Source organism: Juglans regia, chromosome 9 (genome assembly GCF_001411555.2).
Source record: "Juglans regia cultivar Chandler chromosome 9, Walnut 2.0, whole genome shotgun sequence".
Taxonomy (NCBI): Eukaryota; Viridiplantae; Streptophyta; class Magnoliopsida; order Fagales; family Juglandaceae; genus Juglans; species Juglans regia.
This window is the reverse complement of record NC_049909.1, coordinates 13,791,512-13,862,917: the sequence shown is the minus strand read 5'-3', so window position 1 is coordinate 13,862,917 and position 71,406 is coordinate 13,791,512. Positions and strand designations below refer to the sequence as shown.

Below are 71,406 nucleotides of genomic sequence, written 5' to 3'. Positions count from 1 at the left end.
TGCTAGTGGAACCAGTGACAGATTCATGGTGGGTTGACTCTGCAGCGACAAGACATATATGTAGGAACAGAGATATGTTTGTCAAACTTGAAGATAAACAAATTGGAGAGCACAAAGTATATATGGGCAACAATACATATTGCGATGTCTTGGGGCAAGGTACATGTAAATTCAAAGTAAATGGTTCCATTATTTTACTTAGTGATGTTCTATATGTACCTAGTATTCGTAGAAATTTAGTATCTGTGCCTGTACTAGATCAGAAAGGCTACACAGTTGAGTTTAAGTCTGGAACCGTTGTAATTAGTAAGGGAAATGTGTCAGTGAAAGGCGTGAAAGATCACAATATGTATGTACTGAATGTTGATATTAATAAAGTACCTATTTCTGAGTATTTGAATGTGTCTACTGATTGTACATATTTATGGCACTTAAGATTAGGCCATATAAATAAAAATAAAATGATCAGAATGTATAAAAGTGAATTAATACCACAAATAAACTCAGATAATTTTAATATATGTGAACCATGTATCAAAGGAAAAATGAGTAGTAAATCTTTTTCAAAAAGTTGGAAATCTACAGATTTACTAGAAATTATACATTCTGATGTGTGTGGACCTTTTAAAACAAAAACTCATAGAGGAATGGAGTACTTTATTACTTTCACTGATGATTATTCAAGATATGGACAAATCTACTTACTCAAGCATAAATCTGATGCAATTGAGAAATTTAAAGAATTTAAATTAGAAGTAGAAACCCAGTTGGGTAGACCCATTAAAAGTTTGAATAGTGATAGAGGAGGAGAATTTGAAGCTTTAGATAATTTCTGCAAATTGAATGGTATAAGACATATTTATACTATGCCATATAAATCTCAACAAAATGGCATTGCAGAAAGAAGAAATAGAACTCTATTGGATATGGTGCGATCGATGATGGCATATGCTGATCTACCAATACATTTTTGGGGTGAAGCATTATCGACTGCTGCATATATATTAAATAGAGTTGAAACTAAAGCGAAACCTCTTACACCTTACGAATTATGGACGGGACATAAACCAGACTTAAGTAAACTCAATGTGTGGGGTTGTAAGGCACAAGTGCTTATCCCAAGGCCACTAAGGGATAAATTAAAAAGTAAAATCTGGGAATGCAGGTTTATTGGGTATGTAGAAAACGGAAGTGGTTACAGATTTTATCATTCTGAAAAAGGATTAATAGAAAGTAGGGATGCCGTTTTCTTGGAAAACACGAACCTTGTTACTCCTGTTGATCAAATAGATTTATTAAATGATTTAGAGAATCAACGGATCTCCACAGAATCTAACAATGAAAATAATGATATTATTCAAATCCAGAATAATAAAAGAAAGTCAGATGAAAATCAATCTTCAGGCATTGATGTTGGAGACAGTGGGAGTAAAAGATCCAGAAGACCATCAATATTATTTCAAGATCATTATGCACTAAATACCAGTTTGGAAAATTTAGATAATGATCCTGAAAATTTTTCTGAGGCAGTCAATAGTATTGATTCAGATAAATGGCTTGAGGCCATGAAAGATGAAATAGAATCAATAAACAAAAATAATGTTTGGGAGTTAACAGATCTTCCAAAGGATAGAAAAGCTATTGGCTGTAAATGGGTTCTCAGAAGAAAATTTAAAGTTGATGGCAGTTTGGAAAGGTACAAAGCAAGGTTAGTGGCCAAGGGATATACTCAACAACCAGGTGTAGACTTTGTGGATACATATTCGCCTGTGGCGAAGTTCACATCCGTAAGGATCATCATGTCCATTGTTGCCAGGATGAATTTGGAATTACATCAGTTAGATGTAAAAACAGCTTTTCTCAATGGTGAATTAAAAGAGGATATCTTTATGATTCAACCAGAAGGATTCCAAATTAAAGGACATGAAGAGAAAGTCTACAGGTTGAGAAAGTCACTGTATGGACTTAAGCAATCTTCAAGACAGTGGTACTTGAAATTTCACCAAGCCATTTTGGAAATGGGATATGAAATGAGTCCACTAGATCACTGTGTATACATATGGAAAAATGATAATCAATTAACATTATTATCATTGTATGTTGATGATATATTACTGGCAAGTAATTGTCTAGATATGATGCATGCAACAAAGGAATTCTTGAAATCTAAATTTGAAATGAAAGACATGGGTGAAGCCGCTTATGTTCTTGGTATAAGAATTTCTAGAGATAGAAATTCAAATCTCTTGTATTTAGATCAAGAGAAATATCTAGAAAAAGTACTTAAAAGATTTGGTATGGAAAATTGTAAATTTTTAAGTACGCCTGTTTGCAAAGCTCATACTTTAAATAAAAGTATGTGCCCAAAAGATGAGGATGAAATAAGTGAAATGCTTAAAGTTCCCTATGCTCAAGCTGTGGGAAGCCTCATGTATGCAATGACAAGTACCAGACCAGATATTTGTCATGCAGTTGGATTGGTAAGTAGATTTCAATCCAATCCAGGTAAAGAACATTGGCAAGCAGTTAAGCGTATATTGAGATATTTACAAGGTACCAAAAATTTGAAATTGTGCTTTGGAAACAGTGATCTAGAATTAATCGGCTATAGTGATGCTGATTTTGGAAGTGATGTAGATGATAGAAAATCTATAACTGGATATATATTTCTATTTGGTGGAACAGTAGTTTCTTGGTTAAGTAAGAAACAGGGCTGTGTTGCTAAGTCTACTATGGAAGCAGAATACATTGCTTGTAGTACTGCAGTGAGTAATGTGGTGTGGATAAAACGCTTTGTTGAAAGCTTAAATTTGGGTACATCCACAGAACCAATCAATGTGTTTTGTGATAATCAGTCTGCCATTTCTTTGATAAAAAGTGAAACACAGAGTTCCAAGGGAAAACACATTGATGTGCATTATCACTATATTTTAGATATAGTGGAAAGAGGTGAGGTCAAGGTTAATTTCGTTTCCTCGACCGAGATGGTAGCAGATCCAATGACCAAAGGTTTATCTCTGGAGAAATTCAGAGAACATGTGACTAGAATGGGATTGAGAGAAACCTAGGTGAAGCAATCTCATGGTCAGCATGTATAACTCAACAAATTCTGGGGACGCCTAGAAAATTGGAGTTATAGAGATACCCAAATGAAAATTTTGGTCATTTGTAAAGTCACTGATAAGGTGATCAAAGAAAACCTCAGGAATGGCCTTAGGGTGAGTACTTGATAAAATTTCAGTGCAGATTGATTAATCAAGTAAAAGGTTGATCATGGTAAAGTCGCTGATAAGGTGATTAAGGAAAGACTCAGGTGAGTAAGTACTTAACGAAAATTCAGTGCCATTCACTAAAGTTTTAGTGAAATGTGATTTGATTACCCAAGTAAATGGTTAATCATTTGCAAAGTCGTTGATAAGGTGATTAGGGAAAAACCTCAGGAATAGCCTCTAGAGGAAGTACTTAACGAAAATTCAGCGCAGGTCGATACATGTGTTATGTATTCGGCTGAAGTCGTCAATTGTGACAGAGGAATGGATTGTTGATCCAGTCACGGAGAATTGATGCCATTCACTAAAAATTTTTAGTGAAATGTAGTCACCCCTAATATGTGATCAGTGGGAGCACATATGGTAAAGGGTGCGGTCAGATAAGGTAATGACAAAAACGTGTGCACGTAGAGGCTTGTCATGCTCTGACGCCGATTTGCAAGAGTTGCAGATGAGAGTTGAGTAGTGGAAAGCTCATATTGGTACCAAGGTAAAATACTCAACTGGATCATCACCGTTTTGTGTGATCAAGTGGGAGATGTTATTCTAAGGGGTGTGATCACCAAACGGTGTACCCCTTGGAATAATATTCTCTAACATGGTGATGGTTCCCATGAGGGGTGATGTTAAAGGAAGTGTCAAGAGACACAACCTTTTGATTTAGTCAAAAGGTTGTGTCACTTCTTAAGGATGTGACTTTTGGGTTACTATTGGTTTACCAATGGTTGTGCCTTTTCACAATAGGATGTGTCACTCCTTAAGGTTGTGACCTTTGGGCTACCATTGGTTAACCAATGGATGTGCCCTTTACCAACCGGTGCATGATGGCCTATAAATAGGGGTCATTGGTGCACAAACAAATGCACTCAATTCCCTTTGTTAATCACCAACTTGTGGGACAAATACCCTCACGGGAGTGTCACCATATTGTCGTAATTCCGCTTCTATTTGTTGTTTAATTTCTCTACAAGTTGTAGCCATGCCTTCTCCTTTTTCCCTTCTGTTGAGCTCACCCGTTTCTCCTTCCTTCCCCAAGGTCGACACCAGCAAACCCTAGTTACCCATGCATTCATCACATCGACGCCGTGCGAATCTCCTCTGCATCACATCGACACTGTGTAAATCTCCTCTGGACCGTGCACCAATTTGTCGACAACTGGTTCATAAGAAACTCAAATGGTCTTCGCTCCTCGTCAACAACACTGTAATTCCGCGTGGGCATTGAACAGTCTGGGCTCCCGTGCCCTCTGTAACGGCAGTGGGTTCAGCTTTATTGAAAACCCACACCAAGCCCCTTCCCTTCCCATTCCTGCTTTGAATTGGGCAGTGGCTTTGTCGGTGAGTGGAGGTGTCGTTTGTAGCAATTTCAAAACCCCCTTTATAAATTGAATATGCCCAAGCCCAAGCCATCTACCAGAACCAATCTCACCTCACAATGCAGCACTGTCTCTGGCTATAAACGGTGTATCACCCATAGGTAAGGCATGACGGCTTCTAGACTAGGTCCTACCAGGTAAGCATGCCTCGTCTACCATGTTGAATTTCCATTTTGCTTAATCCTCAGTATTTCCATTATGCTAGAAAACATTATGGCAGTGTTATGTAGGTTGGTTATTAGGTCTGTTTGTGCATACAGAATGAAAAATGGATTGTCTTTATCATTTCAATGGTTGTTGGTGTGCACATCTTAGTTTTCCATTTTACTATATGTTTTAAGCTTTGATTTTAACTTGATGACTTCAAGTTAAATGAGATAAAGAATACAGTTGGTCCCAAAGCTCGATTAGAATCTGATGACCTTTTCAACTGAACCAATTGGGGATGGAAACCCCAAAATACTCACTGCTCATTTGAACGCCTTGGAAAAAAAGTCAGATGTTATTTGCTCTTTCCATGATCCATATATCATTCAAGGAAAGGCTATAGGGGGTCTTTATATATATATATATATATCTATATGTTGTGTATGTGTGTGTATGTATATATATTATGAGAACAAAATGATCACATGAATGGGAGAATTCAAATGCATCAGACAATACCATATGTATATGTATATGTGTGTATATTTATAGAGGTTGATATTGGATCATATATATTTAAGGTGTTTTATTTTCAGAAGAGTTATGACCTCAGCCCTGGTTGCAAATGGGCGTGTGAATGGTTGTTCGATAGGATCCCCGGGTGGGGGATTTATTAATATTTCGCATTTATTGTTTGCAGATGATACTCTTATCTTTTGTGAGGCAGATAACAATCAGATCCGTGTTTTAAAGGCCTTCTTCTTTGTTTTGAAGCAGTTTCAGGATTGAAAGTGAACTTGGATAAATCAGAGATGGTGCCTATTGGAGGTGTGCAGCGGCTAAGACAGTTGGCTAATACTCTGGGGTGTAAGATTGCTTCACTCCCTATGACATACCTTGGTCTTCCATTAGGGGCCGCCTCACAAGCGGCTTCTATATGGGATATAGTGATTGAGAAAGTAGAGCGTCGATTAGCAGGATGGAAGAGAATGTATTTGTCAAAAGGTGGTAGGATTACCTTGATAAAGAGTACGTTATCTAACTTACCGACATATTTTCTGTCCTTGTTCCCTATCCCAGCAAGTGTGGCAGTTCGCATTGAGAAACTACAACGAGATTTCCTATGGGGAGGATTGGGTGAAGAGTTTAAATTCCACCTAGTCAGGTGGGAAAAAGTATACAGACCTATCTCTTCTGGTAGTTTGGGCATTAGAAATTTGAGAATCTTTAATCGGGCACTTCTTGGGAAATGGTTGTGGAGATACCATAAAGAACATGAGGCTTTATGGAAACTGGTGATTGAGAGTAAATATGGAGAATTATGGGGGGGATGGTGTACCAATGAAGTGAGTAGGGCATATGGTGTGGGTTTGTGGAAACATATAAGAAGAGGATGGGGGGTCTTTGCCAGGCACACAAGATTTTGTCTTGGAGATGGGACTAGGATCAAATTTTGGTATGATACTTGGAGTGGTAATGGGGCTTTAAAGGATCTATTTCCTATTCCTTTTAGGGTGGCAAGTGACAATGATGTCTCTGTGGTGGAAGTTATGGTGATAGTAGAGGAACAAATTCAATGGAACATTAATTTTAGCCGGGCGGCACATGATTGGGAAGTTGACAATTTTGCAGCCCTTTTCAACCTCTTATATTCACTCAAACGCAGTAACCATCAAGCTGATAGGTTGTGGTGGATACATACGAGAAAAGGTTTATTCTCGGTTCGCTCGTATTATAAATCTTTGTTAAAAGAACCTCCAACCCAGTTCCCTTGAAAAAGGATTTGGAGACCCAAGGCACCCCTCAAAGCAGTGTTTTTTGTGTGGACCGCTTCTTTGGGTAAGATACTCACAACGGATAATTTGAGAAGACGAGGGGTGATCATCACAGATTGGTGCTGCATGTGCAGGAATGAGGGTGAATCTGTGGACCATCTTCTACTACATTGTGATATAGCTCGAGGGATTTGGAATGAAGTATTTAGAAGACTAGGCTTGGGGTGGGTTATGCCCGAATCTGTAGTGGAGATGTTAGCTAGTTGGACAGATCTAAGAGGTAACCAACAGATCAAGGCTATATGGAAGATGTTGCCTATTTGTGTCATGTGGTGTCTATGGCAGAAGCGTAAGAAAGATCAATGGAGGAACTAAATGCTTTCTTTTTTAGAACTCTTTGTACTTGGGCCATTTCCGTTAACTTTAATGGTCAAGATTTCCATGCTTTCCTTATTTCTAATGTTCCTACTTAGCTAGGACATTCTTTGTACTGAACATGGCTTTTGCCTATTCTTTTATTAATATACTTACACTTATATAAAAAAAAGAGTTATGTGCCATATACCTATATTTTTATTCCATTTTCATCCCATTAAGCTGATGAGACATTGTTTATTGACTTTAATTTATTTTTTATTTAAAAATAGTTTTTTTTAAATAAACCTCATTCTCCTTCATCAACTGATTCCTTACAAACATTGAAGACAGTGGGGAGCTTTCCCCATGTCCACTATAAAGTCTATTACATTCAATGCATTTTTAGCAAGTGTATGTGCAATCATATTTCCCTCTCTATATACATGTTTGGTAACACAAGACTCAAAACAATAAAGCCTCGATCTAATATCTGATGTGATCACCCCCAAAATAGCTTTCATCTGTTACCTGTTTCTGGATTGCCATTACAACTCTCTTTGAATCCCTCTCTAGCACCACTTTTCTCATTCCCAGTTCAATACCAAAATTCACAGCTATAAGTGCACCTAGAGCTTCTGCTATCAAAGGATCAGGATTAAACAATTTTTTCTTCCTCATAGTTGCCAAGAAATCTCCTTTCTCATCTCTAACTGCAACCCCAATTCCAATTGTAAAATTCAGTCTATCCACAACCACATCCCAATTTATTTTGCAAAAACCTGTAGGAAGGCATTCCCATGTAGCATTCCTTGCAATGTTGAAAGATTGATGGTTAGAAGTTCTGGTTTCTATAGCTGCGAGGTCATATTTTAATTGATTAACTCTGTGCAAGACTGAGTTTGGATCAACTAATAAAACCAAAGCCAGTTCTTCCATCTCGTTTTTGTCCAGTTTCTTGTACATTTATGCTAACAAAATCTTTATACTCTTGCAAGAGGCCTGGTTTTCTTAATATTTCTTAAGTATTGGCCTAGAATATCAGAATCAGAGATGCATTCCCAAAGGATGTGTTCTGTTGTTTCGGGTTCCACTAGGCACATGGGACAAGTTTGATCATCCAGAATCTTCCTCTTACATAAATTGACTTTAGTTGGTAAACTGTCCAAACAAGCTCTCCACAAAAAAATCTTTGTAGCTAGGGGAATGCCTAGTTGCCAAAGTCTTGACAATGCTTTGTGCTTTGAGAATATTGTGCCTTTTTTCTTTGCTGAAGGTCCCCTTGCATGTAGTAGGCACTCCTTACTGTAACAATTGGAGATGTTTCGAGGCCTAATATTCAAATGGAGTCCTTGAGCAAAGCTTTACAGGATAGTGATTTATTTGATATGGGATACAAAGGACCTTAAGTTCACTTGGTCAAACAACAAGGAAGGCCTAGATTTCACAAAAGAAAGACTGGATCGAGTGGTGGCTAACCCCTAATTTTTTAGGATGTATCAAGATGTCTATATCCATACAATTTCAGCTTGTGCCTCTGATCATAACCCTCTCATCATCAATTTCAATACTCAATTTCAATATGGCAACAGGAAAAATAGAACTTTCAGATATGATTTTACTTGGGGCCAAAAAGATGAATACAAAGGGTTAGTATCTACTATCTAGAAAGAAAATATCACCACTGGAAGAACAATCATAGCAGTTACCAGCAAGCTCAGTAAGTGCAAAAACAAGCTACAAGTCTGATGCAAGGTCCGGAGTAAAAATTCAAAGGAGTAGTTGAGGAAAAAAAGCAAAACTGCAACAACTTCAGCAAAGTAGTACTGGAAATGATATGCAACAAATTAAGCAACTCAAACAGGAAGTGATAAGGGGCCTAGAGGAAGAGAATTTAAAATGGACACAAAGAACAAAACGAACTTGGCTTCAAAAGGGGGACAGACATACTTAATTTTATCACATGTGTGCATCCCAAAGGAGAAAAGCTAATTACATCAGCAGGATTCAAGATGAAGAGGGCTACAATTACAATACTCCACAAGGGATCAATCAGATTTTTCAAACATATTTCACCAATTTGTCTACAACTTCTAACCCTTCAGGTAAAAGAGAATGTTTGGAACCAATGCAACAACTAGTAATTGCTTGCTCAAAGAATTCTCAATTACAGAGGTTCAAGAGGCAGTATTTAGCATGAATCCAATCAGCTCCCCAGGCCTAGATGGCTTTTCAGCAGGGTTTTTTTCAACAACATTGGCAAACAGTTGGAGATGAGGTATGTGAGGCTGTGATAGTGGCTTTAAAATCAAACTCTTGGGATAGTTCTATCGATGAAACATATATAGTGCTTATCCCAAAAAACAAGAGCCCAATTAAGGTCACTGAATATCGCTTTTCGTTAAAATCACCCATACAAATCCATGGTTTGTTGTCAAGTGGTTTCAATTTCCTCAACAATTACCAACTTCCCTCTCTTAGTGTTGTATTAGGATTGCCATAGAACCTTGTGAGCAGCCACTTCTTTCCATTTTCTGAGTCATGAACAATGACAGATATATGAAAATTTGTATAGGATTACAATTCTATGGACTCTACCATGAGCTGCTATTCTTTTATCCTCAGGTCTATTTGTTCTAACAAGAGAAGCCCTCAACCATTGACCATATTGAGCTATGCCAATTCCTTTTGTGTTTCTTCGAGCTTTTTCCATAGCACAATTCCTATTAAGCCATGCGTTATACTGCAGGAGGGGGTCAGCCCCATGTGGGCGCCCCTCCACCTTATATTGCAATATATTTTAGATGACCAAGTTAGTTACATAAAATGGAATTAGGATCCTTAAATTTTTAGGGCTAAACATTCTATTAGGTAGATATATCAAACCCACATTTTCTACCTAAGATGCATTTATTAGAAATTTAGAAGATCTTCTTTCCTAGTAATAAGTCCAACAACAAAAACGAGTCCATTGGAAAAATTTTAATTAGGAAATACAAAGAATTTCCTATTTTAGTTATAAAACTTAAATATTTAGGTACGTTTCAGGGTAAAAATTTGTATCTTTCTAACTTAAAGGTTTGAACAAAAAATAAATAAATAAATTTCTACAAGTCAGAAGATAAATGTTTCTAAAACTACCAACAAATGCCATGATTGTTTTTTGTTACATTTTATTCATGTCAACTTCTTTCTTGCTCTTCTCCAAGATCACAATTCCAAATAGAAATACAGAAACACAAAAATTGCTAAAATAGTCCCTATTGCACAACTAAGATAAATAACTCTGGAGTTGGCACAGAATTAGGAATCATTTCAATTTACTTCCTTCCTCATCATCCTAGTTATAAATCATATTATTCCATTTCCATGCATTTAGATGCTGTCATTAAAAACCACTCTGGTTTTTACAAGCATAGCATGTCTCCAAGACTCGCCAAGTTCTAAACTCTGTTGTTGTTTTCCTAGCCTTACGACCTACGCTCGTGTCGCGTAACTCATACTCGCCAGGTATGGCCCACATTCGTTATTGTTAAATTATTAGTTTTTTTCATTAATACATATGCATTAATGGATATTACTTGCTCCAATTCTTCACTAGCCTTCAATATTTATCCTTCATCTACGATTTTAGTTATTTCACATAGATGATCTGGAGAATGCACACACTAATCATGAGTTATGGGCGGATGGGATGGAGGATATTTTCATTGAGATGATGTATGGGGACGCCCTTAGTGGTGCACTATGGGCAAGGAAGATCACAAGTAAGGACCAGGGTTTGTATGCTCAACGCCTTACTGTTGTGGGTATAAGGGCGTTTGATGTGAACCAAGTGGAGGGCAAAACACAAAGGTTGAAGAAGAGGTAGTGGCAGTTCACTGACCTGATAGGCCAAACTGGTATGAGATAGGACCCCGACAACAAAACAGTGATAGCCAGTGACGAGCACTAGATAAATGTCATTAGGGTAAACTAATTAAACTGACAAAAAACGAAATACCCAACTTACTCCATCAATACATGTTTCCTTGTATTTGTATGTCTTTGTAATCAATATCTAATAAGCTACTTCATAATATATTTTAACTAGGAAAAATCAGACTAGAACTGTTTTCGAACCATGAGCTGCCCAAAGTATGTGGAGTTTTGCACGATTTTTGGCATGTTAGTTGCCACTGGTCCACTTCACCATGCGTCCACCCAACCACCCCCAACAGCGATGAAGAGCGTCAGCTTGATGAAGAGATGCGATGTCAAGGCCTTGCACTGGGCACGCAATCGAGAGTGCTCATCAATATTGATGACTTAGACGTTTCCATGGACATGATGACACCTTCTATGGGACCATCGACACACTCATCATGTCACCGTAGAAAAGGGGGGGCCAAGCAGGCAGGTAGAGGAGGAGTTATCGAACTTCTTCAATGAGATGAGGAAAACAATGGTTTCATGACGGAAGTGCTATGAGGGCAGAGCTGAGTCTTCCGCAGCAAAGTAAGGGATCGAGATCGACCATGAACATCGATGATAGATGGGATCCTTTTGCTCATTGCGCAGAATTGATGCAGGTGCTTTGGCCTCCGTTGCTGGAAGATAACTTTTACCATGCATTCAATGCCTTACGTGATCCCATGACCCAACAGGACTTTCTAGCCATAGATGATGAGCATAGGCGATTGTGGGTCAGGCATTGTTGATTTCTATTTTTAGTGCTTTATGTCATTTTCTTTTAGAGATTATTAATTACTTTATTTGAACGTACTTGATGAGATACCATTATGCTTGTCTTAAGCTGGTATTAATGTAATGTTGTGTTTCTTGACATTTTTAGCATATTGGCGATGTGTTATTAATTTAATAGTACTGTTTGGAATTGTTGACATGATAATTTAATTATTATACTTCACATGGATGTATTATAATGTAATCTTTCGAACAGCTTCATTGAACGTGTTAGAGAATGGATGCTGAAAATTGATCACCAGGAAGTCGACATTAGACGTGAAGGAGGGTGGAGGAGATGCAAGTAGCGAGCATGAAGGGAGTTCTAGTAGTGATAAGTACGAGGCGCTTGAAATAATCACCGTTGTTAGGATCATATCCTGTGAACTAGGATGGCATCGTCGAATGCCACAACTCAACATAGGCATTCGAGGAGATGAGTATATTATCAGAATTTTGAATGGACATCCGAATAATTGTAAGAACTTGTTTCGGATGGAGGTATCAATATCTCACTCATTATGCTCGTTGTTAGGTGGAAATCACTTGTTGTGTGATTCAGACGATCGGCGACCATAGAGGAATTTGTATCCATCTTTTGCCTACTTGTGGGCTACGCATAGGCCTAAAGAATTGTTGGTGACTGATTTTAACATTCGAACCAAACAATTAATAAACATGTGAGAATGGTGATGAATGCCCTATGTGAGCTTGGGAGATATATTATCCAGCCAAATTTCACTAACGAGGTGCATCCCTATATTGCAAGCAACCACCAAAATTTTTCATGGTTTAGGGTAAAGAATTTTCAATGATTTACAACAAATAATTAACTTCAAATTACTACATTTGAAACCATAAACTAAATATATTTAATGTAGGTTTTTACAAAGGATTTTATTTCTACGTTGACAGCAATGCGTTGGTGCGATGGACGACACTATGATAGATGTCATTGTACCAGCCTCAGTACGTGAGACATTTAGAAATCGGCATGGGTGAGTTGCCCAAAATGTATTGTGCATATGTGACTTCGATATGAAATTCACATTTGTATACACTGGATGGGAAGGAACATCGCATGACACTCGTGTCTTTCTCCATGCATTGGTCAAAGATCTGCCCATGCTGCCTAAGGGTAAACTTCTTATATTATTTAATGCAAAGATTTTTATTTTTTGTGATTTTTTCCATTTCAAGTCATCTCACTGTGTGTTTTGGAATCGATATTGTTAGGTAAATATTATTTGGTCGATTCGGCTTTCCCATGCACTAGAGGGATTTTGCGGATTTTGCCTTTTATCCTCAAGAACGGTACCACATAAGTGAGTGTCATAATCCGAGTCAATTTCGAGGGTACAAAGTCTATTTTAGTTACCGTCATTTATCGCTTCATAATATCATAGAACACACTTTTGGTGTACTTAAAGAACAATTTAAAATTTTAAGCTTAATGTCTGCGTATTCCGTTGGGAGGCAATGACTCATCGTGACAGCATGTTGTGTGCTGCATAATTTCATAAGAACGGTGACTCTCGATGACTGGTTATTTTGGTATTAGAGCAGGAGGCAGCTCCCTGCTATTGAGGAGTAGGTTGGTGATGGGGTAGGTCCATCTTCTAGTTTGGACATGGCGACCGAAGCAGCCCAAGCTATGGCTGCAATAAGAAATGGGATTGTCATACCGATGTGGGAAAATAAAGGTGTCCATGGAGTGTCTAATTAAAAGCAATGGTGTATGTGTCATTTTATTTATTTATTATAGTGGTGTACTTGTTAAGCAGAATACTTGTGAATGTTTTACAATATTTAATATTGGTACTATTTAATGCGCATGGAATATAATTATTTGATGACATGTGTTGATTTAGAAATGAGATTATCTTACATACATATTGTAGTTTATAACGTTAATAAATTTTGTAATTCGAATTTAATAAAAGCAATATATAAGTGTCTGCTACTTTGAATTCTCGAATTAAGAAAATCAATAATTTATCTAAAGTCGATTTCTCATTTAACATGGGTTATTATATATTGAATTAATAACATGAAAAAAGTAGTATTTTTCGTGTGTGCACATTTTTATCAAGGTTTGTACGTAGGTAACTATGTGTTGGGTCCCATAGATAATATTTCCTTTCTCGAAAGCTGAAAAATTGGCAACGTGGTTCAGCTTTGTAATCCCAAGTTGAGTTGAATTTATTACAAATTGGAAATAGAAAAATTAGTTTAAAATATAAAGTTTAATTTTATATTACCCAATATATTACCCAATTATTTTAAAATATAAAGTTTAATTTATTACAAATTTTAGTTTAATAACGTTAAGTATTTTTTATATTTTTAATTAATATTTTATATTAATTAATGATGAATAATTAAATAACTATTACCCAATCAATTAAAAATATATCATAATTGATGAAACCACAACTTTATCAAATCTCAAAAAAAGTTAAAACCATCTTATCTCACTTCTATAAACAAACACACGTATTTAAAAATTATTTCATTTTATCTCAACTCAAATATTTTAATATTATTCGCATCAATTTCATCTATAAAAATAAACTAGACCTAAGATAAAATATGATCATCACGAGGCCTTGCAGTCTTCACACACCTACACCTAACATCCTAGAATGCCTGCCTTCTTTTTTTTTTTTTTAGTTGTATGTTGCTATCTATTTGACATTATATTTCAGGAGAAGCGAGCCTGGACTTATATTTATGTTTCAGCTCTGACAAGTTTCTAGTTCTCACCTAACGTGGACAACACAGATGAATTACCATTGAACTTATAAAAGTAAGATAAAATATATATATATATATATATATATATATATATATTGTATTTTCAATCAACTATGCATAAATCTTCATCCCAAAGTATATTCTCTACATGTTATTTATGATGTTTGTCTGAAAAATTTGACAAATCAGCTTTACATAAATATAAATATATTTATACATCTATAAATATCTATATCAATATTTATATTCTGTGTAAGATTTTAACATTTACTCCATTAAAATTTTCTAATAAGTGTCACATAATCTATTGATGTCAGACAAAATTTAGATTAATAGTCTCAACAAATCGAAACAGGAAAGATAAGAGATTCGTTCAAAACACAGAGAGAATAACTCTATTTTTAACTGAGAATTATCAAAACTTCAGAATGTCCAACCAAACCCACAAGCCAGATTGAAATAGCTATAAATATGAAAATATCAAGATTTTACCAAAAATAACAAAATCCTAATTAACACACCAGAAATAAATATGTAAATAAAGAAGCAATCTACCAAAAATTGGGCCAACATTGGGATAAAAATAACTTCATAACCAAGAAACGAAATATTACCATAAAAGATAAAAAAAAAAAAAAAAATCTAAAATTGAAGATCTGAAGAGGAAAACATCTGATTTTAGGCTCGAAAATAATGCCCACAAGCATATAGCTGGATGACTGGGCATGTGCGCTGAAAAAAGCTTTCCAAATTGGGTCATTTGCATGAATCCGATACTCATGGGCAAAATTATGGCCAAAATACCAATATGTGCTCAAAATTGTCATAAATCAAGGAAAAGTCATTGTTTCCTATTGTACTTGAGCTGACATGCCGTCTTAAGATAGTTCAGCACCATCATGTACAATCTGACACCTCAACATCATCTGACTAGGATCCCTACATCATCTATATTTTAAAAATATCTAGAGGATGATGCTCAAATTTGTGTTATTACAAAGGAAGATTTTTAAATTCACAAAAATTATCTTAAACAACATTTTATGTCATAAGAAAATGTAAAAGGAAAAATATTAATATTCTTCTCAACCTTTTCTAAAACTGAAAGAAATTTTATTAAAGATGTATTATGAGTATTATGAGTTTTTAAATGAAATATTGGAAAATTTATTTTTCTTTACATGGTTTGACATATATAAATCAAACAAATTATCCACTATTAAATAATTTTTGAAGTATAAGAAAGAGACATTCATGGTGAACACCCATTCCGCTTCTATTGGAGTTATGAAGTGGTATAAGCCTTGATGGCTGACCCTTAATGGTCAATCGGGGTTATACTTAGAGGGGCTATTTAAATAACCCATCTCCCTTTAGATAAAAATGATTGGCACCATAAAAATACTCTTTCTCTCAATGTGTACGTTCTCTCTAGTCCCGGTATCTAAGTTGTGGAATTTGTAGATGTTACTCTGATATTACTACGTAGCACACTCCACTATCGATACGAGATGATTTTGGATGAACAACGACGACGACGACAACATGAAATCCATGGAACAATTGCACTAAATCCAAGATATTTCTAATGAGGTAATATCGTTTCCGTTATATACTTTAACCTAGTTTTTCTAACACGAATAATGCTCACCATTAGAGACTATTAAATATAGTCAAACGGGTACTCAAGTTTTGGCTTTTTCAAAAAAGAAACATAATCCAATTACATATAATAAAAATATAGATAATATTATTAAAAGAAACTATACTAATTTGCACCTACAAACTATAAGTAAACAATTATAGAGGGTTGAAACACAAATTTTCATCATTAATCCTACAAATAAGGAAACAAGAGGAGTAAGGTTTTAACATTTAAGGGGCATCCTAGATCATGGAGCAACATAAAAAAGAGTGAGATTTTAAGGTTAGAAAGGGAGAGGAAGAGTCAACGTTGCCCCTGTTAAGTAATAAGGAAAATGCTATTATATCTCTTAATTCATGCAACTTATTTTGCTCTCTTGATTTGGCAATGTGGTGCCACTTATTAAAAAAAATTAAAAAACATATATTCAAAATAAAATAACTTCCAAAAACTCAAAAAGATGAAAACTAAAATTCTAAATTCCTTCACCTCTTTATGCTGTGTTTTAAACTTTTCTAATTTTTTTAATAAGCAAGGCAAGATGGTGTAGACAAAGTGAATGTTATAATTAGAGGGCCTAGTATAATTACTCTAAGTAATAAATGTTCTTGTGCCTAAAAATAACATTTCTTGTGTTAAAATTAGTAATAAGTGTCCCACAATCTATGTTATAAAAATATCTAATCATTTTTTAATTAAGCTTTTATGCGTCACAAATCTAAATTTATATTGTTGAGTTGGAGTTGGCTCTTAGTTAGGCACCGTTTGGATAGTTGAATGAGATAAGATGATATATTTTAGATGAAAGTTGAAAGTTAAATAAAATATCATTAGAATATTATTTTTTAATATTATTATTATTTTAAAATTTAAAAAAGTTAAATTTTTTATTATATTTTATATGAGAATTTGAGAAATTATAATGATGAGATGAGATTCAAAAGGGGCCTAATATTCTCAACCGTTGATTAAAAACTGTCAACTAAAGTACTCGCATCCAACACACAACATCACAAAAGCCCTCACCATACATAGACCAAACCCTCACGGTATATATGAGAAATGACAGTCACCGAAAAATTGTACACTTATTTTTTACTGATTTTTTTTTTAATCTTTTTAATTTGTTTTTAAGTATTTTTTAATAATTTTTGATTTTTTTTTAAAAAAAAATATTTAAATGGGTTTAAAAGATATTTGAAAAAATAAAAACAAAAATAAAATGCCATGAGTACAGACCCAAGCATATGCAAAGCTAAACCCCGCCACCGAAAACCTTAAACCTTAACCTAAACTGCTCGCTTCTCTTTCTCTATCTATTCCCCGCCGATACTCTCAGTTTTAGAGCGCATTGTCTCAGAGAGAAGGAGAGAGGGAGAGAGAGTCTCGGTGAAGTAAAAGGCCCGAGCTTTATAGTTGTTTTGTTTGATTTTGATTATTCAATGGCTTTATATCTTCTATATGAGTCTGCTTCTGGGTACGCGCTGTTCCTCGCGCATGGCCTCGACGAGATCGGGCAGAACACCGAGGCGGTCCGGAATTCCGTGTCAGACCTGAACCGTTTTGGGAAGGTCGTACAGCTCACTGCCTTTCACCCTTTCGAGTCCGCCCTCGACGCCCTCAACCAGTGTAACGCCGTCTCCGAAGGTGATCTTCTCTCCAAACTTCGATTACTCTTGTTTGGCTTCTGGTTCTTCGTTGTTCCTGTAAAGTTTTTTCATGGATTTTCGCCCTTTTTCATGCTCAATATGTCGTGGCTATGTTTCGTTGTTTAATTCGGTCGTGTTACCTACAGTGGGTAAACTTCGACTCCGCTTGTTGGTTGGCTATGAGACATGTGGAAATTGATTTCTTTTTTTGGTGGTTCCTTTCCTCCCCTGCTTTATGTTTCACAGGCTTGCTAGCTGTACTTGAAGTATAACCACTCTGTTGTTTCTGGATTTCTCATGCGCCTCCAAGCACTGCTATTAGTGTCTACTTTTGGGAATTGTGGGCGCTTCATCATTGCACCTTTTTTTGGTTATTTAACACTGCTGGGACTTTAAAAATTGAATATTTGTTCTCTTGATATTCAGGACTTAGAGTAGAAACCAAAGTAATATGCTTGTTTTATTCTGCATAGGGCTGCTTTTCTGTTTTCTTTGGTTTCCAATGATGGGTAAAAATGGCCATTTGAAACGTCCTATCTATTCATAACAACGGCTTTATGGGCTTTCCTTTGGTGCTTCTTTTGCGTTTCAGGGATAATGACTGATGAGTTGAGAAGCTTCTTGGAGCTTAATCTCCCGAAAGTCAAGGAAGGTAAGAAGACAAAGTTCAGATTAGGAATAACAGATACTAAGATAGGGTCACATATACAGGAGGCGACTAAAATACCTTGTGAAAGTGGTGAATTTATTCACGAGCTTCTTCGTGGTGTGCGGCTACATTTCGATAGGTTTTTGAAGGACTTAAAGGTATACATTTTTCTTTGATATCGAGCTTTTAATTTTGTATGCCCTTTTTTTGTTCAATAAAATGAACCTTTTTGTCTTCTGATAGAGTTTCTCTCTCCCCTTGAATTTTATAGCCTGGAGACTTGGAAAAAGCCCAACTTGGTCTGGGTCACAGTTACAGCCGTGCAAAAGTCAAGTTCAATGTAAACCGTGTTGACAATATGGTGATACAAGCTATCTTCCTTCTCGATACTCTTGATAAGGACATCAATTCTTTCTCCATGAGAGTCAGGTATGTTCTTGAAACCTCTATAGAAACATTTTATGAACTTGAAACTACCATTCTTGTTGTCCCATACAGTCCAAACTGGGTTTCCTGTTGTGTCCTCCCGGGAGGCTTCTTTGGTATTCTCTAGTCATGAACTTTATTATCATGGTGGAAAGATCGGGGAGAATCTATTGGTTCGCGGACATCTAAAGTGGTTTTTTTTGTTCCTCTAATGCAACTAATTATCTTGTGTTTGATCCCATTAATGCAGAGAGTGGTACTCATGGCATTTTCCTGAATTGGTAAAGATTGTCAGTGACAACTATCTATATGCCAAAGTTGCAAAATATATAGAGGATAAGTCCAAGTTGTCTGATGATAGTATCCCAGGCTTAACAGACATAGTTGGAGATGAAGATAGGGCAAAGGAAATCGTTGATGCTGCCAAGGCTTCCATGGGTAGAAATCTCATATTTAAATTGCTTGTTGCCCTTATATTGTCGTCCTCTATTTCACTTGGGTTTTTATTTCTTATTTGTTTTTTTATTTTTCTGCAGGACAGGATTTGTCCCCAATTGACTTGATTAATGTCCACCAATTTGCACAGAGGGTAATGGACCTATCTGATTATCGGAGGAAGCTTTATGATTATCTGGTTGCGAAGATGAGTGACATTGCACCTAATTTGGCGTCTTTAATTGGTGAAGTTGTTGGTGCTCGCTTGATTTCTCATGCTGGTAGTCTTACAAATTTGGCTAAGTGCCCTTCTTCTACCCTTCAGATCCTTGGTGCAGAGAAGGCACTTTTCAGGTGTTTCACTCATTACTTGGGGTATTCGCTTATGTGAAGAATTGCTGCTGACTTGAAAAGGCTGGAATCATAAATTTGAAACCCGTTCATTTTCTTTCCACTACCTTGGATTTCCATCCTTGAGATATAATTACTAAAATCCATGCCTTGTCAATGTTGTGTGCATGGATGACTTTGATTCTGTTGTATTTCTTCTGATGATGCTATTTTGAATGTAAAATCTTTATAAGTCATTTTAAGTCAGCCCATCTTTTGTCGTTATCTTCAGGGCATTGAAAACTAGAGGAAACACACCCAAGTATGGTCTGATATTCCATTCATCTTTCATTGGTCGAGCGTCAGCAAAGAACAAAGGAAGAATGGCTCGTTTTCTTGCAAACAAGTGTTCTATTGCATCACGCATTGACTGCTTTGCAGGTTTTTATTTATTTTTTCATTCAGAAATCTCTGGGTAAACATAATCTGCATTGCAGCCCCCTTCTCGGGAATTGATTTTGTTGCCTTATTTTGTGGTGCAGACAGTGGTACTACTGTTTTTGGGGAGAAACTTCGCGCACAAGTTGAGGAGCGGCTCGAGTTTTATGACAAGGGTGTTGCGCCGCGCAAAAATATTGATGTGATGAAAGATGCAATTGAAAGTGTTCAAAACAAGGGTACGATAGTGCCTTAGATTTACATATATGAATTCCGAGTCATTGGAGGGGGCATTATGGTTTCACCGGCAAGACAAACTTGATGTGACCTCTAGCCCATTGAAATTGCACCAGGAATTCTGGTTGCAACATTACACATGGTTGCATCATAACACTTGGTTGCATCATAACACTTTTCTAATTGTTTGGAAACAAGTATGAAGCACCTATAAAACAAATTTAATTGTTTGGAAACAAGTATGAAGCACCTATAAAACAAATTTGATTGGAAACAAGTATGAAGCATTCACTTGCATTGGAATTATTGTTACAATACCTTCTGATCGTGGCAATTATGTTTTGGTGTTTGAAGCATGTTGTTTCAGTACATTGGATACCCACATAATTGCAATAAGTTTTTGGTTCTCCTGGTGGTACCACTTGTGACTGGATAGGATTGCTTTTTGCAGGTGCAGAGATGGAAATCGAAGAAGTTCCTACAGAAGCATCAGGAAAGAAAAGTAAGAAAAAGAAATCAAAAGCTGCAGCTGCAGAGAATGGTGAGCCTATGGCCGAAGATAACCCAACTGCTGTTTCAAATGGTGAAGCTCTGGAGGATTCTAAATCAGAAAAGAAGAAGAAAAAGGAGAAGCGCAGAATGGATCGGGAGCTGGAGCAACAGGAGGGCCAGAACGCCCTGCAAAATGGAACGGATAAGAAGAAGAAAAAGAAGAGCAAGAACGAAGATGGAGGGGAGCTGCAGTCCGCCGGCGATGGTAAAAGGAAAAAGAAGTCGAGAAGCGAAGATGCTGACTGAACTTTAAAAACTTTGCAAATGTTGCACTTTGTCTTAACCCAATTTTGTGTGAGACCAGAGTATTATGTGTATTTTTACCCTTGAATTCAATTCAAGTTTGGTTACTGTGGGACGCCACTCTTTTTAACTTTGCAATTCTCCTACCTCTCGTATATATGAATGGATCTTTGGCTGGTTGGTGTTCCTCCTACTCTTATCTCCCTTGTATATGACCATGAAGTGGATCTTTGGTCTATTATGGCTAACGTATAATTAGGGTAGACTGAACGGATGACCATATGGTCGGATGCTACTGTCACATAGATTGAGATTGATTTCTCATAATTTTCTGATCCAAATATTTTTGGCATGCTATGCAAGCGTGCTATCGTGTCAACTATTCATACGTTGAATATTTTTTTTTAACAATTTGGGGGTTTATATATTGTATCTAATTTTTTGATTTTTACGGTTGAGTGAGTTTATGAAATGAGTAATGTAAATAACATATTATTTACGGGACGTAATTTAATTTATAAAATTTATTTTTTAAATTAAATTATTTCTTATGAATAATATATTATGTAAACACCTTATAATAGAATTATTCGAATTAAGATATGGCAGATCTAGAATTTGGAAATAATTAGGTTAATTCAGCGAGACTAGTCAATTGTCATTGGTCAGTTCGTGTAATTGTGCCGATAAATTCAAATGGGAATGGAAGTAACATTCTTGATTTTAAAAAGAGAAATATTCTAAAAATAAATTTGACAAATTAACGTGAGTTAATGTGATTTATTAAAATATTAAATTATTTTTATTATAAAATAAATCTAATGAATCAGACTAATATCAGTTGAAGATATTATTTTTGTATTATTGTTTTGTTGAGGTAGTAGTACACTTCGGAAAAACATCTCGCACGTGTCAATTCAAACCACACTAAGGGTAGGACAGTCATTTCAAACACAACCCAGCAAGACCGCTGCTAGCCTGCTTGAGTTTGAAGCGTTGGAAGGTCCGAAGTCCGAACTAAAGTAAAGAACCTCCGGTCCTTCTCTGATTGAACCAAAAGTCCTAGAGAGAAAAAAAAAACCCTAATCCTACTCCCAAATGGCGACCAGCTCTGCTTCAGTGAACTTGGAAGATGTTCCCTCCGTCGATCTCATGTCCGAGCTCCTCCGTCGCATGAAATGCTCGTCTAAGCCCGACAAGCGCCTCATTCTCGTTGGTATTTATATATTTAAACTTGGCACATTCATATGCGCTTACGCTATTCCATATATATAGATATAGATATTTTCTCCTTTCTTTCTTTCTTTCTTCTGTTGAAAGTTTGCCGCTTGATATTGAAATCCTTTCAGATCCATGGATTTTAATGTTTGTGCTGGAAAAGTATGATGCTTTTAGGGTTTTTATTTAGATTTTTAGCGGCTCTTTCTGCGAATATTTTACTGAGATGTCCGCTCTCGAATATGCTATGGTTGTTTGGTTACCGAGAAGATGTAGGAAACGGTACTGCATAGAGGTTTTTGGATTTGAGCGTTTTATAAATGAAGGAAACGGCCAATACATAGAGAAACAAGGCGGAATTATGCAATTTGAAGGTGAAATATTATTGCTTTGGAATTAAGGTTAAGATAAAACAGCCAATAATGCTGTTATGCTAATATTGTCCTTTCCCGTTGGGGGATATTTTTTCATTTAGGATAGAGATGGTGATTGTGCATTTTATTTGCTTTGCACTATTTATGTTACTATTGACATTATACTGTAAATTGGCTTTTCTTTTCCTCTTAGTAATTGTAGACTCAGACATCTTGGGTTTGATTCCGCACTAGGAGTTCCCCTGATCACCTGATACATGGTTGTGGTGAATGGGGTCATGTATTGTAACAGCCTAGAGAAGGCACTATAGCTCCAAAAAAGACTAGTTTCACGTACTAAGTAGTTAGTGTGAGACTTATCACGTACTACTCTAGTAGGGTTATTCATATTCCTTACGCGGGACTAGAATGTTGAAACTTCACCTCTTGAACTCCCGATGTCCTCGTTAGAGTCATATCATGCAGTACTCCAGTTTCACATGGCTGGTTTTAATTTGTGGCTCTGATACCATATTTAATGATCTAGGGAAAAGCACTAGCCATGTCCATGCTATAACTCCAAAATACTAGTCAATTTGAAGTTTCCCTGGAATCACTTATAAAAGCATAGTTTCACCTAGTAAGTAGCCAACACAGGATTTTTCACCATGACTACCTTTATAACCTACCCAAATTATGTGGGTTATTTATATTCTCAATGTGGGACTAAGGCGTTACATGTATCCTTAGTTTACTCCACATGAGTGGGTCCAAAGCACCTTGCCTTGACGACGGTTCTATGCCATAAAAAAAGATCATGCCAAGTCTATAACGTTATATTTGGCAACAAAGAATTGAAGAAAACTCTCTCAACATTTTTTAACTCTCAATCCAAACTTATCTACACCAAAAAGATCTGAGAAATAATTTTCATCTAAATCTCTTACCTCAATTTTCATAATAAACAAAAACCAAAACAACTTCCACAAAAAAAACCCAGTCACAATAATTGACTTCCCACTAGTTTTTCTAACCCCAATAAAAACATTCTTTAAAGGCTTTCTTGATTTAAATACCTTTTTAATGGGTCCCACAACTGTCCCAAAATCTTGAAAAATAAAAAGTTTAGAAAACTTCAAGAAAATCTTATATCTAAATATACCCAAAGTCATCATTGTATATGAAACTTTACTGTTGATAACAATAATAATAGTGAATTTAGATATTGCGAGGTCAATGGGGGATGGGGGGATCTTGGAGAAACAAAGAAACATGTGGTAGAAAGAAACCTTAAACTTTAGTTGCATTTTCCAACTGCTATGTTTAAAGTCTATACCATGGTGCCCCATCTGGGGACGTTGAAGTAATTGCTAGACATCAACTATTCGTTTTTTCCTGTTCACTTCAATCCAAATAAATTGCTCTCCCAACCCATACACAGCTGTATAGAAGGAAGAAAATGGAAAAATGATTAGTTTTAGGGCTTGTTTGGATTCGCAAGTCATCTCAACTCATCTCAGCTCATCTCAACTCATCTCACTACTATTTATTACTATTCAGCAACTTTAACTCACAAATCTCACTACTATTCACAACTCATCTCATTACTATTCACAATCTATCTCAACTCATCTCAGCTCATCTCAAGTCATCTTCGAATCCAAACATCTCCTTAGTGCTTTTTAACTATTGGCTCTGAGAAAGAGATGACGTAATGTCTAGTTTTTCAAGCATTTTAACTTTAGTTTGTTGTTGTTGCCTATTTTTGACTGCATGGCTCTTATCTGTTCTCTCTTAGAAATATCAAGGTGCCATAACACGAGTGTTTAATTTGGCAGACAAGTTTCATATTCATAAGCATGAAAAATTGTTTGATGCAGGTCCACCTGGATCGGGAAAGGGTACTCAATCACCTATTATTAAGGATGATTACTGCTTGTGCCACTTAGCTACTGGTGATATGTTAAGAGCCGCTGTTGCTGCAAAAACTCCGCTTGGGGTCAAGGCTAAAGAGGCTATGGACAAGGTAGAAATTTTTAATATATTGTTTTCCTGTAAGATTTGTTCTCTGTGCTTCTGCCCTAGTAAAAGGATTAAGGCTCTGTTGAGTTGAGTAGCTTAGCTTCCATCTATCTTAGATTATTGCTTAGAAGGTGTTATGAAACCATTTTGCAGGGAGAACTTGTTTCTGATGACTTGGTTGTTGGCATTATAGACGAAGCTTTGAAGAAGCCCTCATGTCAGAAAGGTTTCATTCTTGACGGATTTCCAAGGACCGTGGTCCAAGCACAGAAGGTGCCATATTTTCTTCTGGATATTGCTTAATTTTGCCTCTCCTTGGTTAGTCTGTTCAAATATGTTTGCGTATTTGCACTTAACCATTCTTTTTTTCTCCTTTACATAGCTTGATGAAATGCTGGAAAAGAAGGGAGCCAAAATTGATAAGGTGCTGAACTTTGCCATTGATGATGCAATCTTGGAGGAGAGAATTACCGGTCGTTGGATTCACCCATCCAGCGGTAGAACCTATCACACAAAATTTGCACCTCCCAAAGTTCTGGGTGCCGATGATGTAAGGCTATTTCCTATTTAATTCTTTTTGGTCTAAATATGTCATTGAAGGTTCTCTCATAGGAATCTTATCAACATCAAAGGTTCTCTCGTAGGATGCATGCACATAAAAATATTAGTGCTGCAATGGAGGCAGTAAAAGCCTTTATTTACTAATATTCGGTATGTTAATTTTAGTAAGCTCATACTGATGATCCTTTATGTGAAATTTAGTGCTATATATCAACATGTTACTTGCTTTTTTATTTATAAGTAACTTACACTTCTTACTTATAAAAAAAAAGTAACTTACACTTCTTACTTATAAAAAAAAGTAACTTACACTTCTCGTTCTGGTCTTCAAGGTTACTGGAGAACCTTTGATTCAGCGCAAGGATGATACTGCAGCTGTTCTCAAGTCAAGGCTGGAGGCATTTCACAAGCAAACTGAACCAGTACTCTTTCTATCATCCCTTTGTGCAGTTCTTTGAATTTGATTGCTGAATTCCAGATGAATGGAAATACGAAATATTATTATGCTGGTTTTAGAACAAATAATTTAACAATCTGCTGTTTTTGTAGAACAAAACATTTGACAATAGTCACTATTGAAGTTGTTTTTTTTTTTTTTTTTTTTTTGGTATATGTTCTGGAGTGTTGTGGTGGGAAGGGTGGGGCAGGCTTTGATGAAGTCGTATCCTTTCTTGTTTGTTTGGTTACCTATCAAAAGTATTTTTCTGTTGAGAACTGTAGTATGTCTTATTTAAGGTGATGATACACCTACAACTCTCTTACAACTACTTTACAACTCATTTTACAATCAACCAATGCATTCATGCCACTTCGTTAAAAATGAATTTCAAAACTACCCTCCACTTCCCAGAGTTGTAAGGGAGTTGTAAATAGTTGTAAGTTGATCATTTTCCCTTTAATTATGAAGTGAACCAAGGCAAAAACTTGTGGTCATTATCTTATACAAATTGTTTGGAGGGTGGGTACATATGACATAGCATCGGGGTTTGGAAGGAGGTTGTTGCTGTTGGAGAGTTGGGAGGTTAAACAGGGATTTCTGGGCAAAGCTTGACTAACTTTCTAATCCTAATCGTACTTATAAAAAGAAATTATAAATCTAAATAATTTGTTTTAATGTAAATAATATTAAGTGGATGATAACCTTGACACCTTTTATCTGGGGAAAAAACATCCTTCCAGGTCTAATGTTGGATAATAACTTTTACCGAACTTTCTTCTTGCACCATTCATCTTACTTAGCCTTCAAATGACTTTACTAGGATCTGTAATGATCTAATAGAATCACTCGCATTTGGAATGCAGGTCATTGATTATTATTCCAAGAAGGGCATTGTTGCCAATCTTCATGCAGAAAAACCTCCCAAAGAGGTCACAACTGAGGTTCAGAAGGTGCTCTCTTCGTAAAAGCGGTCTCCCTCTCATAGAGGGATGGATTACTTTCGTTAGAAAGCTTAGTGTTATTGCCCCTTTTTATTCTAAATACACTGTTGAATTTTCTGACTAATATGCTTCACTCGATTTTGCAAACTGCACATGACGGCTGCTGTCAACTCTTTGAGGTTTAATTGCGTAACCTATACATAATATAAAAGCGTGGAACTGCACGCAGGTGGTACACTTTTTCTGTTTTGTTGACAATCTTTCTCCCTCTCTTGATGTATATTTACTGGTTGCCCATTGGTATCAGTGCTTGCCTGAGGTATTTTACCTGTGATATTGATCTTTACCTGAAATTTATTAATAATTCCTGTTAAGGGAAAAATGAGTGTGTTATAGTGCTAGTTCTTCATGCGTACATGGTCCAAAACCTTCATTTAGTAGATCAAACTACAGCCCATTAAATTAGAGAAAATATACTTACAATCGTGAATTGCGTAACCGCCGCGTAATCGTTTTGAAAAAAATGAATAAAATATGGGACCTACATGAAAAAAATTAATTTTTTAATAGTGGACCCTACTCTTTTTCAAAGCGATTACGCGGCGGTTACGCACTTCACGGTTGTATGTAGAATTACTCATTAAATTATGAGGTTTCAAGTGTGATGGGATCATGGGAAGTACCAGCTAGAATTAGTATGAATTGCTATGGAACTTTACATATTTGCATTTGAAATTGAGAACTTGTCAATCAGAGTGTTCGTGTGCATTTTAATTTGATGGTCCCTCTGCATGTCAATCCAAATGGCAGCAAATGTATTCTGTTGAGTGATTTGGTGTTACCAGATTGGAAAGATAACATGAAAGTTTGATGGGGGACAAATGCAAACTGAAAAGGGAGAGGAAAGAAACGGAAAGATGGCACGGGGAAAACTCAAAATCAAGAAGTTTTGTGGCAGGTTTCTAGACTTTGAAGTTTGAACGATAGGTACCCTTCAGTGGAGTTTACCACTATCAATTCTTAAATAAATTTAACATGGTCACAGAAATGTTGTTTTTTTATTCTTGATTTTGTCATCTTTAGTGATTGATGCAACATATTTTAATTGGCCTCATAAATCAGTTATTTAAATGAGGCTAATTAAAATGTTGGAGATGACAAAATTACTTAATTAGGATGAACAACAATTTTTCGTGAGCAGGTATTTGAGCTACTACTATTGGCATTTTATGATCGAAATTTATGTCTTAAAACAACCTGTAAACTAGCCAAAGTTCCCAAAAACTGACATTGATTATGATTATGTCTTTGAAACTAGGCATCTTGTAACATTTCAGGAGAATCAACTTCTACTTTGAGGGTTTGCAATGGGATCTCTTATGGCTTGCCGGGCCTGATCCATTGCAAGGGGAAAATGGGGTCATCCATGGATAATAATAAAAAAGTCCCACTCTTTACAACTATACAACCGAAGCAATGGCTCCATTCATTTTCAGTCAAGCACAATTTTTAAGTGATTTTCAGGTTAGGTTTTATTTTATTTTATTTTTTTAATATTTATTTAAATCTAAGCAAGCAAATATATCATTGAGATACATGAGAGGGTGGGGTTCTCGAACTAACTCCCCATTATAACAACCACAACACAAAAGTGAAAAAAAAAAAAAAAAAAAAAAAAAACGGGTTTTATGACCAAATACTTGGTCCCCCCACCTATATCCTGCAAAAAGGGCGATGTCTTAAATGATGGTTTTTTTGCAATTCGCATAGCTGTGTGAACTATGAAGCCACTGCTGGAGGTGGTGAAAACTGAAGATGCACTACAGTTTGTTATCTTGAGATGTTCCTGAAGAGATTCGTATTCCCTTTCTCAAGATCATCAAATAGGAAAAGCGAAAACGTAGTAGAAAATCGACATCGAATGGGCTGGACTACGGTGGGCCAAGTTTCTTCACGTGCACTTATGGTGGCGCATGGAGACCATGCGCTGGTGATTTTGAGATGAGATGGGGCAGATCTGGAAGATATTGAGATGGAAAATCTATTGTGCGACGCGTGTAGCTTATAGACGCATTATGGTGCAGCGACGTGTGATGGCCCACGGGTGGAACAAGCTGCGCATGAGTGTCACACGCCAAGGTTTTCGTTGTGGTTCTGCTTCGTCCCAGTAGATTAGTGGTTGGGGAGTTGCGTGGAGGGACACGTGTCAATAGTTGGTCGCCAGAGTGCGAAAGATTTTACCAAAACCGAACTGGTGGAAAGAAGAGAGGAAAAAAATACTAGTATAAAAACATATACACAGATCAGTATTGGAAAATGAACGGGGAGGAGAATGGGAGCCTTTTCGATGAAAATACTCAGAATGGATGAGTAGCTTTTCTAGAGAGAATGTGAGAAGGTGGAGTTTCTCTTTCTAGAAACGAAACAGACTGAGTCTTTTTTTATTTTTAGGTTAGTTACTTGAATGAAAAGTCACTTAAAACGTAACTTATTCATTGCTGTGATTTGGTTGATAAAGCGAAGTTGAGAGAAGAAGAAAAAAACAGAAAATAAGCGCATTTTTTTCAACCATTTTTTAAACTATTTATACAACCATCGTACGAGAAACCCTCTCAAACATTAACTTTCTTGTTGAGTGCTTCCTAGATTTTTAAGTTTTTGCATCCATGCCTTGAGATGATCATCTATGCCTGATCTTCGATCAGAAATACTGCCAAAAGAATGGCTCCCCGAGCGGCTAAAAGCCAACACTTTCTCATCCATCGGTAGTTCAAATAAGTTAAAAAGAGCATTTATACTTTGGTTTTGGGTCTCACCGCTCGGCTCCGTGGTCTTTAGTTTGTAAGTGTAATCAGTGTCTTACTGTAGATCTCTTAAAATGCTGTCTAGCTTTTATTCCAGTGTGGAACCACACAATGTCCAGACTCCAAAATCCCTTCTTTAAGCCAGCAAATTTGTAATGCATCTACTACCAATAAATAAAGAGAAGACAAAGGCTTAACTTTGTAGCTTGATTTTGATCTCAGGAAAACCTAGTAGTTGTTAGAATTTAGTTTTAGCTCTCTGTTCCTTCCTGCAGTATTAAAATAATAAAGAGCCCTAGCCTTGTAGTTCAGTTTAGTCATCAAGTTTAACATAAATGATTCTATTCTCTCTCTTTTCATCCTTGAATTTCACCAATTACTTTCCATCCATACAAACACCATTCAGAAATACTCTGGAGTTGGAGTGTATTTCAATGGGTCCAACGACATATAATAGCATTCAAATCAGAACGAGTTTCAGCTGAAAATAATAAAAAAAAACCCCAAAAATAGAACAGAAAATCATGAATCTGAGTAACGAGCCCAGAATTTCAATGGCCATGAATTGCTGCTTTAGTTCAGAAGCTCAGGCTCTCCCCAACTAAACCCACGTCCTCTCTCACCTCTACCTTCATCAGGGCAATTATTTCTGTAATTGTCTGATTATTCTGAACTTCGTAGACAGAGCCATACCCGGTCCGGGCTTGTCTCCTCAGAATAAAACATCTCCGGACCATTAAACGTTGAACTCGAAGACTTTTAGGGGCATCCCGATTAACAGAAACCCCTCCAAAAATAGGCGTATGCCACTATTTGCGGCGAGCACACGGTATTCTTTAGTAAAAGGCGAAAGAATAGTTCGCTTTGTGCTCACCGCGTGGCTGCGTGGTTTGAGCGAGGTATTGGCTGCCTATTTTATAGCTGCTATCTTAGACTAGTCTTCGCAGTTCTCCGATGTGGGACGCCTGCTACTGGGAAAGGGAAAAATTGAGCGCAAGTTGATGGTCAAGAGTCATGACTCATGGACACGGTAATTGGTATGTATTGGTACCAATCCCTCGTACCGGGCTTTAAGCCCTCTTAAAACTCGTTTGTTTTGGGCTTATGTTCGAATGTTTTTCGTAATATGGTCTGCTCTTTGTCAACTAGGGATTTTTGCCGACGAAAATATAGAACCATGGTCCATAATTATTTTATAACTAATCAATATGATTGTATCTCTTCATAGAAAATGCCAAAATTCTCTTAATTTGAATCTTTTAAGCCACAAAGAAATTACATAAGAGTAATTTCACGAACTAACTTGATGTGATTTATCAGATTGTAAAATTACTTTTATTGAAAAGTAGATTGAACGGATCACGTGAAGCCACGTCAATTTATTGTATTCCTCTTGTATAATTCATTTATGACTATAACAATTCTCATCTTTTAATATTAGATAATTATCTTTAAAATTATAAAAGGTGCGCATATTATACTCTTGCGGGTGCATCAAATATGGTGCTGTCATCCGACGACTCATTAATTTTGGATGACGAAAAACTAATCCAACGAGGTGTTGCTCAATAATTCATCCTTGGATGCCGTTCAGCTCCAAAATTTTGGTACGTTTTCTACATAAATTACGTAGAGGATTTGCTACTCATTATTCCTACACACCATACTTATTTTTCTTCTTTTAAAAAAAAAAAAATTAATTTTTAATTTTTTTTATTCTTCTTAAACTAATTGAATTATTCTATTCATCATCTACATATAACACATTTGATAAGAGATAAAAAAAATTTTAAAAAAAATATGGTGTATAAGGATGATGAATACAATTTTTCATATGGGAAAAGTTACATGATTCATGATGAGGCTTAAGCTCAATGTTTTGAAGAAACATTGTAGGTTTATCATTTTAAGAGAACGATTTATTAAAATAGGACAACAAACCTTCGGGATAAGAAAACTTGATCAGAAAAGTAAGGGATAAGGAAAATTGCGAGGAATGTTCAAAGCATGTAGCAAAACATAATTACCGAAACAGATCCAAAGTACTTTGCAGATCCACTACAACATTCCAGTTAGTTTTGAATGTGTTTAAAGCAAGAGCCTACGATGGCACATGGGCGGCGATTGGAACTGCAAAAGATGAACACTTACCTAAATGTCAACTATTATCTTAGCGTCTAGATGAGAGAACTCTTGGAAATAGGCCTTGAAATGCTCATATGAATGCTTCACGTCATCTACAGCACACATTTCTCGTATACTATGCATTGAAAGCTGCGGCGCGCCGACATCAACTGTACGAATCCCGACACCACTTGCAAGGATAGGGCCAATGGTTGAACCACATCCCATGTCATTGCGCACCACAAAATCCTGCATCACAAGTGATTTCTCTTCTCAATTACTTTGTTGTTCCACAAAAACATCTCAATTCTGTTTGGTCAATTATATTTTCAATTCTTGCAAGAATTCCCTTTTTTATATAAAAATCATGTTATTAATTATATTTCCAATTTTGGGCTAATTCTATTTATAGAAGTCTTGTACCCCGGATTATTTCACGGATACAATAAACAATGCAGGGCAAAACTGACCTGAACAGGAAGTTTATGATTTGTTGCTATCTCTCTGAATATGAAGGAAGTGACTGCATTGGTTGCATAGCGTTGATTTGCGTTGTGTTTGATGACAAGCCCTCCATGCATCTTGGGCTGATGATTTTCCTCATGCTTATCCTGTGGGAGGAACTCTATCAACGTGTGCAACAAAAAGAATATATATTGCCCACGCTGGAAAATTACAAGCACAGTAGACAACACACCATATGATTAGGGTGTAATGCATGTGCCATGTCAGCTGAAACAAGGAAACTCCTCTGGATTGCTTTCTCAAGCACCTGGAAAGAAAAAAAAAAATAGAGTAACAGTATATAAGTTTCCAGACTAAAACATAATCACTGAATGAGTGTATAGAAAGGAATATGATTATGCCACTCTTAAATTCCAGCCGATGCCACATGTTTGTGAATCCAACGAATCCAATTCAAAACTCTTGCATAAGAGAAAGGGCTCAAGCCATGGTGGCTTGAAATTGGGAAACGAAGTCTGAAGCATGATTCACGCATCATGGTTGAAAAAAACAATGCAGATCTATTAAAAATCGCAAAACTTTGAATTTAAAACAATTTTTTTCAGATGCTCATTGTTTCGGTAATCTAGTCACTTCCACATCCTGATGGAGAATGATGAACAGAAAATGTATCTCTAAACAGGATTCAGAAAAGAGTATGGGAACCACTATTTTGTTGGTTGGTTGGTTGATTATTGGCAGTGAAAGTTGACCTTTTTGAAACAATTCAGCTGTATAAAAAAGATTTCATTGTAGCAAGGTATGGGCATTATTACAAAATTTAAGGTTCAACACAGGAAACAAGAGTTTGCTGTAATGATAAAAGTGGGAAGCCATAACGACTGAGGGAAACCTCAAGTCACGTTTGGGTCTATATTTCGAACACTTGGAGATCCTTGGAGTCATTATAAGTTCAGTACCTAGTAGGGTATCAAGATGGGACTCACCACTCACTGCATGTGTTGGACTTAGGCCTGATTTGGATAGCATGAACCTCTCATCTCATCTCATCCCATCTTATCTCAATATCCAAACACCACAAACACAAACACCTTTTCATTTCAAATCTTCAACTTTCTCATCTAATCATTACCTAATCATTATAAATTTCTCAAACTTCCAAACAAAACACAACAAACAATTCAATTTTTTTAAATTCCAAAACAAAAATTATATTTTAACAATATTTTAACTTTATAATATTTTTATTCAATTTTTTCTCTCTCCTTTCCCAAAACCCCATAAAACATCTTAGCTCAAACCATTTCACTACTATTCACAAATTATCTCATCTCATCTAACTACCCTACTCAAATCACCGATGTCCTTGTTATTGCCTTTGTCGCATTGAGTGCCTTAACGCTACACATTATGACTATGTCAGCTTTGATAACATTCTATAATGACCCAAGGAAAGTCCAAATCACATATCAGCTGATACTCTAAAAAGATTAGTCAAGGTTATAATTAAGGTATTTAGAACCATTATGAAGTGTAGTTCCGGTTAGTAAGGAATAAATGTAGGACTTAACAAACAATGCATATTCATCACCCTCCCAATGAGGGATATACCTGGGTGTAATAGATGTATATCCAAACAGGCCCTTCTTAACTCCTAAAATAGCAAGTTGCAATTCTTTAAACCTATTTAGAATTTTTCCAGGTTTTGACATGAATAATATATCAGATTCCTTTATTTTCAAATTGCATTAGTTCAGAACCCATAATTCTACACACTATATCGACAAAAATATAAGCATCTACCCGGATCTATATTTTGAAGCACGCAATCAATCAAAGAATAATAGTGAACATTTCATTTTTTCAATAAAAATTTAGAATCATCAGAAGGACATGAAGCAATTATCACCTTAGAATCTGGGCCAAATGAACTTGTAATTCGTGACAAAGCATCTACCATGACAGGAGACCCAGCTCCTTGGGCAGAGTTAGACCCAACCTCCTCATGATCAAACAAGGCTACCATTTTAACACCAGTCTCATCCTCAAGACAGCTTTCAGAAAATGTAGCATCTATCAATGCCTGAAATTGAAACCATAATGTAGCATATGCAAATCAGCTGCTTTGAACTCAAACAACTAAGACCGCACTATATTTTCTCCAATACATGAGGAAAACCAGCAACACGAGAAAGTAGCAACGGTGATCTACGTGGAAGAGGAAGAAATATATTGTAGATTTTATCTTTCAGTTCCAAAACATGCATTGGACTGTCTGGGTGAGTAAGAGCTCAGATAAGTACTTCTTTGGGCCATATCACGGCCAAGAAATTTGCATAACTAAGCTTTCTGTAGTTCTTGGCAGTTCCAGAAAAACTTTTCTTATCAATTCACTTTTATCATTTCCAAATTCAGTTCAATAAAGTTTAAGATTAATCAGTTTGTCCTCAAGGAATCAATCTGCATGTTGCCCAAGAAAGGGAAGCAAAGAAAATATTTCTGAAAAAAGTGCCAAGCCTCACGTCCAAATGACAGACAATAGATAATGCAAGTATTTTAGACTTACCCTGTGGCACCTATGATCTAGCACAAGGGAAAATGAAGCAGACAGTTCCAATAACTGACGTAATTCACTGTACCTTATTAGATGACAAAATGCTGAATTGAAAAGCATAAAGACCAAACAATATAATTAGGAGAAAAAAAAATGCAACATGCTATACAATACTGGGGATGGGACAAAAAGCTCATGCTCAATATGTATCTAGGACCATAAATTATACATAGCAGGGCCAAGCCATTGACATCACAAAAGATGAAGATCAAGGGAATCACACATAGGAACAGAAGAGGAATTCATTATATAAATAACTGCATTCACCTGAAGTGTTCGTGATTTTAGAAACTTTTAATATAAAAAATCCATAAGGCACAACCTTTTATCAGCCATGAAGAATTTCAAAGGCTCCCAAATTCGACATGAGAAATGAGTGAAGCACAATATTTAGCACATTGCACAGCAAGAAAATGGCAAGGCAAACAATCAACTCAGATATGCACCTCTTAATTCCGTCTCAACAAAAAGAGAAGACAGCCTTTATGCCAAGTCATACCTTTAGAGAGCAAAATGACATGCAGAGATTATCGAGCCGCCCAGAGAAAATGAATTCTTTTGTGGCACCAGCTACAATACTTGGTTGAGTATCACACACTTGTAACTCGAAATCGCATATATCATTTGGCTTACAGTCAATCTGACTTGCAAGCAGCTAGAAAAAAAAAAAAAAAGAGTAGAGAGACACAAATCACCAAGAAGCATTACCAAAAAAATCAAGCTGAGATACTCCAAAAAGTGTAAAAACTACATGTGATCATACCTCTAACATAATCATGCAGTCTGGACCATACTAATATAAATTAATTTTCCCTATCTCCCCCCAACCCCCACCCCTGCAAAAGAGAAGAGAAAAGAGAGAATTTATCAACCTCTAACAGAAGCGAGTGATGCTTCGAGCTGTTATTGGTAGTTCTTTCATTAACTTTTTCTCCATTAATCTGAACTCCAGTTTCAACTGGACCATTTTCAGCAACAGCTTTATTGAGCTCTGCCTACAAAAGGTAGTTGAGAAGGATAAAGCAAAAATTTGATCAAAAGGAATACATTCACTCAAACTTTAATCAAGCCACATTTGTCTGAGGTTCAGTTACTCCTCTTTTCATTAGATCAGACAAACATGTGATCATGGCTAAACATACAATACCGGCATTCTTAAGCAAAACAATTCCTCTTAATCATGTTCTATGACCATCAACAGAATAAACATAAAAAAAAACACATAGATAGGATGAAGCATACGAGTGTGTGTAATCTCAAGTTTACCTTTATTGATGTTGCCAAGACAGGAAGAAGATGGCTCTGTGTGTTGATCTTGAACCCATCATTAACGCCCCTGTTCACAGAACATAACAAATTGTTCAAAGAAGGTAGCTTCAAAGTTAAAATTCACAGTTCTATCTAAACCATGAACACACAACATCCAAACAGGTGAGAAAGCATTTCATACAGCAAGGCAACCTGTCTAAGTGAATTGCTAGGGTCGGGATCCGCATAATGGGCCTCTCGACTCTAACAAGACGATGTGAGTATAAAACAGAACCATCTTTTTCTTCTCTGATTATCATCCTTCCCGCAACTGTTAAGTCACGATCAAACCAAGTATGCCACAAGCCGCCCCCATATGTTTGAACACCAACCTCCAAATACCCACCTTTAGTTACCTGCCCAAGCCACCAGATTTCCCCAACAAAGAAGGAAATTCTCCTTAAACAATCCAATTATATATTACAGCATGCAAGTAATATTTCAAATCAGGTAAGGTCACCTTGGAAACGGGCTTCAGTTTCAGACAAGGACTATCAGTATGAGCACCAACTATATGGAATCCATTTCCCGCAACATACCTAAATAAAAGTTGCACAATATCAGCAATAAATAAACTAACTCTTTATCAAGCAATAATTAATTGTACAACTACGGAAAATTGGACTAAGCCAAACAGTTTCTTTTAAGCTCAATGAAATGTATTTTATCTATGTTAACTAGGTGCTCCCAATGGTAAAAATCATAAAATTCACAAATTTGATTTCTTTTGTTTTCTTGCATTTTTTCAGCAACCAAACGTAGTCAAAAAATGAATATGGTGAAGTTATTGAAAGAACAGAAGAAATTAACAAAGAAAACCGTACTTTTTTCCGATCGCGAAAGCGACAATCGTGGAGTAATTCCGCGTGAAGAAATATCTCTTTCCGGCTTCCAATTTCCAATCCTCCCTCTCCGAAACTTGCTCATACCCCGCGCTTCTCAACTGCTTCTTTGCCTCATCTTAAATTAAGTTAATAGACGCAATTAATCACTCCTTACAAAAAACAGAAAAAGAGAACCGTCTTCGAAATCCAAACAAATACTCAAGAGAGGAAGGTAAGATATTAAGATGGGACATATGAGGAACTTCAAAAAACGGAAATGGACAACAAAGAAGAGAGATTAAATAATTACCAACGGCGTGGTAAGCAGTAGGGGAGGCGTTCAAGAAGTCAATGAGATCGGAGACCACTGAGCTTACTTCGTTCTGCGCCTCTTTCTTGGCCATGGCTTCCAATAATTTCACAGAGTTTACTTTGCTTCGTATTTATTTTCGAATCTCTTTTTTTGAGCCTATCGTGATTCGTGTTGTATATGTACTCGCGGACATAGCACGGAGAATATATATTGTTTCGGGCCATGGGCCCATGAAAACAACTTACGGAAGAGCTATGCTACACTTACGGAGCACCACGGACCGATCACGGATCAGGGCCGGCAAAAGTTTCCTAAACAGTTAAAATATAAAATTAAAATATTAGTAGATATAATTTTTTAATATTATTTTTATTTTAAAATTTAAAAAAATTATATTTTTTTATGTTTTGTTTAGAAGTTTAGGATCGTTATAACGATGAAACTCTTTGGGTCGGTCTGGCTGATGTTGGCCGTTTAACCGCCCTCAATCACAACATGCCACGTATGAAGTTTTACATTAGACACAATAAATCTGATTCATCTGATCAAGCCACACTACCAGTCAAATTTGAGAAGAGAAACGAATTCCTTCATCTTTACATTCAAAACCCAGACCAACGCTGTCACACCAAACCCAAACTGCTGCCGCCACACCAAACCCAGACCACCGCCGCACTAAAGCAGGTTCGTCGCCGCCACAGCTGGACAACGCCATTACACCCACCAATTCCCGTCATCCCCATGAAACTCTTTCTCCCCCATTTTGTTCCGTTTTCACAATGTGTTTCACTATTGCAATTAAGGCTGCGTTTGGATCATAAAATACTCTCAACTCATCATTACAATTTTTTTCAAATTCCAACATAAAATATAATAAACAATTCAATTTTTTCAAATCTCAAAATAATAATAATATTAAAAAATAATATTCTAACAATATTTTATCATCTCAACTCAACTCAACTCACTTCAACATCTAAACTCACCCTAAGTATTCTTCTCCTTCAAATTCTAGAATCTCACAATCCCCCATAGCCAACAAGAAGCAGAGGCCAAAAAGAAACAAAAGGCTGACTATGAAATCTTTAAATTCAACAAGAAAAAACTCTCAGATCCTTCTCACTCATCTCTATCCTTACCACCATTCTGAAAAGGACTTTAGAAACCTATTTGAAATCCGAAATACCAAAAATTATCAAATACTAAACCTTTGATGAAAAAATACAAAAACAAAAACAATTCAGAATTAAATTCATGCATTTGTAAACAATACACATGTCCTCTATTCAAATCAAGCATATACCAAATACAGAAATCTGAACAAAAAGAAAAATTTGAAGGGAGGGTGGGGTCAAGGCGGACGCTTCACAAACGAAATATAGGAATCCGAACAAAAAAAAAATTGAAGGGAGGTGAGGTCAAGGCAGACGCTTCACAAACATCGGCGTTGATTTTGGGAGAGGGGCTCTGTCATCAACGGGAGAGGTGGAGGGTGGGCTTTGGTAGAAGAGGCAGAGGGGAAGGGGATTTTTTGCAAGGGAAGGAGGGAGACTTTCACAGCATTATCAGATGTAGACAGGCATATGAGATGTGAAATAGAAAAGCTACGTGGAACAAATTTAGTGGCGGGCTGTTGTTTGAGGAATGGCAGACCGATTGGTGGAAAGTTTTCTCTATAATGATTAGGTAATGATTAAATAAAAAATTTAAAAATTAAAAATTAAAAAATATTTGTATTTGAGTAATGTTTGAAAATGAAATTATGAGAAATTTTAAAATTAAATGAGATCATCTTACTTTCCGAACAAGCCCTTATAAGCCTTAAACTTGTATCTAATATTACTATTTAAATATTCTCAAATCTTCTTATTTGTTATCTTTTTTTATGATTTTTTCCCATAGCATATTTTTTAAAACTCAAATCTTCCATTTCGTTATTTGAAATTTTGAACAATAATTTATACAAATTTAAAATGTACAAATCTTGTGCATTTCATTTGAAAAAAAGTGATATACGAATAAAAATATCACGTTTTGTGTATAAATCTCCCGAATCCTGCTAGAGTCACTGTTCCCAGCTATCGCTGTGAGCTATTGTTAGTTATACGATTTTTTTTTCTACTTTTTCATACATCTATTTTTTAACACTTTTAAATATTTAAAAAAAATAAAAAAATCATAATATTATTAAAAAAATACTTTTTTAATCACTAAATAAAAAATATTAAAATTAAAAAATCAAAATTAAAAAATCAAAACGGTAGAGTTGAGCAGTAAAATAGAGATGGAAGAGTAGTATTATCCTAAATCTCCCTATTTTTAGGGAGTGTGGAATCTGCCCACCTTAAATATTTGTTTAGGATTACTCTTTGAAAATATATCTCTTTATTTGAAAAAAAAATAAAAAATCTTTTCAAATTCGGCATGTATTATTATAATCAGAAATTCAGAATAAACTATTACTTCTTTAATTTTCATTCGTTTCTATTCAAATCTCTTTTTGGTTAATAAGATTGTAAATAATATTAAAATAATTTGTGAATAACAGTAAAATATTTTAACTTAAATATTTATTAAATTTTGGAAAAAGATAGATAAAAAGTTGAATAAAAAGTCTTATAAAACTAAAATATTATTATAATATTATTTTTATTTTAGAATTTAAAAAAGTTTGAAAAAATTGTATTAATTAATTCGAAAAAGTTATAATGATTAGTTTGAAAATATTTATATTTGATTAATGTTTGTGAAAAAAAATAAGATGAAAATAGATAAGACGAGAGATATGAAATGAGATGAAAATATTTTCTAAACAATCCCTAAGATTTCTCACTAAAGTTCCGTTTGGATGCTGAACTGAGTTGAAATGAATTGAGTTCTTTATGAACAGTAACAAGTTTTGTGGAGCCCACCTAAAATGTGTTTAGATATTAAGATGAGATTATATATATTTATGAAAAGTTGAAAAATATTGTGAGTCCCACATGTAAAGAGATATTCAGTTGAAATGAGTTTAGTGTTTGAGAGTTGAGTTTTTAGATATTAGACTCAACTTAAAATTAAATTAAACTGAGTTGAGTGAGGGCTATTTTTCCCCTCAATTTTGGAATTCAAATAAGCAAACTTACGATTGTGTCTCCCCTGAACTTTATATAATAATTTTTTTACTAATACTAAGCCTCGTTTGTTTTTACAATTTATTTTATCTCATTTCATCTAATTATTATAATTTTTTAAATTTTCACACAAAATAAAATAAATAATTCAACTTTTTCAAATCATAAAATAAAAATAATATTAAAAAAATATTATAATTTTTAATTTTAATATTAATTTATCTCATCTCATATGTAAAAAAAATATTATAGTAAACTTATCGTTGTTAAACAATATATTTTGAGAAATTTCAATAAATTTATCAAAACTAGGCAGTGTTTGGATGTTGAACTGAGTTGAGTTGAGTTGAGATAATAAAATATTATTTTTTAATATTATTATTATTTTAAAATTTGAAAAAATTGAATTGTTTATCATATTTTTTATTGAAATTTGAAAAATTTGTAATAATGAGTTGAGATGGATTTAGTGAATTCAAAACTCACATCAATTCATCTTAACTCATCGTTATAATTTTCTCAAATTCTCACACAAAATATAATAAACAATTTAACTTTTTCAAATCTCAAAATAACTTTTTCTAATTTTTATATAAAATATAATAAATAATTTAATTTTTATTTTACTATTTACAAGCTATTTTTATTAATCTCTAAATTCAAACTATTCCTGGTAATCAAATGAAGACTATATTGATTGGTTTCGTTAATGTATGAGATATATTTATTCATTTTAATTTTATTTATTTTTTTAATATGAGTATTGCTACGGGTCTTAAATTCGAGAAATAAAAAATGTCTTAAATAATATAATTTTTATTATGTATTTTTTTAATTATTATAAATATTTAAAAAAATAAAAAAATTTATAATATCATTAAAAAATATTTTTTCAATCATTCAATAAAAAAAATTCCATTTAATATATTTTTTAGATTCTAAATTGGAACTCAAAACATTTCTCTTTTAATATTTCTTAACACATGAATTTGTGAGAGACAGGGACGACCACCTGTTTTGGCAGGTGACATCATTGTTTCTGCAGGCATTATGATCTCACCTACTCGAAGGGCGAGCTCGTAAGTTACAACTCTCCTACGTACTTTTACTGCATTTAGGGTACAAGCTAATACCGGACGTCATACTGGTTAAGATATTGGAATAAAATATTTCGATATTGATGTTTCGAGATAGCATTTCGGAACAATATTTCGAGAGAGTCGATATATAAATAAATTATATATATAAATATATATAAATTATATTTCAAAATAATAGTCTATATATAAATAAATTATATATAAATACATATATATATAAAAATTATAAATAGTCTAGTCTAAATTAGGAGTTAAAAAATAAGTTTGTACTTTGAAAAAATGAAAAAAAAAAACATACAGGCCGAAATATCGGCCGGTACAGGTCGAAATTTAGTCCGAAATGGCCGGTATTTTAACCGGTATGGAACACGACGACCGAAACGAAAAATTTCGACCGTACCGGCCGGTACGGTACGAAATTTAAAACACTGGTACAAGGGCATTAACATTGACTTTATTAAAAATTTAGTCAAATATAAAATTTGATAAATTTCATCAAAATAAAATTACATTAAATTAATTAAATAGATAAATATAAAACTTTAAGTTACAGTAAATATATAAGTTTCTTTAAATTTAAAGGTTTACAATTTATTCATCAAATCTATTTTTTATTCACTTTTAATCTCTAAATTTTTTTTTATTCACGTTTAATCTCCAACCGTTTTGTAATAATAATATAAAAATCAAATTAAATTATTATTCAACATATAATTAGTGTAATTGTAAAATATGAAAAAAAATAAAAATATTTTTATTAAAAAATAATATTATATTATTATTTGCCAATGCTCTAAGAAGATTAGTATTGGATTAGTCATCTTATTCTTCAAATTTTAATTAATATATAGATTTTTTACATTTAGCTAATCATTCAAAACTTAAAATTTACATTAGATTAGTCATCACACTCTCTATAATAATAAATTATTATTATTTTTTATTATTTATATTGTTTTAATTAATTTTTTATTTTAATTTCATAATCTTCAATAACCTCCAACAAATAATTTTTATTTTATTTTTTACAATCCAACAATCTATAATATAATAATCTCATATGTATACAGATGGTAAAATCTCATATGAATAAAAATATCATATCTATAATATAATAATCTCAAAAAATACTTTTAGACTTGCTATAGTTCTTTTCATATTTGAAAAGAATAATAGATTTACTGTAACTTATAGTTTGGATGAAAACAATTTAACTAATTTAATGTAGAGTAAATGTAGATGATATTTACTAAATTTAAAGATGAAAAGACATTTAACTAATCTAATGCCAATACTCTAAGAGCACTCAATGGATTTTCTATACTAGATTTTCCTTTAAAATATAAAAAAAAAATACTCACGAAAATATCTTCTATTGAATCTTCCATTTTACATTTTGCTACAAGAAACAGTTAGATGTAAAACTATTCATCAATAAAAACATTTTTAATTAATTTCTATTTTCTCCTATGTTGAATTTCTCATTTCTTCAAATTATCTTTATTCTTATTTTAGAACCAAAACCTTCCATCTTCCTCGACTTCGCTTGTCGACTCCGTCACTAATCATTTATTATCTTCTTAGCTCTGCTCTCACTGTTTTTGTAAATATTTGAAATTTTTTTCTTTCATGTACCAATTTAGAGTTAAGATTGGGTGAAATTCTTTGGTTTTATAGGAATCTCTCTCTATCTCTCACTCTCTCCAAAATGCAAAAAGCACAATTTTTTTTTCTCAAAATATTGATCTAGGAGTTTGCGTGGATACATGATTGTGAGATTTAACAAATCTAGGGATTTTAATGGAGTAGACGCAATTCAACTTGTTTAATGGAGTATTTTGTCTAAGATTCAAACCCCCTACACATCACAGCCCCCAGAAACAATAACCTAGGTATAAATGTAGAGAGGAGGACACAAGTAATTCGTAGTTCGTTCCGTTATGGACTGTGAGAAAAATAAAAATTCCACGAACCAAATAGACACACAAAATCCATAGAAATAAACAACGTAGTAAATGACTGAAATACCTGAGAATTACTAAATGACACAATCTCCCATCATTTCATCAGATTTTTGGGATTTCCTAATCGGTTCTTCGGAAAGCCTTTTTTACTTCTCAATTCAATTAGTTCATTGAGATTTTAGGACTCGTTTATTTTTACAGATAAGATGAAACGAGGCGAAATGAGTTGAGATTAAAGTTAAAAAGTTGAATAAAATATTATTAGAATAAATTTTTTAATATTATTTTTGTTTTAAGATTTGAAAAAATTAAATTATTTATTTTATTTTATATTAAAAATTAAAAAAAATTATAATGATTAACTGAAATGAGATTAAGTTCTGAAAACATACTAGGCCTATTCACTTTTCTATAAGGTCTTGGACTAAGCTAAGCCCATACTCGGATCCTTTTCTCTAGCGATCCAAATCAAGGAATTTTCCCCTATTGTGCATTGGAGACAAAGCAGAACGAGAGAGAGAGGGTTGGCTGTGGCTGTGACTGTGAGAGAGAGAGAGAGAGGGCAACTGTAACTGTTAGCAAGAAATTACGAGACTGCCACGGGATCTCATTCTGGCATGCGCCTCGTTGCAATCCAGTTAAATGAACATAATTATATTTTGATTTAGTTTATAAATTTGAATTAATTTAAAATAGAACATAAATATATGATATTATATATGAAGAGATATTGTAAATATAAAAAGATATGAGAATATCATTGATAGTTAGAGAAAGTATTTGTAATGAATAACAAATATTAAAAAGTATAATATTTAAATAATATGAAGAAAAAATAGATAAACTGATATATGCTATATTATAAAAATCAGTATGTAAAATAGAAAAATTGAGTTTTGATTATGTATTTTAAAAGATAGGATGAAGAATCCATTCGGAGTGATCTAAGATCGTTTCAAATAATGTGAATTTATTTATAAATAATAATATTTTATAAGTTTTATTGAGATGTATTTAAATGTATAAAGTAGATTCAAATATATATTTGAATGTATAAAATATGTTGAGATATGTTTAATTTTTTATAAAAAATTAAAAAATAATAAATATCATCAATAATTAATTTGAGATAGATTGAGATGAACTGATCAGTAAACTTTGGCATATAATATTAGAAGATCTGGATTTGTAATTTATAAACACTTAAATGACTTTTGATCTAATGATGCCAACTCAATATTGTTGCTTATGAGTTGTAACACTCTTTTATTTTTTATTTCTTAACATGTATGTGGTATTAGAATAACGAGTAAAAGAACTCTTTGACTTTTGAGTCCCATGATTGTCGTGTTGATTAATCTTTTGCATACAAAAATGATATGGACATATTTTTATAAGTTTTATACAACTCTTGAATGAAATATTATTATTATTATTATTATTTCTTTTAATGGATTTGAATTAAAAAAATAATAATATTTTATTAATTGGTTGTGTAGAGCTTATAAGGCCCGGTTTGGTTACAAAAGTTTTTTAAAGGTCAACTCATTTTATCTTATCATTATAATTTTTATAAATTCACAGATAAAATATAATCAACAATTCAATTTTTTAAAATCTCAAAATAATAATAATATTAAAAAATAATATTCTAATAATATTTTATTCAACTTTCAATTCTTATTTCATCTTACTATCCAAATCTACTTTAAAACATTTGTGTATCTATCATTTCCCTGTACCATATAATTGATAGTTCTAATCCTACCAAGGCCATATTGATAACATTATTAAGACGTATGTGGACTGGAAAAAGGGGAATAAAGTTGCAATCTACGCCACGTGCATCATTCTCTCGAGGGTGAGGATTATATCAAGAAGCATTTCATTTTGGAGCTCGAAATTACAATACCATACAAGTCATAGTCGTAGAATTCCTCTAGTTTTCATTCTCCTTCATTAGGGAGACTGGAGTAGTTTTGTGCTCGGAAAATCAGACGAATCATTTGTAACTGAAAAAACCGTCAGTTTCTTCGTAGATCAAAACCTTACGTGACCAAAACACCCTTTGCCACGCCCACGCAATTTTATGATTTCCAATCTTTTCTTGTGTTATTCCATTTCGTTCGCTAATTTTTCAACGAGAGCTACTAGAGATACAAAAGAATTCTATAAAAAAATTTTACACAATGATATGACGCACCCTTTGCCATGCCCACGCAAGCCGCGACCACCATGACAAAGTGCATAAAATGTGCACGACAAGCTTACGACACTGCCATGAACTTCTATGTTCCCGCTCGTGGTGTTGCTTGGATCGTCGATTGCTTTTGTCCACTTTGAAGTGGTCCACGACCAACATGGCGGGCACGAAGAGGGGAAAGCGAGGGAAAGGGAGGGGCACGAGGAGATAGGGAGGAAAGAGACGTGGTATACTGAGAATGTGCCACGTCAATATATGAGATGTTTTTATAAAATTCTTTCGTGTCTACAGGATTTTCCTTTTTCAATACATATGGGTATACTTGACATTTGACCTCAACTTCAACAACCCAGAACTCCTGATCTTTAGCGTTATAGAATGTAATAGTTTCAGAATCTCAGTTTCTCGCGTAAACTTCATTTCATTTCATGCTCTCTCTCTCTCTCTCTCAAAAAGTTTTCTTTCATGGCGAAAACAAGAAACGTTAAGAACTCTTTCATCACAGTGAACCCTTCACCATTCTTTTACTACTTGCTTTCGAATTCTCCTCTGGCTTCCATTGTCTCCTCCCCCAAGAAAAACCCAAGAAACCGCAAGCTATGCACGCCTCCAAACATCAGTCTCTTCTTTCTTTCTCTCCTCGTTTCCTTAACTTTCTTGGGAATCTCCGTTCTCAGCTTCATGCCCATTTCCTTGCAGGACTCTTCCTTGCGTCCTCTCATGTCTCCTTCATCAGTACTGTTTTCATCTCCATCTTTTTCGTCTGCAGAACACAGATCTCGGTTCACCTTGGCATCGCTTGCTTCAACTTTTTTGGACAGTGAAGAAAATGAGCCAACACTTTCAAACAGCGTGATGGTTCCGTTACCAGCGCACGGGATTGTTGGGAGCAATGTTTCCGAGGAGGAGAGAGAGTTCTGGCAGCAACCGGGCGGGGAGGGATATCGGCCATGCTTGGATTTCAGCATCGGGTATCGGAAAGCATCCGTTAGGATTACAAAGGAGAAGAGGAGGTTCTTGATGGTGGGGGTTTCAGGGGGACTAAATCAGCAGAGAAATGAGATTGTTGATGCAGTTGTTATTGCAAGAATCCTTGAAGCTGCACTGGTTGTGCCAGTTTTGCAGGTTAATCGGATATGGGGAGATGAAAGGTACAATAAGAAAAGTTCTATAACTAAGTTTGATGTTTTGCATGTTATTTTCTTTTCCAAACCTATACAAAAAAAAAAAACTTAAGAGGATTTCAATAGTTCCTTTTATCCTATTTTTCAAAATATATTCTTAAAATTCACTTTTTTTAATTTATATACTGATTTTTATAATAAATCATATATTAACTTATTTATTTTTTTTCTATATCATTTTAATATATTTTTAATATTTTTTCTTTCTTTTCAAATATATATTTCAACTTCTACCAATGAATTTGCGAGAGAGAAAATAATTAAAAATATTTTAAAATTATGAATAATATTCTCTATATCTAAAATAAAAATAAAAATACAAAATCTATTAGAAGAGTCTTTTGATCAACTTTTTTTATATTTTATAAAAAAAATATATTTTACATGAATCATTGTGAATGCTCTTATAATTATATGAATTTAAACATATGAATTTAATTATCTGTGAATATTTATTGTTTTTTTTTTGGGTAATAATTGCAGTGAATTTTCAGAGATATTTGATGTAAAACATTTCAAGAGAACTTTACAAGCTGATGTACGAGTTATATCATCTCTTCCTTTGTCAAGACAGCCCATTGAAATCAAGATTCCTCGTGATGTTTCTCCGCTTTGGATTCGTAGCAGATTCTTCAGAAAAGTAAGAAATTCCCTGTTGCTGGAAACTCTGTCCACTGCATTTTGACATAATGTAACTGCTAACCGAGGTTAGGGTGTGGTAATAGAAAAGTCCAAAAAAATCATTATAATATTATATAATTATAATATTATTATAATATAAGATTTTTTAATATATAAATTTTGTTTCAAAATTTATAAAAATTGTATTTTTTCTTATATTTTATTTAAAAGTTTGAAAGAGTTGTAATGATTAAGGCTGCGTTTGGATGTTGAAGTGAGTTAAGTTGAGTTGAAATGATAAAATATTGTTAAAATATTATTTTTTAATATTATTATTATTTTGAGATTTGAAAAAATTAAATTATTTATTATATTTTATATTGAAATTTGAAAAAGTTATAATGATGATCAGTTGATATGGATTTAGTAGCCAAACGAAGCTTAAGTAATAATTAGATGAAAATTTTAAAAATTTTAAATTAAAAAATATTTATATTTAAGTAATATTTGATAAAAAAAATTAAGAAAAATTTTGAGATGTGATGAGACAACTTACTTTCCAAACAATGTTAAAAGAGGAAGTAAGTGCATGGATATCACAAGAGGACTATGTTCTCTTTCTTGCTTATCAAAATTTGCTGGTTTATGTAGCTGAATGAAGATGGAGTTTTCGTCTTAAAAGGGTTGGATTCTAAACTCTCAAAGAATCTTCCTTCTGATCTGCAGAAGCTTAGATGTAAGGTACAGTTGGGTGCAAACCTCCATCAGATTCACATACAACAGACATTAATTACTCATGTATCCTAATTGTTTCCCACTTCATCTTCTTCATGATATTACAGGTAGCATTCCACGCGCTTAGATATGCAGCTCCGATAAGGGAACTCGGAAATCGGCTTGCAAGGAGAATGTGGATTGAAGGACCCTACATTGCACTCCATCTCCGGCTAGAAAAGGATGTGTGGGTCAGAACTGGATGTCTCACTGGTTTAGGTGCAGAATATGATGACATTATCTCCAAGGTTCGGGTGTCTCAACCTGAATACCTTACAGGAAGACAAAACATGAGCTACTTGCAGAGACGTCTTGCTGGACAATGCCCTCTAAATTCACTAGAAATGGCAAGGTATATCTCACAAAACATGCATGAAGAAAAGAACTTGCAAGCGTTTTTATTATAACTATAATATTAATGTGCTGTTACTGTGCAGGCTCCTAAAGGCTCTAGGAGCACCCGGCAATGCACGGGTTTACAAAGCGGGAGGAGAGCCATTTGGGGGCAAACAGGCTCTGCAGCCACTTGTAACAGAGTTTCCAAATCTGGTCACTAAGGATAATTTGGCAAGAGATGGAGAACTCTCACAGTACAGTAATAGATCTTCAGCTCTAGCTGCCATTGACTACATTGTCTCTCTGAGTAGTGCTGTGTTTGTTCCTTCCCATGGCGGAAACATGGCCAGAGCCATGCAAGTAAGTGGCTAAGACTTCTGCTAGCTACTATTTACTTGCATAAAAAAATACTTTATCTCTTCGTCTTATTAGATAGATTTTGAACTGTCAACAGGGCCACCGTGCGTATGTGGGGCACAGGAAATATATAAAGCCGAACAAGAGATCCATGCTTCCTTTACTTGAAGACACCTCCATCTCTGATGAAGAATTCAGTAGCACCATGAGGAAGTTGCACGTCAAATCTCAGGGCCAGCCTGAGATGAGAACTAACAAGAGAGATCGAGATGTGATTGCATATCCTGTCCCTGAATGCATGTGCAAACATAGCACTGGCATTTTTTGAAGCTGCAGCTCAGCTCATGATGACAGAATTTGCCTTTCTGAAATCATTTGAAGACAACTTAATTTGTAATTGCCCTTTTTTTTTTTTTTTTTTTTTTTCTATCCACAAGAAAGAACAAAAGCTATTTTGTAAATTTGTCAGGGTGACGTTTGAGATTGGCCACGTAATCCACGTACTAAGTCACTATCTCATTACAGATTAAAAAAAAAAATACTACAACTTCCATAAAAAATTACACATCATTTAATTTGTTAGATTTATTTTATATTAAAAATAATTTTATAATTTGATAAATACATATAACCATATCAATTTATAAGATTACTTTTTTATAAACTAAAATATTTCCCTTAAAAAATAAAAAATTACCTTCCTCCACAGTCTCAACCTTCAAAGTGATTTTAAATTCTCTACCTAAATCTTATTGTCTACTAGAAGAATTTTAAGAAAAATTATATACATAAGCCTCATACTCCTGCACACCACTTAAAAGTATGTGAATTTATTCTTTTACCTTTATGTTTCATAAAATATGAAATATGATGATAAAAGAGTAAAATCACATATTTTTTAAGTGGTGTGCAGAGTGTGAGGCTTACGTGTAGCATAACTCATTTTAAAATATTTAATATTGTTGCTACCATATATTTTTAAGTTTGATATGATATTTGCAATAACAATTTTATTATATAAATTGATATGACATAATTTAATTTAAAAAATAAAATTTAAATAGTATGGTCTATTAAATTTTATTTTTTAAATAGTGTCGATGATATATTAATTTAAAATAAAAGAAAAATTTTATTCATCATTCTTAAACCATACATCACACATAAATTTTTATTTTTTATTTTTTATTAAATATGTTGTGTATGAATAATAAATAAAAGAATTTAATTAGTTTAATAAGAATAATATAAAAAATAAATAAATAAAATAAAAATAAATATCTATACTTATATAATAAGTGAGGATCGTAGCATCTATCCTGCGATCACACAGTATTTTTTTTGTGTCGTAGTGAGGATCCTTTTTTTGTGTGATCGTAGTCAACAGTAGTGAACAGTTTACTCATTTTTTTTGTTCTTTTCTTTCCTCATCTCTCTGTCGTTATCTTTGAAGAAAAATTCTAAAATTTTTTTTTTGCATGAGTATTTTTTTTTTTGTGGTGGTGGTGAAAGCAAGCTTATTTTGTTTCAAGGTGGAGAGCATTTGACGTTAGAGGATGTGTTGAATGCAACCGGTCAAGTTCTGGAGAAGACGAGCTATGGAACCGTTTATTTAAAAGAAATGCTTTTGCCTTTATGAACATTCTCATTGAATTAATTAAAAGTTAAATTTAATAAGAATTTAGCTATTAAGTCATAAAATAGTTTACATTAAAATAGCTATATTCCAAATATTTGAAATATAGCTACAGTAATATCTAAAATTATTTCTAAATTTAAAATGAACTATTCATTCATCAAATCTATTTTATATTTTTTTTTCTCTCTCCCTTTAATATCAATTATTTCTCTCTCCATTTTAAATGACAATTGAAAAAATATAATTAGAATACAATTACTAATTAATATATAATATTATGAATAGTAAAATATGATAAAATAAAATAAATTCATAATTAAAAAAATTAAAATTTTTTTAAAATTATTAATTACTCATTACTATATAATGAATAAATGGATAATCCAATGTGAAGATTTAATGTGAATAGTCAAAGTTAAATTCATCTTATATTATTTTATTGTCATATAATGAAAAAATGACTATTCCAATGTAGAAACTTATGTGAATGTATAGCTAAATGCTAAATTCATCTTACATTTATAAAAAATGTACTTTACCTTTAACTAATCCAATGAGAGTACTCTTATGGTGCAGAAATTACAGAAAGAAAGTCAAAACATAAGCTATGTATATTGTCGACACATTAGGTATTTCTTTTACTTATATTAAAATAATATTTTTTTTTATCATTTTTATATTTATTTCCTACAATAATGACAAGTTGTATAGCCTCTTGACGTTCTTGAACTTGGAAGCTCGATTGCAGTCATGGCTTCCATAAAAGTCAATAACATGTATTTATAGTGAACTTATAATTCTATTAGGCTATTCTTGTGTGAACGTCATACCTCATAGGGGTGCCCATTTTATGCTTGCTTTTGGGGAGATTTGGCCCATAAAGTCATTGTGTCCTTTCAAATTTGTTTTGTAGGTGAGTTAAGATACTTGTTTGGCGTAACTCCAACTGCTGTAGTTGGAGGTTCATTCTTCCCAGGTAGAGCTGGCCATAACATATCAGAAGCTGCTGCTGCAGCTGGCTGTGCTGTTTTGACTGGTGAACTTTAGTTTTTTATACCTTCTTTGGTTAACTTATCATTTTTGAATTATCAATCCGAAAGCCTTTCTCCTTAGCTTATTTCAGGTCATCATGTTGGGCATTTCTCACACATGGTTCTTGAAATGCAACGGTTAAATCCTTTGTCTGTTCTTCAGGTTTGAAGAGTCTTTTCTTGATCAAGTTTTGTTTTTGTTTTTATGCATTAAATTATTTATTAATCAAATTTTCTTGTAAAAATTATATTATTTTTGTAAAAAAATTTATTCACCCAACTAGGTAAATGACTCTGGGTGTGATATTAATTTATTTTTCTATCTATATATATAGTTCATATATATATAATTAATTTATATATTTTCTCTCCATTGGACAAACGTCCCTTAGATTCATTACTACTAGTAGTGTATAATAGGTGGGGATAATCAGTATCAAAATTCAATAAAATAAAAAATAAAATTACCGTTTAATTACTAAGATTACGTTTGGATAGTGAGAATACTTGAGAAGTGTTGAGAATATTTATTAATAGTTATGAGTAGAGATTGAAATGGATTTATGGGTCCCATTGAGAGTATTTTGAGTTGTTGGGATGTATGAAATATGTTAAATTGTTGACTTTTGGATAGATAATTGAAAAAGGTGTGGGTCCCATCAATGATCGATTTCTTTTTAATGATGATTTTATTTATATATAATAATGATAAATATTATAGTTATTTTATTTTATTTTATTTTATATATAATAATGATAAATATTATATTGTCTAAATATTTTATTTATACATAATAGTGATAAATATTATAGTGATTTTATTTTTTATTTATATATAATAGTGATAAATATTATAATGATTTTATTTTATTTTATATATAATAGTGATAAATATTATAGTGATTTTATTTTTTATTTATATATAATAGTGATAAATATTAATAGTGATTTTATTTTTTATTTATATATAATAGTGATAAATATTATAGTGATTTTATTTTTTATTTATATATAATATAAATAAATATTATAGTGAAATTATTTTTTTATTTATATATAATAGTAATAAATATTGCAGTAATTTTATTTTTTATTTATATTTAATAGTGATAATATTATAGTGATTTTATTTTTTATTTATATATAATATAAATAAATATTATAGAATGTTTGTGAATAGTTATGAGTAGAGATTGAAGTGAGATTGTGGATCCTATTGAAAGTATTTTAAGTTATTTGGCATGTGAAGTATTTTCATAAGTATGAGAATACTTGAATAGTGTTGAGAAGACTTTGCTACCCAAAGGTACGTTTGGGTAGTGAGAATACTTAAGAAGTGTTGAGAATGTTTGTAAATAGTTATAAGTAGATAATAGAGTGAGTTTGTAGGTCTCATTGAGAGTATTTTGAGTTGTTTGAATGTGTGAAATATGTTGAGTTGTTGACTTTTGGATATGTAGTTGAAAAAGATGTGGGTCCCATAAATATTATAGTGATTTTATTTTTACTAATAAATATTATAGTGATTTTATTATAGTGATTTTTTAATATTAATAAATATTATAGTGATTTTATTTTATTTTTATATATAATAATGATAAATATTATAATGATTTTACTTTTAATTTATATATAATAGTGATAAATATTATAGTAATGTTATTTTTTATTTATATATTATAGTGATTTTATTTTTTTATTTATATTTAATAGTGATAAATATTATAATGATTTTATTTTATTTTATATATAATAGTGATAAATATTATATTGTCTAAATATTATATTTATACATAATAGTGATAAATATTATAGTGATAAATATTATAATGATTTTATTTTATTTTATATATAATTGTGATAAATATTATAGTGATTTTATTTTTATTTATATTTAATAGTGATAAATATTATATTGATTTTATTTTTCATTTATATATAATAGTGATAAATATTATAGTGATTTTATGTTTTACTTATATTTAATAGGGATAAATATTAATAGTGATTTTATTTTTTATTTATATATAATATAAATAAATATTATAATGAAATTATTTTTTATTTATATTTAATAGTGATAAATATTATATTGATTTTATTTTTTATTTATATATAATAGTGATAAATATTATAGTGATAAATATTATAGTGATTTTATTTTTTATTTATATTTAATATGGATAAATATTAATAGTGATTGTATTTTTTATTTATATTTAATAGTGATAAATATTATATTGATTTTATTTTTTATTTATATATAATAGTGATAAATATTATAGTGATTTTATTTTTTATTTATATTTAATAGGGATAAATATTAATAGTGATTGTATTTTTTATTTATATATAATATAAATAAATATTATAGTGAAATTATTTTTTATTTATATATAATAGTGATAAATATTGTAGTGATTTTATTTTTTATTTATATTTAATAGTGATAATATTATAGTGAATTTATTTTTTATTTATATATAATAATGATAAATATTATCGAAAGTTTGTGAATAGTTATGAGTAGAGATTGAAGTGAGTTTGTGGGTCCTATTGAAAGTATTTTAAGTTGTTTGGCATGTGAAGTATTTTCATAAGTATGAGAATACTTGAACAGTGTTGAGAAGACTTTGCTACCAAACGTAACCTAAGAGTACGTTTGGGTAGTGAGAATACTTAAGAAGTGTTGAGAATGTTTGTGAATAGTTATGAGTAAAGAATAGAGTGAGTTTGTGGGTCCCATTGAGAGTATTTTGAGTTGTTTGAATGTGTGAAGTATGTTGAGTTGTTGACTTTTGGATATGTAGTTGAAAAAGATATGGGTCCCATAAATATTATAGTGATTTTATTTTTAGTAATAAATATTATAGTGATTTTATTATAGTGACTTTTTAATATTAATAAATATTGTAGTGATTTTATTTTATTTTTATATATAATAATGATAAATATTATAATGATTTTACTTTTAATTTATATATAATATTGATAAATATTATATTAATGTTATTTTTTATTTATATATTATAGTGATTTTATTTTTTATTTATATATAATAGTGATAAATATTATAGTGATTTTATTTTTTATTTATATGTAATAGTGATAAATATTATAGTAATTTTATTTTTTATTTATATATTATAGTGATTTTATTTTTTATTTATATATTATAGTGATTTTATTTTTTTATTTATATATAACAGTGATTTTATTTTTTTATTTATATATAATAGTGATAAATATTGTAATGATTTTATTTTTTATTTATATATTATAGTGATTTTATTTTTTATTTATATATAATAGTGATAAATATTATAGTGATTTTATTTTTTATTATATATTATATTGATTTTATTTTTTATTTATATATAATAATGTTTTATTTTTTATTTATATATTATATTATTTTTATTTTTTATTTATATATTATAGTGATAAATATTATAATAATTTTGAAAAAAATTTTGATATGAAGATAGTTTACGTTGGATATGTAAAATATTTTTAATAGTACGAAAACACTTAAAAATATCGAGATATGTTGAATACCAAACGCAGCCTCACGAAAATATTTAACACGCTCACATCGTGGACGATTCGCTTTTACTTCTCAAACACAACCGTTCTCTCTCTCTCTCTCTCTCTCCCTCCGTGGCTCAATCGACGTTCCTCTCCATCTACCTAAGGTATTAGGGTTAGGGTTTTCTTTCATTAATTATCCTGATTTGAGCTTTGCTATACTTGTTGTCTGTGGTTGGATTGAATCTAAATTTAACTGAGAACTATTGATATAGGGGTGTTTTATTTTAGGGTTGTTTTCCCAATCAATTTTCATTTGAAAATTAGCCCAAGAACTTTTGCTCGTGGTATCTGACGGTAAAATTCAATGTTCCCGGCTGCGCAATCGAATCTTGGATTTTTCCCATCCTCGAACGACTTTGGATCATTGACTTTGATTTTTTTTTTCTTTTTTTGTTAGAGAGCCATTCCGGCGAAGAGTCGATCGAACATGGCTTCTTTTCGGGCATTCTTGAACAGTCCGGTTGGCCCGAAAACAACTCACTTTTGGGGACCTGTTGCCAACTGGGGATTCGTCGCTGCTGTATGCTCTGCTTCCATGATTCTTAATTGTTATTTTGTGCATATGTGGATTTTTTGTTTCCAGGTTCCAGCTATCGTACTTGACGGATTTCTGAAACTCATGTCTTGCGGATTTGACAGGGTTTAGCGGACATGAAGAAACCCCCGGAAATGATTTCGGGCAACATGACAGCAGGTTGAACATGTCTGGTTTGAACTATTTTTAGATTTTTTTAGTTTCTAATCTCACCCCTTGCATCGGTGCTTGTAGCAATGTGTATCTACTCGGCATTGTTCATGAGATTTGCGTGGATGGTACAGCCCCGCAACTATCTACTTCTGACATGTCATGTCTCGAACGAGACTGTGCAGCTCTATCAACTCTCACGATGGGCAAAGGGTCAGGGGTAAGTATCTGAGCTGTGATTAATGTTGGACTACTACAATTTCACCACCTCTATTTGTGCTGTGTAACTCTGTCTTAGACTCAAAGCTGAAAATGTTTTACAAAGATATTACTTGCTCATATTATATAGATTTTTTGTGCGAGTGAAAAACTCTATTTTTTGTCTCAGACTCTGTCACTTTTACCTGCTGCGGTGCTGCCATTAATTTGAGAACTTCAGACAGTCTCTTTGGATTCATCATTGTACCCCGAATCTTTACAGTTACATTTGGACCCTTCTAAAGAAAAACACGAGAAACACTTATTTCTTGTTTGATTCTTGATTTTGTTTATTTGAATAAAAACTGAATGACTGATGATAGAGAAGAAGATTTTTTTTTTTTTTTTTATGCACTCATATATTCAACTTTTCCTTTGTTTTACAGATAATTTTCGTTTTTTTCACTCTGAATTTGCTTTTAGGAATTTATTTTTGAGTTGTCTATGGTCGGGTTTTTTTTTTTTATAATCTTGGGAACTCAGGTTGATTTAGGGTTGTAGATGAGTCGAACTCGACTTATCAACAAGTTATATTTTATGTTCATGAAGAATTTACTTATTTTTCAAACAAGTACAAGCTTGTCCATGATACACTTGGGGGATGTTTGGTAATGCTTCTCATCTCATCTCATCTCATTCCCAAATATCACTCAAATACAAACACTTTCAAACTAATCATTACAATTTTTTCAAATTAATCATTACAACTTTTCCAAACTTTCAAACAAAATATAAAAAATAATTCAACTTTTTCAAATTCTACAACGAATATAATATTAAAAAATTATATTCTAACAATATTTTAATTTTATAATATTTTTATTCAACTTTTTCTCTCATTTTTTCAAATCCCATAAAACATCACAACTCAAATCATTTTACTACTGTTCACAGATTTCGCATCTCATCTCATTCCTCAAGCATCCCCTTAATGTTGACAAAATAGATTATTGTATCAGCTAGTTAATCTGTTGGCAAACATTGTCTTTCCCCCATTAACTGCAATTTAGCAACTCTGATAACAAAGTTTGTTTTGTATGCTTTCTTTTTGATAGGTACTTGTCTGAGAAGGACAAACCTGTATCTCAGTAACCTAATGCCGACATCTTTTGCTTACCTGTTCTACCGATTTCAGTTTGCGGTATCTGTGGAAATTATTCATTATCTCATGTGAGTCATTTTGAAGCTCGTCAGATTTGCTCTTAGTATACACATAACTGAGAAATTTTGTGATCTTGTTGTCAGTTGTCTCTGTTTGTTGAAAATGTGTATCTTGGTGGATCACCGTTTTTGGAATGTGGGAATTGATGAAAGAGTTATAACCAGATAGCTTTCAAGAGCTCCAATATATGATTAGTGATGCTGAAATCATGTTCAAATAAATATAGTGTTCCGTTTTCTTTTACCCCATTAGAAACTATCTGTTGTTTCTATGTAATGATATGATTTTTAAAGTAAAGTTGGAGTTGCAGTGGAATTTCTCTTTGGAGTCTTGTTTGGCCATCGAGTCGAAGTGTTGGAGATTTTGCACAGCTCTAATTAACGGTGAATGGCATGTACTATGTCTCGTTTGGTTATACAGATGAGATGAGATGAGATGAGAAATCTGTGAATAGTAGTGAGATAATTTGTGGTAGTGAAATGATTTGAGTTAATATTTTTATAGGATTTTGGATAAGGAGAGATAAAATGTTAAATAAAAAAAATGATAAAATTAAAAAGAGTTAGAATATAATTTTTTAATATAATTTTTGTTTTGAATTTAAAAAAATTGAATTATTTTTTCTATTTTGTTTAGAAGTTTGGAAAAATTATTATAATTAAGTAATGATTAGATAAAAAAGTTGAAAATTTGAAATTGAAAAATGTTTATGATTGAATGATGTTTGGATGTTAGATGAGATTATATGAGATGAAATAAGATGAGATGGTTTGAAAGCAACGAGCCTCGTTTGGTTGCATAGATGGGATGAGATGAATAATCTGTGAATATTAGTGAGATATTTTGAAAATAGTAGTAAAATAATTTAAGTTGAGATATTTTATGTGGATTTGGGAAGTGAGAAAAAATTGAATAAAAATATTAGAAAGTTTTCTTATAAAAAAATGTTATAAAGTTAAAATATTATTATAACATAGTTTTTTAATATTATTTTTGTTTTGAAATTTGAAAAAATTGAATTATTTTTTATGTTTTGTTTGGAAGTTTGAGAAAGCTATAATGATTAGATGAAAAAGTTGAAAATTGAGATTGAAAAGTGTTTGTATTTGAATGATGTTTGTATGTTGAGATGAGATGAAATGAGTTGAGACCATATGTGAAACCAAACAGGGTGAGGGGATTTTTCCTCTTGCCCTAAGGAATTTCCTAGGCCTAGCCATTTTTTTTTTTTTTTTTGTGGGGGGTGGACTCACTAGAAGATAAAATATTAAAGAAAAATGAGGGATAAGAAGGGACTAGAGGCATTAAGGCATGAGAAAGTAATGTTAGGAGAGAAAAATGGATGATTTGACATAAAACAATGGTGTAAGGAGTGAGGGTGTCAAGAGAAAGTAGGAAAGGAAAAGAGTGTCAGACACGCAAAATAAATATTCCTTACCACTACCGAGGGGCATGCATGAAGAGAGTCAGATAAAAGAGACAGGGAGCCTATGATTTGGGGGATTGGGACTTCTTCCGCCTTTTGGATTTTTTCTTCAATCAGAGAGCTTCAAAGAGAACTCATTCTCCAGCAAATAACTTTATAGCTTCCATTGTATAGTGAGAAATGAGAGGCTATGAGAGATTGTAAACAATTTTATTATAGTGGAATCTTTCCTCTCCAAACTTCCGTGTATGTAGGTTTAGTGTCGAACCACATAAATATGTGTGTTCATATCTCTTTATTTTATGCATTTAAATACTATTCATCGACATGGATATACGAACTGACATCGTACAGGCTCATTAGACCACTGTCGGGGGCTTCATACAGGATTGAGGCCTAGCTCGAAAGACCCGAGTTGCTGGAACTTGACCTAAAGACGTGCGAAATACGACGTTAACATTTGCACCGTTTGTGAGATTGTTATAGATCTTGCGTGTACTTCATATGTCCATGATAACCCGTTCCAGACGACTCGGAAGTCAAGAACGAAATTTTTTTTCATGTTCCCCGTTAAGATTTTTCTTTGGTATTGGAAGCGAAAGGAGGCTATTTTTTAGCGCACTAAATGATCTCTAAAAGAGCATATGGAAATCTTCTAGATAAGTACTTTTGACTCTCTAACCTTTTATTTTTATGGATATTTAGCAAGGAATGGTGCTTGCTTGTTTTTGCCGGGGCACAAAGCCAAATATCTTGACTACTTGAGTTGTAATATACTCATTTTTGAGCATACTATACAAAAAAAGTGGGGTTCGGGATACACAAAACAATCATGTGAATTGCAGACAGGGACCTAGAGTGCATTGTATACGTAAGATAGTACACTGGAGCAAGCGGTCGTGCATGGCATGAACAGTGCCATGCATGTACCACTCAGGTGCACAGTAAAAGCTCGCGACACCTAGCCGCAAGCTCAGACCATGTTTGAAAGTTTCAAAGATATAGTTATAATTTTTAAAATAATTACAACTTTTAAATTTTTAAGGATATAATCATAATCTTTAAAAATTTAAATATTTGTCATTTCTATCTTAGAATGCATTTTTTAAATTTGTTTATAAATAAACATATAACTTTTTAATAATAGAACTTATTAATTAAGTTATAAATTCTAATGCTATAAACTATATTTCTCACCACAATTACAAATTTGCACTTATTAATACTATTTTTTAAAAAAGTAAAATCTACCATAAAATGTGATTTATCTAGATAATCTAATTTTTTTACAGGTGTTGTACCATATTTACACACAAACTTTCACAAATTTTTTAAAAATTTTTTCACCAGTTGTATGATGATGATGTCGAACCAAATTAATTAAATAATTATATATATATATATTATTTTGAGTAAGTAGTGCTATTATTTTGGGAGTAAACAACTAATATATAAATCAAGAGTTAAATAAGAGAATAAGAATATTCCACGCTTACTAATTTAAATAGGAAAGAGATATAGTTTCAACTATAATACTAGTCAATTACAATTAGCTATTAAAAATTATTATTTTTTAATGTCATTTGATAATAATTTTGAATTTCATTTAATTAACAAAAAAAAAGTCCCCCACTCCAACCAAGAATAACGTATACCGGTCATAAGATATCTGGGGCCTCTCTAAAGACGTGCGTAACTGCGTTACGACTATTCTCTCTACTTTTTGCAACACACAAATTCATTAAAGGACCCAGCAACGGGTCTGAAGTGAACATATCTCCAAAACTCCTGCTACCAGGTCCAGCATCTCCATGGCGGACGAAGCAACATTTTCCGGCTATCCGATCGACCCCAGCAACGGGTTCTGCCACAAAACCAAGATTTTCCATAGCTTACGGCCACGGGTTCCACTCCCGACTCCCGACCAACCCCTCTCCATCGCCCAATACTGCTTCTCTCTCCTCCAATCCTCTCCGTCTGCCATCGGTTCCACCACCGTCCTCATCGACTCCTCCACCGGCCGGCGCTTGTCTTACTCCGAATTCCTCGACCAAATTCACTCCCTTGCGGTCGCTCTCAGAACCTTAACCTCTCTCTCTAAAGGTCACGTTGCCTTCATTCTCGCGCCTTCCTCGCTCCAAGTTCCGGTTCTCTATTTCGCTCTCTTGACCTTGGGGGTCACTATCTCCCCAGCTAACCCGCTCAGTTCCGACTCGGAAATCGCACACCAGGTCCGTCTATGTAAACCGGTCATCGCCTTCGCCGCCTCCTCTACCTCTGACAAGCTTCCGGCTCTTCCTCTTGGTACTATACTCATCGACTCGCCCAAATTTCTCTCAATGATTAGCGGAAGTCGGACTGACACTGACCAACTCGAGCGAGTTCAAGTGAGTCAGTCAGACTCGGCGGCGATTCTGTACTCCTCGGGAACCACAGGACTAGTGAAGGGCGTCATGCTTACTCACGGCAACTTGATCGCCCTAATAGCCGGGTTCTTCCATCTCCAGCGCGAGTCCGTTCAGAATCAAAATAAGCCACAGCCACAACCAGTGTCGATGTTCACACTGCCTCTGTTCCACGTGTTCGGGTTTTTCATGCTCGTGAGGGCGGTGGCAATGGCGGAGACTCTGGTGCTGATGGGGAGGTTCGATTTCGAGAGCATGTTGAGGGCCGTGGAGAAGTACCGGGTCACCTACATGCCGGTTTCGCCACCGCTCGTGGTGGCGCTAGCCAAGTCCGACCTCGTCAACAAATACGATCTGAGCTCTCTCCAGTTGCTCGGAAGCGGTGGCGCGCCGCTCGGAAAGGAGGTCGCCGAGCACTTCGCGGCTAAGTTTCCAAACGTGACGATTGTGCAGGTAGCTCTTGTCTGTCGGTGAAAAAATTAACTAACGAGAAATAAGAAATGATATTACTAAATTCCGGATTCTCTTTTCAAAAAATTAGTTTTACAGACAATTTTTTTCTTTTTATTATTTTTTTAATCTATTATTATTTTAAAAGAAATTTTCGATTATTCTTAATTAATTAACTATTTTAAGACTCTATTATCTTAAAATTATTTTAAATTATTTTATCTCATCAAATATTAATATTCATCTAATATTAATATTCAAATATCATAACATAAATACTGTATATCGTTTTGGTTGAAAAAATATCACATGTCACAATTGTACCCTATTGTCCTTGAAGCGGGGCGAAAAGGTTGGTACTGATATGAATTTATTCCTGGAAAAGGTAAAAAGGTTTGGGGGCAGCTGGCATTCTAGCAAACCTAGAAGAAAAGTCCTACACATTTATCTCCGCTTCATTGTAAAAGTACAAACCTCGTGCAAAAACTTGAGGACCACCACGAACAATAACAAAACACATTGTTCGTGTGAATACCAAATCATTGCCGATACCACTGCGGCCAAAAAGGATAATTCATAGAAAGCATCTCCACCAATCCCATTACACATGGTTTTGCTAATTCTTATGCCCATTTGTAGGTGGAGATAAGTTTGACTTTTTTTAGGAATAGTAGTGAATTGAGATAACAGAGTGAGTTTTGTGGGCCCATCTAAGATGAGTTTAGATGTGTTTGAATGTTAAAATGAGTTTATATGTATTTATGAGAAGTTAAAAAAGGTTGTGGGTTTCACGTGTAAAGAGATTTTAAGTTGAGTGATGTTTAATGATTTGGAAGTTGTGTATTTGGATGTTAGAATAAGTCTAAAATAAAAGCCAACTGAGATGAACTGAACTCGTTCAAGGATTCAAACAAAGCCTAATCATATTCACGTGTAGTACTATATACCTATGGACATCTTTTTCTGGGTAGAAAGACTAGGAGGGAGATGTTGAAAAGTAGCATACAAGCCTTAATTCAGATGACTTGAACCATAGCTTAGATCCTAACCTTACTAGATAATTCGATAAATCGTTAAGATGGTTAATACTAATAGTTTAATGTGAATACTAATAATTTATGGCTGAATATATATTTGGATTTAAAACTGCTTTAATAAATACTATAATGTAAGATCTGGTGGTCAAAGCCGTTTTTCAAAAGGTTGGGTTTTCACTTTAAAAAATTTTACTCGTCATACCTACACCACACATATGTTTTTATTTTTTATGTTTTTATTTTTTTCCTTTAGTAGGTGTGTAGTGTAAGGATGATGAGTAATAAGACTCTTTGACTTTTGAGCCCCATGACTGTTGTGTTGATTACTCTTTTGCATACAAAAATGATATACATATTTTATAACTTTTACACAACTCTTCAATGAAATATTATTATTTTTCCATTTTTTTTCCTTTGATGGGTTTGAATTAAAAAAAAAAAATATTTATTAATGAGTTATGCGGAGCTTATAAAACATTTGTCTCTATCATTTTCCTTTACCATATCATGGATAGTTGTATTCCTACCAAGGCCATATTGATAAGACGTATGTGGACTGGAAAAAGGGGCATAAATCACATCCCTTTTAAATCCCACCAGTAAAAATTGAGTCTCATGTATAGCTATTGTGTTGAGTATTTTTTCACCATGGCCTGATTCTATCCCTACCAAGGACATATTGGTAGGAAGTTGGTGAGCTAGGGCTGGGTAATGGGGTCCGAAATTGAGCCTGCCTGCTCCAACCTGATTCCACCTGCTCGCAGGTAGGGCTGTAATCGAGTTGAGCTGAGCTGGTCTTTGGCTTGCCAAGCTCGGCTCGATTCAAAATACTCGAGTTCGAGATTTTTTTAATTCTTTGTTCGAACTAAACTCGATAAGCTAAACTCTCAACTCGAGCTTGAGCTCGAGCTCGTCCCACAAACGAGTTCGAGTTAAGCCGAGCTCGATCTCGAGCTCGAATTGTTTATTTTTTTATTTTTTGAATAAGATTTAATAATTAATAAATTAAAAAAATAAAAAAGTAAAAGATCTAATATTGAATTTATACAACTAACAAGTAGAACTTCCATTAAATTATAAAATTTTAAAAAATTTATAAATAATTAATATATAATTAGATATTTATCCAAAATAACAATATATTATATGCTTACATATATTATTGATACATACACTTAATATGATAGCATATATCTATTTCATATTTGGTTCCCACATACTAGTATATGAAATTATTAAATTTTATCAACTAATTATTATACAAATTATAAAATATACCTATGAAGTATATTCACTATATAGACATAAGTGATTAGATTACATATTATATATTTAATTCTAAAGGTGGTATGTTTATATTATTATCTAATACATTTATATATATATATGTATATATACATAGGTATATGTATATATTTATCAAGAGGACTGCTAGAGACACATAGAGATCCCACAAACTGACGTGTCAATACCACGTCCAGTTAATTTTTTTTTCCCTCCCATGCCCCAATCCCCCTTTAGCCTCCCCCTCCCTTCTCTGTCGCAAACCCACGCTGTTGTCCCCAGCAAAGAGTAAGTGCATTTGTCGGAGCCAGCCCCAGAAAACAACCAACGACGTTGTTGCCGCTGTTCCCATCCCTCACCAGCAACAAACAACAGACCTCTGTCTCTCTCGGTCTCTCTTTCTCTCATATTCATTCTATTTTCCTTTGCAATTTTCTCAACAAATAAACAGATTAGGATTTCCCTCTCAACAACCAAACACGGAACAAATTTTATTTTCCATTCATTTTCTCAACAACCCAACAAGAACAAGTTGCGATTTTCCCTCTCAACAACTAAATAGAGAACAAATCTTATTTTCTTTTCATTTTCTCAACAACCAAACAAAATTTTCCCTTTCATTTTCTCAACAACCAAACTTAGAGAAGTATCCGGCTATAGAGGGATGAGCAGCGGGAGAAGAGAGTGGGTTGTCGGCGATAGGGTTGTGGGCAACTGTGGTATTGGTTTGATGCCAAAAAGACGTCGGCAGCGGTATTGGGTAGAAAATCTCGTCGACGGCATTGGGAGGGTCATGATCGTCGGTTGGCATTGAGGAGACTGGCGGAGGAGGGGCTTCTGTCCGTTGTTGGCTCGCAATGAAGAGAGTGGCGGAGGAGGGGGCTTCAGTGTGTTGTCGGAGGAGGAGAGTCACGATCGTCGGCAGCGCTGAGGAGAGTGGCCTTTGTAAGGGTAAGGGGGGAGGGGGGGAGAAGGGGAGAGGGAAGAAAAAAAAAAGAGAATAAGAGAAAGAGACGTCGGGGAGAAGGGAAAAAAGGAAAAAAAAAAAGACATGGCACACTATTAGTGTGCCACATCTGTTTGTGGGATCCCTTTGTGGGATTTCTTTATATCTATAGTGCATTCCATTTATCAATATATGAATGAGTTTTAATCGAGTCGACTCGAGCATAAACAAGTGGGCCTTAATGAACCTTAGTCGAGTCGAGTCGAGTCGAGTTTTGTCGGTATTTGTTATTTACAAATCGAGTGGGTATCTGATTTCACAAACTAGTTTTTTTTTTTTACAAGTCGAGTTTGATTCGAGTTTAATCGAACGAGTACTGAGCGAGCTATCGAACAGACTGGTTCATTTACAGCCCTACTCGTAGGGGTACTGTGGGATTTTCCCCACCAACGTCATATTTATAAGATGTTATGGGCAAGAATAATGGGCATGGCCGCACGAGTCACATCCCTTTTACATTGCACCCATAGAAATTGAGTAGGAATATGTCCTATCCCCATCAAGGACATATTGGTAGGAAGTCGATGAGATGGAAAAATGGGCACGGATCATATCCCATTTACATCGCACTCATGAAAATTGAACCCATGAATTTCCATTCGTGAAACTCTATAGAAGTGAGTTTTACCACCAAGCCAACCCGATTGTTGTGTTGATTACTTCAATTGAAGGTTGACAATATTTTTGTTGAACATTGTAACGATATTATCAAACTTTGCTGATTGTCGAATGTTAATTCTTCTTGTTCTTTGTTTAGGGATATGGTTTGACTGAGAGTGGAGGAGGGGCAGCAGGAATGACGTGGGAGGAATCACAACATCATGGTTCTGTTGGTCGCTTAGCTCAAAATATGGAAGCCAAAATAGTTGATCCTGTAACTGGAGAGGCCTTACCGCCTGGCCAGAAAGGAGAGCTGTGGTTGCGAGGGCCAACTATCATGAAAGGTCATAAACTTTGCTACTGACTTCATCGTTGACAATCCACTGCTAGCATTCTATTCCATTGGGCTAGACAACATTTTGAAACCGTCACCTGGCATTAAGATTCTCAGTGCACTTGTAAATGTATGACATGTTATGCAGTGAAACATTTTCCCATTCATTCTATACCTGCTCATTCTTTAGGTTTTAAAATCATATGATTTGGAGGTGATATCTTGGTTACATAGACAGACATTAGTAACATTGATACTGTTGCATTCATTATATAGGCCGGCAGACTTTCTTTTCTGACCCCATCCCAATTTTACTTTACTCACCATGGGTGTAATATGTAACGTGCCTTGGTCACCTCTGCTAACCATGCATTTTTATTGAGCAATTTGCTTTCTTGAGTTAGTGTGGATATATTGCTTCACAAGCCAATTGGTTAAAGCTTATGGCCCTTTTTACTTATCTTTGTCCTTGTTACTGAATTTGACATGTGCATTCCTTCACAAGAATTTTTCAATCCTTGACATAGACTGCTTTGTGGAAAGCGTATAAGCAAAGGCATTGTATATGTGATTATGAATTGAACTCAGAGAAAAAGTTAATCATTTTCAAAATGCCAGATGATGTCTCGGCTTTGTCTTTCCATATATTTTGTGTTTGTCCCTTCAATCCATTCCAATTAGATGATGGTTTCGATTAATCTTATCTAGCTACCGATAAGTTTAGACCTGTTTTTCAAGATTCATAAGACCAGTATAATACTTCTTGGTTGATGAAAAGAATCATGGTATCTCTCTGCAGGTTATGTTGGGGACGACAATGCAACTGCTGAAACTTTGGATTCGGAAGGGTGGTTGAAGACGGGTGATCTCTGTTGTTTCGATTCTGATGGATTTCTCTATATCGTAGACAGGTTAAAGGAACTGATAAAATACAAAGGGTATCAGGTGATTGAATTGCTCTCTAACAAACGATTGTTATAGGTGTCATCTCACTCCTTGTACATAGTTCATCCCTTTGTATTTAGCAAATTGCAGGTCCCGCCAGCTGAGTTGGAACATTTACTCCTATCACACCCTGAAATTGTTGATGCTGCTGTGATTCCGTGAGTGTCCAGTGTTGTGATCTTTTTCCATGTTATAATAGGCTTCCTTGATTTTCACATGACAAGGTGCACTGGGATCACATTTTTTAGCACAAGTCCCATCTCTTGCGTTTAATTGCATGGCATCTATGAAGCAGGTATCCTGACGAAGAAGCAGGGCAGATTCCCATGGCATATGTGGTAAGAAAGCCCGGAAGCAATATTGGGGAGGCTCAAGTTATAGGTTTCATTGCAAAACAGGCAAGCTTCTAGATCTTTTTACATATTGAAACAATGAAATGGTCTCTTGAAGATGCAGATTTGAGAGTGTCTTGGCCTTGCAACTTATCATTCACGGCTGCATAATATTTTCTCCTATCCTACCTTGCATTGAGATAACATAACTTGGATTTTTTTTTTTTTCTTGCGTTTCACAATGTAAAATTTCATTCAATTGGGTATCCGTAAATTTCATATTTCTGTGCAGGTTTTGGGTTCTTATTTGATGGTTTGATTTAGTAAATTTCATAGGTCATCTAGATAGTAATGAGAATTTATTTTAGTAAGCAAGACATTCAAAGTCTCTGTCTCTCTCAGAAGAAGGGAAAGTTAAAAAGATGTGATCCTCTTCTTTCCATATCAAAGTCTTACTCCAATGAAGTCGGATCCGGTGTTAGATCCACGGGTTTTCACACATCCCCTACTTCATATGATAAAATTATAGACATAAATCGGTACAAGAAATAATTCTTCATATGATTGACTCCTCAATCTCATAGTCCACATCCCTGGGCGAAATCTATTACCTATTCTTCTTAGGATCCTCCCTTGTATGCTTGAGGATCCGTAGAAAAGTACTTATAGGCAATAGATGTAGTTTCTCTTTTTATGCTAATCATTTAGTCTTTATATAATAAAATATAAACTGCTTTTACCACTATTATCAAGCTCAACTTGCACCTTTTTTGGTGTTCTTACTTTTAGAGGCTGCACTTCGGCTTGCAGGTCGCACCATACAAGAAGATCCGCCGTGTCTCTTTTATCAACTCTATTCCAAAATCTCCAGCGGGGAAAATTTTGAGGAGGGAGCTGGTCACTCATGCTCTCTCTCTTGGTTCCTCTAGACTATGATCAATACTCTGGACTTAGAGGTGAAGGGGGCAATGCTAGGAGAAGGAAGCAACTTGCCTGATTTATCAGGTGTATATCAGAGTGTGTTAGCGTGGTGGATCCTGGTTTTCCAAAACCATAGTCTACTCACAATTTTCCATCTTCCATATTTTGCGCTATTGTATTATATTTTTATTGCACTCTCCTTGTACTACATTCTCTCCCTATATTATAAATATGGCTCCCTACCATTTCATCCCTTTCTCTTCTTCTGCCTTTGTACTTTTGCCACCTTTCCGTGGCCTTCATCTGTCTTCTCTCCTTACAGGGTTATTCCCCAAACAGAGAAAGATAGAGCTTGAATCAAGGAAATAGGACTGTAGGGTCTGACCTAGGTGAGTTTTGGAGGTGAAACTTGTCCCACATAGGTTGACACCATTTGTTCGGATCTAGCAACCTTTCTTTGTAGCAATGTCCGCCGTGCCCACAAATACCACAAGAGCACTGCTATGCAGTAGCCTGTACACCGCACACTTTTTTTTTTAATATGTCAGGACCCATACATGTCTCTCTCTTTGAAATCGGATTTCAATCTCTCTCCTCAATCTCTTTCACCGAACCCCATCTCTCTTTGTCATCGAACTTTCTCTCTTTTCTCTCTCTCTCTCCAATTATTGGGTTTGCTTCATTTTCACCTTATTTTTTTCATCAAAGTTTCTACCTGCAAAGCACAAAAACACAGAGAATCTGGAGCCGGTTTTTGTGTCTTTATATTTAATTGATGAATCCGATTTGCCATGTTAGGGATTGGTGTAGAATTTGTGAACCGGCTAACGAGAAGATTTTCTCATACCTTAAAGCTAAGATAGAAGCTTAGGAAATCCAAGTTGAACTTATTATTTTCCAGTGCCAGTTCAATAATATCATGCTAAAAATGTCCCTTTTTAAGTTTCATGGCTTTCCTACAATCGTCCCCGCACAAGTGACTTCATATGATCAAACCCAGGTCACATATGATCAACTCAGCCTCCTTGCTCACAAAAAGGTTTGATGTCTTTCGAATCCATATGAAGCACCCAAATTCCAATTGTCATGAAGATACTTGACTCTTTCAAATAGTGGTAGCATCAAGCATTTAACTTCTCTTATGCTTAAAGACTGTTTCAACGTCTCTAGGAGACAGTTGAGGTCATACTCCATAACCATGAAAATACTATCTCAAGATCATCCATAACAACTTCAATACCTATAAACTTTCTACAACACTAAGCATGTTTACGCCTCTTTGGTTAGGGACATTAGGCTCTTTAATCCTATAAAAATCGTCATTCTCCTCCAATTCAAGTCTGGAAATAAGCTTCTTAAAACTTGCAGTATTCACAAAATGTATCTCCACAAACATGCACTCCAAAGCCTCGTGTCTTCTATTTGAATCTCCCCGCTCTCAGGATTTGACCTTCCCATGTGGGGAAAATCTTCATCAACACACAAGTCTCTTGGAGAATCACTCTCAGACACCCCACCTCGACATGGCAATATTCTGTGCTTGAGAAACCTTGCCCTCTTCCACGTTATCTTGCCCGTATTCATCATGCCCATATCGCTTTGAAGGAAACAAACGAGGCAAATCAACTTTAGAATGTTAGAATTACTCAAAACTAATCTGTCACAACATGTTTATCTGTTAAATTCTCCAATATAAAATCACATTTTCTGTGAATAGGACTGACATGGAGACAGAGGTAACTGCAGAGCTGTTTTTATTTTTTACCCCAACTCTATTCTTTGAAGGCATCCATGACTGCTTTATCGTAATTCGGGAATTCATTATATGTCAAAAAAAAAAAAAAAGGATAATGCTTAATCCATAGCTGAAAGCCTCTGAAAGCAGGTTGTCAATTTGTTTTTTTACTTAATGATTAACAAAGTGTTTTTAAATGATGTGAAAAAAAAAATTTTTAAAGATATAAAAAAATGTATAAAAAAATAAATAAATTTACCCTCTTTGGTGGCCACCGATGATGGCTCTCGACTTTGGTGGCTGCTGTCACCTAGTTTTTTTTTTTTAAATTAAAAAAAGGGATAAAATTATACGATAAAAAAACCATCTCCCAAATTTGAAACCTAAGAGCTATGCCACCTCCCCTCTGCTCGACACCCCAAGTGCTGAGCCCAACCCCCTCACCATTGAGCCTACCATCGTCACTCACCTCCATCCCTCCCGTCCCTCTCATTTGAAACCCTAAGACCTCCACTTCCATTTTTGGCAAAAATCGTGATGCAAATCTCCATTTTCAGAGTGGCCTAGTTCCCTCACGACATTTTACAATAACACTCGAGGACCTCCACTTCCATTTCCGGCAAAAATACTGGTGCAGATCGCCATTTTCGACATGGCTTGGGTTCCCTCATGATAAAAACCGAGGTTGTTATTTTGTATGCTTCTGTTGAACCCAAGATTTCAAGCTCCATGTAATTATATATCTACGTATGGATTTTGATGATAAAAAATGAATTCAAACATAAATGAGTCTTAAACTCAAGTTGTCTATACAATGGAGCCAAGCACATCAACGAATGAAATATGAGCAAGAAAGGGAACATCAAATTGTATTAAGGCTCAAAATGAATCTTTTCTCATAAAGCATCAAATTATATTTTCCACATGTGCATGATTATCATATTTCACATGTGCATGACATGATTAAAAATTTAGATTTTGAAAATTTGAAAATTGATTGATTGTCATCTCTCACATGTGCATGATAAGTTTGAAAATTTTCAAAAGTGATTGATGCTCTCTTTGACATATGCAAATGGCAGTTGCTTTTATTTAAAATTTTTGAAAAGAAAATAATGATCATTTTGTCATATGCAAAAAGTAAAAAATTTGGTTTGAAAAATTTGAAAAGTGAATGATGTTGTCTTTGACAATTGCAAAAAGAAGAAACTTTCATTTGAAAATTTTGAAAAGTGAGTGATGCTCCTTTGTGATATGTGAATCCTTCTAAATTTGAAAATGAAGTTTCATATGTCTATAAATAACTCAATTGAGATTTTCAAATTTACAACAAGAGCATACACACATCAATTGCAAGCTTTAGGACATTCATCTAATTTATTATCATTGACCATATAAAATATAAAATAATATATGTTATAAATTAATAATAAATCATACATGAATAACCATATAAAAAATTATTTGATAGCTAAGTTGCAAGCAGTATGAATAATTTATATACACAATCAAATTATTTGATATTCATTAACCATATATAAAATGTATGATATTATTAATAATTATGCATACAAAAGAATAAAGTTTGAGCTAGTAAGTAGTAACTATCCATCATTTTCTCCAGACCAATGTCGATCCAGTCTGGTTTGATAGGTCCGTTCCGACGTAATTATTTTATTATTTTTTTCATCTTTTATTATTCAAATAAATTAATAAAAAATATTTAAATTATTAAATTTAAATTAAGTGAATTATTAATGTAGATTATGTAACTAACTTATTAAATTTATGATGTTGATAGTTACTACTTACTAACTTAGACTTTACTCTTTAATATGCATAATTATTAATAATATCATACATTTTATATATGGTCAATGAATATCAAATAATTTCATTGTGTACATAAATTATTCA

The 71,406-nt window shown here is 33.8% G+C and overlaps 6 protein-coding genes and 1 non-coding gene across 9 annotated transcripts; 5 read left to right on the top strand and 2 right to left on the bottom strand.

The window, feature by feature from the left end:
* Window positions 1-17,292: 17,292 nt before the first annotated feature.
* LOC108983965 (nucleolar protein 56-like) lies at window positions 17,293-21,194 on the top strand. The gene is made up of 8 exons (XM_018955764.2): window positions 17,293-17,695; window positions 18,290-18,504; window positions 18,618-18,775; window positions 19,023-19,210; window positions 19,309-19,561; window positions 19,830-19,978; window positions 20,080-20,214; window positions 20,664-21,194. The coding sequence occupies exons 1-8, from the start codon at window positions 17,491-17,493 to the stop codon at window positions 21,008-21,010; spliced, it is 1,650 nt and encodes a 549-aa protein (XP_018811309.1). The 5' UTR covers window positions 17,293-17,490; the 3' UTR covers window positions 21,011-21,194.
* A 673-nt stretch (window positions 21,195-21,867) lies between these two features.
* Window positions 21,868-26,797, top strand: LOC108983966 (adenylate kinase 4). Its single transcript, XM_018955765.2, has 6 exons — window positions 21,868-22,223; window positions 24,459-24,604; window positions 24,754-24,873; window positions 24,983-25,150; window positions 25,494-25,583; window positions 26,464-26,797. The coding sequence occupies exons 1-6, from the start codon at window positions 22,106-22,108 to the stop codon at window positions 26,563-26,565; spliced, it is 744 nt and encodes a 247-aa protein (XP_018811310.1). The 5' UTR covers window positions 21,868-22,105; the 3' UTR covers window positions 26,566-26,797.
* A 3,318-nt stretch (window positions 26,798-30,115) lies between these two features.
* On the bottom strand, window positions 30,116-30,228 carry LOC118349505. Its single transcript, XR_004802462.1, has one exon. It is a non-coding gene; the product is annotated as a U5 spliceosomal RNA (small nuclear RNA).
* Window positions 30,229-31,307: 1,079 nt separating this feature from the next.
* LOC108986585 (probable aspartyl aminopeptidase) lies at window positions 31,308-37,797 on the bottom strand. The gene is made up of 12 exons (XM_018959241.2): window positions 37,553-37,797; window positions 36,991-37,304; window positions 36,681-36,816; window positions 36,317-36,395; window positions 36,010-36,212; window positions 35,815-35,884; window positions 35,421-35,543; window positions 35,048-35,203; window positions 33,844-34,017; window positions 32,167-32,241; window positions 31,940-32,080; window positions 31,308-31,718 (listed from the first exon to the last, which is right to left on the bottom strand). The coding sequence occupies exons 2-12, from the start codon at window positions 37,082-37,084 to the stop codon at window positions 31,497-31,499; spliced, it is 1,473 nt and encodes a 490-aa protein (XP_018814786.1). The 5' UTR covers window positions 37,085-37,304; window positions 37,553-37,797; the 3' UTR covers window positions 31,308-31,496.
* Window positions 37,798-45,710: 7,913 nt separating this feature from the next.
* On the top strand, window positions 45,711-49,167 carry LOC108986561 (O-fucosyltransferase 37-like). The gene is made up of 6 exons (XM_018959210.2): window positions 45,711-46,527; window positions 47,044-47,200; window positions 47,833-47,922; window positions 48,024-48,307; window positions 48,393-48,651; window positions 48,746-49,167. Exons 1-6 carry the CDS (start codon window positions 45,842-45,844, stop codon window positions 48,974-48,976), a joined length of 1,707 nt encoding a protein of 568 aa, XP_018814755.1. The 5' UTR covers window positions 45,711-45,841; the 3' UTR covers window positions 48,977-49,167.
* Window positions 49,168-54,898: 5,731 nt separating this feature from the next.
* Window positions 54,899-57,414, top strand: LOC108986578 (mitochondrial pyruvate carrier 1-like). 3 transcript variants are annotated; one of them, XM_018959229.2, is made up of 6 exons: window positions 54,903-55,013; window positions 55,138-55,203; window positions 55,307-55,429; window positions 55,549-55,603; window positions 55,679-55,814; window positions 56,908-57,414. In XM_018959229.2, exons 3-6 carry the CDS (start codon window positions 55,337-55,339, stop codon window positions 56,942-56,944), a joined length of 321 nt encoding a protein of 106 aa, XP_018814774.1. In that variant the 5' UTR covers window positions 54,903-55,013; window positions 55,138-55,203; window positions 55,307-55,336; the 3' UTR covers window positions 56,945-57,414. The 3 variants fall into 3 exon arrangements, with proteins under 3 accessions (XP_018814772.1, XP_018814774.1, XP_018814775.1); XM_018959230.2 differs by having other exon boundaries at window positions 54,928-55,013; window positions 55,122-55,203; XM_018959227.2 differs by lacking the exon at window positions 55,138-55,203 and having other exon boundaries at window positions 54,899-55,013.
* Window positions 57,415-60,123: 2,709 nt separating this feature from the next.
* Window positions 60,124-68,008, top strand: LOC108986577 (4-coumarate--CoA ligase-like 9). Its single transcript, XM_035693930.1, has 6 exons — window positions 60,124-61,298; window positions 65,380-65,566; window positions 66,356-66,501; window positions 66,592-66,659; window positions 66,797-66,899; window positions 67,644-68,008. Exons 1-6 carry the CDS (start codon window positions 60,252-60,254, stop codon window positions 67,767-67,769), a joined length of 1,677 nt encoding a protein of 558 aa, XP_035549823.1. The 5' UTR covers window positions 60,124-60,251; the 3' UTR covers window positions 67,770-68,008.
* Window positions 68,009-71,406: the final 3,398 nt, after the last annotated feature.

Excerpts from the sequence above, each read along its gene's own strand:
- LOC108986578 (XM_018959227.2), top strand. The coding sequence starts at position 55,337 with ATGGCTTCTTTTCGGGCATTCTTGAACAGTCCGGTTGGCCCGAAAACA. Across the intron at positions 55,604-55,678 it reads TTCGGGCAACATGACAGCAG|CAATGTGTATCTACTCGGCA; the intron begins GTTGAACATGTC and ends CGGTGCTTGTAG. Across the intron at positions 55,815-56,907 it reads CGATGGGCAAAGGGTCAGGG|GTACTTGTCTGAGAAGGACA; the intron begins GTAAGTATCTGA and ends TCTTTTTGATAG.
- LOC108986585 (XM_018959241.2), bottom strand. The coding sequence starts at position 37,084 with ATGGCCAAGAAAGAGGCGCAGAACGAAGTAAGCTCAGTGGTCTCCGAT. Across the intron at positions 36,396-36,680 it reads GCTTTCGCGATCGGAAAAAA|GTATGTTGCGGGAAATGGAT; the intron begins GTACGGTTTTCT and ends ACTTTTATTTAG. Across the intron at positions 35,544-35,814 it reads TCTTGGCAACATCAATAAAG|GCAGAGCTCAATAAAGCTGT; the intron begins GTAAACTTGAGA and ends TACCTTTTGTAG.
- LOC108983965 (XM_018955764.2), top strand. The coding sequence starts at position 17,491 with ATGGCTTTATATCTTCTATATGAGTCTGCTTCTGGGTACGCGCTGTTC. Across the intron at positions 17,696-18,289 it reads GTGTAACGCCGTCTCCGAAG|GGATAATGACTGATGAGTTG; the intron begins GTGATCTTCTCT and ends TTTGCGTTTCAG. Across the intron at positions 18,776-19,022 it reads TCTTTCTCCATGAGAGTCAG|AGAGTGGTACTCATGGCATT; the intron begins GTATGTTCTTGA and ends CCATTAATGCAG.
- LOC108986577 (XM_035693930.1), top strand. The coding sequence starts at position 60,252 with ATGGCGGACGAAGCAACATTTTCCGGCTATCCGATCGACCCCAGCAAC. Across the intron at positions 66,502-66,591 it reads TAAAATACAAAGGGTATCAG|GTCCCGCCAGCTGAGTTGGA; the intron begins GTGATTGAATTG and ends AGCAAATTGCAG. Across the intron at positions 66,900-67,643 it reads TAGGTTTCATTGCAAAACAG|GTCGCACCATACAAGAAGAT; the intron begins GCAAGCTTCTAG and ends TTCGGCTTGCAG.
- LOC108983966 (XM_018955765.2), top strand. The coding sequence starts at position 22,106 with ATGGCGACCAGCTCTGCTTCAGTGAACTTGGAAGATGTTCCCTCCGTC. Across the intron at positions 24,874-24,982 it reads CCGTGGTCCAAGCACAGAAG|CTTGATGAAATGCTGGAAAA; the intron begins GTGCCATATTTT and ends TCCTTTACATAG. Across the intron at positions 25,151-25,493 it reads AAGTTCTGGGTGCCGATGAT|GTTACTGGAGAACCTTTGAT; the intron begins GTAAGGCTATTT and ends CTGGTCTTCAAG.
- LOC108986561 (XM_018959210.2), top strand. The coding sequence starts at position 45,842 with ATGGCGAAAACAAGAAACGTTAAGAACTCTTTCATCACAGTGAACCCT. Across the intron at positions 47,201-47,832 it reads GTAGCAGATTCTTCAGAAAA|CTGAATGAAGATGGAGTTTT; the intron begins GTAAGAAATTCC and ends TGGTTTATGTAG. Across the intron at positions 47,923-48,023 it reads TGCAGAAGCTTAGATGTAAG|GTAGCATTCCACGCGCTTAG; the intron begins GTACAGTTGGGT and ends ATGATATTACAG.